The sequence below is a fragment of the Amblyraja radiata genome, chromosome 7, assembly GCF_010909765.2.
Source record: "Amblyraja radiata isolate CabotCenter1 chromosome 7, sAmbRad1.1.pri, whole genome shotgun sequence".
NCBI lineage: Eukaryota > Metazoa > Chordata > Chondrichthyes > Rajiformes > Rajidae > Amblyraja > Amblyraja radiata.
The window spans coordinates 69,719,064-69,791,152 of NC_045962.1; the positions used below are offsets into that span (position 1 = coordinate 69,719,064).

General features: G+C 41.6%; 1 long non-coding RNA gene across 2 annotated transcripts; it reads left to right on the forward strand.

Moving 5' to 3' along the window:
• Positions 1-27,109: 27,109 nt before the first annotated feature.
• On the forward strand, positions 27,110-46,368 carry LOC116974865. Of its 2 annotated transcripts, none has more exons than XR_004412476.1 (4): positions 27,110-27,232; positions 42,501-42,592; positions 43,146-43,224; positions 45,304-46,368. It is a non-coding gene; the product is annotated as an uncharacterized LOC116974865 (long non-coding RNA). The 2 variants fall into 2 exon arrangements; XR_004412477.1 differs by lacking the exon at positions 45,304-46,368 and adding an exon at positions 43,398-43,477.
• Positions 46,369-72,089: the final 25,721 nt, after the last annotated feature.

Here is a 72,089-nt window from a genome sequence, read left to right on the forward strand (position 1 = left end):
ATTTGCAGATAAAATATGGATATCAAATAGTTAATTTTTTTCCGTAATTATTGAGTTACTTTTTCAACTTAGCATAACTACGTTTTGGCAGGATTTGGCATCTATCATATTCACTCTGATAAACACATTTCTGGTCACAATGTTCAAAGTGGGATACTAAAAGCCAAAAGGCCAACTATGTAAACTGTCCGACACTAAAAGACTGCTCTGTAAACAAGAAGTAAACATGCAAGAATAACTTTCCCAGCTGCTCGGCTTATTCCAGTAAGTCCATGTAGATCAATATCCAGGAAACAAGCATCTCCATTTTGAAAGCCTCATGAATGCCAAATCCACATAACATGCCAGAGCACCTCATCTGAACTCTATGGGATAGCAATGGCATCCGTAACCCTCTTTTTTTTCCCTCAGTCAGCATACCTCAGCATACCAAACATGGACCAAAGATGTCAATCTGATTGGTGATGTAAGAGTAAAGGGGCTGTCCCACTGCAGCGACCTAATTGGCAAGTTTAGAAGAGTTTAGGAGAGTTTGAAAAAGTGTCATGTTGAAGACCTCCTTCGACTATGTTGAAGAGTAACTTCAACTAGCTTCGACTAGCTTCGGGAAAATTTGGACACGGAATAGTGGAGAGTGAAGACGACCTCCTTCGATCCCTTCGACCTCCCTTTGACTATGTTGAAGACTATCGACGACTACCTTCGACTACCTTCGATTACCTTCGACTACCCTCGATTACCTACGAATAACATGCCGAGCTACTATGACCTACTTCGACTATACCTATGAGTAAAAAAAATATTGGTGACCTTTTTTTACTCGCGGGCATTTTTCAGCATGTTGAAAAATACGCCGCGACCTAGCTGAGGCCTCGAGTACGCGGGGACTACTCTCGAGCATGAAGGAGAGTTAAGAGCCTGTCCCACCGACACGACATTCCAGCGACTGTTTTCGACCTTCATGCTTGAGGGCACTCGCCTGGAAAACCTCGACCTGGATCGACCGTCAGCGATGAAACCGCGAGCCAGATCGCTCGTCTGCACACACATACACACACACACAAACAAACACATCGCAAAGGCGGGGTCCAGGGAGAGCGGGGGAGCGCTGTCTGAAATTCACACCCATGATGAACAGGAAGGTAAAAGATGGCTGGCACAGTTCAGTAAGGCCTTTAGAGAGCGCGGATGGGGGGGAGAGAAGGGGAGAGGAGGGGGGATAGAAGGAGTGGAGACACTTTTAAGAAGCCAGACAACATTTAATTAAGTTTAGCGGGCATTCTTACCTTTTTTTCTCAACGAACTTTATCTTCGACTACCTTCGATTAACTTCGATTGACTTTGACTACGAAAAAATAACATTATGACCTACTACGACCTACCTCGACTAAATGCATGAGTAAAAAAATATCTATTTTTTCCATGGCGACTTTTTTAAAATCGCGGGCATTTTTCAACACATTGAAAAATACGGCGCGACCTAGCTAAGGTCTTGAGTACGTGGGGCCTACTCTCGAGCATGAAGGAGAGTTAAGCCCCTGTCCCACTTTCCCGAGTTAATCACGAATTCTCCCGAGTTTTCCTCTTGATTCAATAGAAAATAGACAATAGGTGCAAGAGTAGGCCATTTGGCCCTTCGAGCCAGCACCGCCATTCAATATGATCATGGCTGATCATCCCCAATCAGTACCCCGTTCCTGCCTTGTCCCCATAACCCCTGACTCCGCTATTTTTAAGAGCCCTATCTAGCTCTCTCTTGAAAGCATCCAGAGAACTGCCTCCACCGCCCTCTGAGGCAGAGAATTCCACAGACTCACAACTCTCTGTGCGAAAAAGTGTTTCCTCGTCTCCGTTCTAAATGGCTTACTCCTTATTCTTAAATTGTGGTCCCTGGTTCTGGTCTCCCCCAACATCGGGAACATGTTTCCTGCTTCTAGCGGGTCCAAGCCCTGAACAATCTTATAGCATTAGCTACCCTCCAATCCACAGGAACAGATCCTGAGACTATAGAACATTGGAAAATTATCACCAATGCATCCACGATTTCTAGAGCCACTTCCTTAAGTACCCTGGGATGTAGACCATCAGGCCCTGGGGATTTATCAGCCTTCAGTCCCATCAGTCTATCCAACACCATTTCCTGCCTAATGTGGATTTCCTTCACCCCAGATCCTCTGGCCACTACTATATCAGGAAGATTGTTTGTGTTCTGTCTGCTTAGTGAAGACAGATCCAAAGTACCTGTTCAACTCATCTGCCATTTCCTTGTTACCCATAATAAATTCACTTTTTTCAGTCTTCATGGGTCCAACTTTGGTCTTAACTAATTTTTTCCTCTTCACATACCTAAATAAGCTTTTACTATCCTGCTTTATATTCTTGGCTAGCTTACCTTTGTACCTCATCTTTTCTCCCCGTATTGTCTTTTTAGTTATATTCTGTTGTTCTTTAAACATTGCCCAATCCTCTTGCTTCTCGCTCATCTTTGCTACGGTGTACTTCTTCGCTTTAATTTTTATACTGTCCCTGATGGCCCTTGTCAGCCATGGTCGTCCCTTTCTCCCCTTGGAATCTTTCTTCCTCCTAGGAATGAACTGTTCCTGCACCTTCTGTATTATTCCTAGAAACACCTGCCATTTTTGTTCCACTGTCATCCCTGCTAGTGTACCTTTCCAGTCAATTTTGGCCAGCTCCTCCCTCATGGCCCCATAGTCCCCTTTATTCAACTGCAAAACTGACACCTCCGATCTACTCTTCTCCCTCTCCAATTGTAGATTAAACCTGACCATGTTATGGTCACTGCCTCCTAATGGCTCATTAACCTCAAGTTCCTTTATCAAAACAGGTTCATTACATAACACTAAACCCAGAATTGCCTTCTCCCAGGTAGGCTCCAATACAAGCTGTTCTAAGAATCCATCATAAAGGCACTCTACAAAGTCTCTTTCTTGGGGTCCAGTACCAACCTGATTTTCCCAGTCTACCTGCATGTTGCAATCTCCCATAACAACCACAGTATTACTTTTACTACATCCCAATTTTACATACGAGAGATAATGTATGGTGGACAATTAACCTACCAACCCACAAGTTGGTTGATTGGTTTATTATTATTGTCACGTAATGAAATACAGTGAAAAATAAAAGTTTTGCATGCTATCCAGGCAAATTATGCCATACTTGAGTACATCAGATGAAACAGGCATAGTGCATAATGTAGTGTCACTGCTAGAGAGAAAGCAACAAGATAGATTTGACTTTGGGATATTGGAGGAAACCGGAGCACCGGGAGGATTCCCATGTGGTCGTAGGGAGCATGTGCAAAATTTAATCAGATTAAACCCGGGTCCAGGTGCTCTGAGGTCCTGGTTGTATTAATTGTGCCACTGTGCCGTCTTCAGTGGTAATAACTAAAAATAATTATTGCATACAGCTGCATAAGACGCCGATGAGAATGCACCTGGAATATTCTGTACATTTCTGGTCATCATCTATAAAAAGGATATGATAAAGCAAGAAAGGGTACAGAAAGGAGTTACAAGGATGTTGTCAGAAGGCTTGAGTTATAAGCAGAGATAGGAAAAATTGGGACTGTTTTCCCCGGAGCGAAGGAGTCTGAGGGGTGTCCTTATCGAGGATTATAATGCCATGTGGGACATAGATAGGGTGGATGGAAACAATCTTTTTCCCAGGATAGGGGAGTCACAGAGGGTGGACTGTATATGAAATGTGCTGCTGAGGAGGTGATGGAGGCAGGTACAATTACAATGTTTAAAAAGACATTTGGACACATTCATGGACAGGAAAGGTTTCGAGGGATATGGATGAAACACAGCCAAATGGGACCAGCTCACATAAGCATGGTTTCAGCATGGACGCGTTGATGGAAGGGCATGCTTCCATTCTATATGATTCTATGACAAGACACAGTAAATTAAACCTTGAATTAATGTAGGATTAGTACAAAGGATGGTTAATGGGCTGTATAGACTTTGTGAACCAAAGTGCCTAGTTTCCGTGCTGTATGGCCCTCTCGTGTGAGAGGTAGAGGAAAGGTTGGCATTGGTGTAGAGTGGGATGCCACAAGCCTTGACTTCGTATATGATCCAGAAATATTCTTCAGGTTTTACTTGCTTGTACAATAAATCCTTGTTTTAATAGTTGGTGCTACTAATTGTCAGTTGAATTATCCGAGTCCATCCATCACATCTACTCAAAATTCTCATAGCTGTTTATAACTGTGAATAGTCTCTTAGCTCTATAGCTAGGTCTTGAGCAATGTTGGCTCGATAAAGCTTGAGCTGAAACCAATCTTTCTGATTGTTATAAATTACTCTATATTGACTGAGTGAATACAAATCTACTGCAATGCAAACACTAAATTCCCATCAGCCCATCCTCTAAGCAAACATTGAATGAATTTGCTATTTAAAAATATGATTATGTAGCTATTTCAGGATTTGAATCTTATTCAAAAATGTAGCAAATTCCTCTGTCAAGCTTTTAAACAGCCTCAAGGTATAAAAAGTGTTGATTACTTTGGTTATGTGGAACATTCTGCAGCTATTCAATCATAATCTACATTACAAAGGAAAACTTAAAGCACTATGTATAATACTATGGTCATGGAGGCATAGACTAATGGAAACAGGCCCTTCAGCCCTGCTTATCAGGGTTGTAATGCTGGCCTAGTCCAATTTGCCTGCACTTGACGCATAACTTTCTGCACACTTCCTATCCATATATCTGTCTAAATGCCTTTGAAATTCATAATTGTATCCACTTATAGCTTCCTCTGACAGTTCATTCCAGATATGGCCTACCCTCAGTAAAAAGGTTGCCCTAGAAGTCCCTCTTAATTCTCTCCCCTCTTATCTTAAGTCTTTACTTTTAAAAACCTCTACCCTGTGTAAAAGACTGAGCGTTCAGTTTATCCTTGTCCCTCATGTTCTTATACCTCAGAAGGTCACTCCTCAGTCACCCATGCTCCAACGAAAAAGATCCTAGACTATCCAACTACTCCGTACAACTCAAACCCTCAAGCCCAGGCAACATCCTGCATAATCTCTTCTGTAACCTTTCCAACATAATGACATCCTGCCTATAGCTGGGTGGCACGCAGTACTCCAAGTGTGGTCTCACTAAACAACATGTACAGTTCTATCAAGATGTGCCAACTTTTCTATTGAATACTCTTCTCAATGAAGGCAAGAGAGACAACTGCATTCTTCACCACACTGTCCACATCTATTCGACACGTTTAGGAAATCATGCACCTGTACTCCCAGATCTTTCTGTTTTCCAACACCCTCCAGGGCATAACCATAATTATTGTGTAATTCCTACCCTGGTTTGACATACCGAAGTGCATCGCCTCACACTTAAATTCCATTTGCCATTCCTAGAGCCATCTTCCCAATTGATCTAGATCTTGTTGTAAACCTAGATATCTTTCCTCACTCTCTACTGTACAACCAATATCGGCATCATCTGTAAATTTACTGTAAACAACAAATAATGATAGCTACATTACCAGCCAAATCGGTAATGTATATTATAGATAGTGGACCCAGCGGCACCTCACTGGTCATTGGCCTCCAATTAGAAAAGCAACTCTCCACAACTACACTTTGATTCCTTCCTCGAGCCAATTTTGACTGCAATATGCTATTTCACCTTGGATACCATGCAATATAACCTGCCAGATTAGCCGATCACGCGGCATCTTTTCAAAGGCCTTGCAAAAGACCATACAGAAAATGCCCTGCCCTCATCAATCTTCTTGGTAACGTCTTCAAAAAACTGTATCAGATTTGTGAGAAACAATTTCCCTTGTGCAAAGCATTGCTGACTATTTTCAAGCCGAAAGGTCACCCATTCCTTCTCTCCAGAGATGCTTCCTGTCCCACTGAGTTACTCCAGCTTTTTGTGTCTATCTTCAGTTTAAGCCAGCATCTGCAGTTCCTTCCTAATCAGTCCATGCCTATCCAAATGCTAGGGAATCTTGTCCCTGAAAATGCTCCCCAACAACTTATCTGCCACAGACGTCAGGCTCACCAGCGTATAGTTCCCTGGCTTGTCCTTGCTTTCCTTCTTAAATAATGGTACAACATTAACCACTCTCCTGTCTTTCAAACTTCACTTGTGGCTAAAGCTGATGTCAATATGTCTGCAAGGGTCTCCACAAATTCCCCCCCATTTTCCCATATGGGCTGAGACCATACGTAGTCACTCCCTGGGGTTTTACCCACCTTAATGTGCTTTGAAACTGCCAATTTCTCCTCTTTGGTAATTCTTACCCAAGTCACCCTTTTACTCTTAAATTAAAAGATTCCCCCATGCCTCTTAGAATCAAGTACACAGGACAAGATGTTAAGAAGTCCCTTGTGCCAATAGGTGGGGAGCATTTCATGACATTCGTTGATTGTTGAGAGTGGTAGACGCTCAACATCGGTGGGGGGCGGGGGGGGATACGTATATCTTGGCCTGGGTAACCTTCAGGACAGTTGGGCACAGGACACATCATCAGTAGTGTACCCTTGCATCACTGGGTGTTTCGGCCTTTTAACACTATACACCCTCCACAAGGGCGGCCCGCTGCAGGATGATCAGCCCTCAGCGCGTGTCCCGTGTCAAACCGTCCCAAAGATTCACCCTGACGTACTTGGGGCCCAGCATGGGTCTTTCCGCTTGAGCCAAATCCACCGGCTGCTTCTTTCAGCCGCCTCTGAGAGTGATCTAATGGTCTTCCGCAGAGCCTGACCGTGGATTCCATGCTCCTTCAGCAGTCTGATGGTAGATGACGCAACAAATCCTCTGCATCCCACTTCAACTGGATAGACTTTGGTGTTCCAGCCACGCTGCGTTGCCTCTGCTGCAAGCTCTGCGTAGCGCAGCTTCTTACGCTCATAGGCCTCCTCAACAGAGTTCTCCCATGGAACTGTGAGCTCTATGATGTAAGCAGTCTTCTGTGAAGGGGACCAGAACACCAAGTCTGGCCTGAGGTTGGTGGAAGCAATTTCAGGTGGAAAAATTAGTTGTCGGCCGATGTCCGCCAGCATCCTCCAGTCACGGGCCCTGCATAGGTTTCCTTCTTCTGATCTGGTGGAAGGATGTTTAGATGTTTTCTGTCCTTCTCGGACAAAGGTTGTTGCCCTTAGGGGGGGGGGGGGGGGGGGGGGGGGGGGTTGCTTGCTCTTGGAGGCAAGGAGTTGGTCGCACACCGCCTGTTCTCAAGGGCTGATGCCAGGCTTTTCAGTATCTGATTATGCCGCCACGTGTATCTCCCTTGCGTGAGGCTGGTCTTGCAGCCTACCATGATGTGTTTGAGGGTCGCTGGAGTTGAGCAGAGGGCACAGGTTGGATCCTCGCCGTACCACTGATGGAGGTTCTTTGGTGATGGAAGCACATCATAAGTCGCTCTGATGATGAAGCTGATCTTGCTTGCTTCCATTTCCCATAGTTCTTTCCAGCTGATCTTCCTCCGCTCCACACCTTCCCACTGCATCCATTGCCCCTGTTTGGCAAGAAAGACCGCCTTTGCACTTCTTGTGGCCTCCTCCTGTCGCCCCACCTCCTCGACCACCAATGTCCTCTGCTCTGATGTTATGGCCTTTCGCCAAGTTGGTTTACTTGTCGTAAGGCCAAAGCCTCCTCTTCGCTGCTGGACTTGCCCCACGATGTCTTTGTGCCTCAGGGCTGATGAAGCTTGCTGTACTGCATCAGATGGTGTCCACTTCCGGCCAGTTACTAGGGGCGGCGCAATAGCACTGATGGTCTTGTCTCTAGAGTCCCTCAGTGTCATCTGGAGTCTTACTTTAGAACACTTGTATTCCTCTGTTAGACTAGTGAGAGGTAGTTCCAGGACCCCTTTGCCATATAGGCCGATGTTAGTTAGACATCGTGGGACACCGAGCCATTTCTTCGCGTATGAAGTTATGGTTCGCTCCATCTTCTCCACAGTTGTTATTGGGGCTTCATAAACGGTCAGTGGCCACATTGTCCGAGGAAGGAGTCCAAACTGTAGGCACCAGAGCTTCAGTTTCCCAGGCAGTAGGGTCTGATTGATGTTCTCCAGGCCGTTGACAATTTCTTGCCTTAGTTGTTGTACCTGCTCTTTGTCCTTGAGACTTGCATTGTACCATCTGCCCAGGCTTTTAACTGGCTGCTCAGACACTGTTGGTATTGGGTCGTCACCGATGCAGAACCTTGTGTCTCTAAGCACCCCCTTGACTATGGAGATGCTTCGAGATTTACTTGGTTTGATTTTCATTCGGGCCCACTTGATGTTCTCCAGCAGCTTTCCAAGTAGCCGCTTGGTGCATGCTGCAGTAGTGGTTAGTGTTGTCATGTCGTCCATGTATGCCCTGATGGGTGGCAGACAGAGCCCAGCCCTGGTTCGTTCACCGCCCACCACCCATTTTGAGGCCCTGATGATGACTTCCATGGCCATTGTAAAGGCCAAGGGTGAGACTGTGCAGCCTGCCATGATGCCTACTTCCAAGCGCTGCCATGTTGTACTGAAGTCAGCTGTTGTGAAGCACAGCTGCAGGTCTTGGAAATAGCTCTTGACCAGTGTGGTGATGAGCTCTGGTACATGGAAAAAGGCAAAAGATTCCCAAAGGAGTTCATGGGGAACTGAGCCAAATGCATTGGCCAGATCGAGGAAGATCACATGTAGGTCTCTCTTGTCCTTCTTTGCTACTTGGATCTGGTGCCAGATCATGCTTGTATGTTCCAAGCAGCCCGAAAATCCTGGAATTCCTGCTTTCTGTACAGATGTATCAATGTTCTTGTTTGTTACCAGATAGGTGGACAACCTTTGTGATACAATGCTGAAAAAGATTTTTCCCTCGACGTTGAGGAGACATATTGGCCGGAATCGGCTGATGTCTGACGCATCCTTTTCTTTAGGTATTAGCACGCCGCCGGCCCTTCGCCACACCTTAGGTATTGTTTGCTTCTTCCACACCACCCTCATGAGCTTCCATAGAAAGCGTAACACATCCGGTGCGTTCTTGTAGAGCTTGTATGGTACTCCGTTTGGCCCCGGAGCTGATGCTGCTCTTGCTCGCCGGACAGTGTTCTCTACCTCTTTCCATCTCGGAGGGCTGGTGTCCAGGTTGAATTCAGGTGGTTGAATAGGCGGGATATCATGTGGGATGACTAACTGCTCATGCCTTTTCGTGTCTTGGTGGGCCTTTTCCAGGTGTTCCTCCAATTCCCGTTTTGATGTTTTCAAAGTTCCACTTTTTTCCTTTGCGAAGAGGTCTTTGATGAACTTGAAAGGGTCTTTGTAGAACCGTGTTCTTGTGTGTTTTTTCTTCTTGCGAAGTTTCCTCAAGTTCTCTGCTTTTCGCAAGGTTGCCAATCGGCTCTTGATGTCCTCTTGGAGTAGCATGAGACTTTCTCTCTCTGCGTCAGTTGCTTTTTTCCATTGCTTTTTCAACTGTCTCCTCTCTCTGATTAGCCTCTCGATCTCCTGCTGCCTCCTGGACTTGATTGGTGTTGGTAATTTCTTTCCACCTCTCCCTTTACTCACCCCAAACCGTTCTTCTCCGTAGCTGTAGATTGTGTTGCCCATCCTTTCAAGCTTTTCCACTTGTTGCTCCATGATATGTATAAAGTCACTGTTGACCGTCTCCCACTCTTTCTTTTCAACAGCTTTGGGCCATTTCACTCCAGGTTTGTGCCCTTTGATCTTTCCCTCCAATGGAGGTCTTTGTAGTTGTTGCGTGAAACTGCCAATATCTCCTCTTTGGTAATTCTTACCCAAGTCACCCTTTTACTCTTAAATTAAAAGATTCCCCCATGCCTCTTAGTTTATATTACCATTTCTAAATCATTAGTTCATCATGGAAAGTGAAACTCTCAATTGGTCAATCAAGGCAAAATTGAAAATTGGCAACATTGCGGGATCACTGAGATCAAAAGGGGAGGACCTGGCAGGGGGCCACCCCGAGAATGAAGGGCGTCCCAGTGGGAGGCCATCGAGAATGATGGGGGACCCGGCAGGGAGCCGCCAAGAATGATGGGGGACCCAGCTGGGCATGCAGAAGATAAGACTGTTTGGTGAACGTTTAGAATCATAGAAAGTAGGTGCGAGAGTAGACCACCAGGTCCGTCGAGCCCGCACCGCCATTCACTCATGGCTGAACACTAAACAGACACACTTACCCACAAACAGTAGACACAAGACACAGAACACAAGACACTACCCTCCCCTTTATACCGCTATCACCCCTCTCCACCCCAAGAACCGCGTGATCTCCTGGGGGAGGCAAAAAAACGGATAAAAACCCAGGTCCAATTCGGGAAAAAAATCCGGGAAATTCCTCTCCGACCCCAATCCAGGCGATCGACACTTGTCCAGGAGATCACTCAGGTCTCACTATACTAACCATACCTAGGTCCATATCCCTGCCCTCTCCCCGTAGCCCCTTATCCCCTTGGCAGCTAAAAAACCATCTATTTTTGACTTAAATATATTTAACGTTTCTGCTTCCACTGCTCCCTGGGGCAGTGAATTCCACAAACTAACCACCCTCTGGGTGAAGAAGTTCTTCCTCATCTCAGTTTTAAAAGAGCCCCCCCTCACTCTGCAACTATGTCCCCTAGTTCTAGCCTCCCCGATCATTGGGAACATCCTCGGTGCATCCACCCGATCAAGGCCCCTCACGATCTTATACGTTTCAATGAGATCGCCTCTCATTCTTCTAAACTCCAAAGAGTAGAGTCCCAGCTTACTTAACCTTTCCTCATATGTCAATCCCCTCATTGCAGGAATTAATCTTGTAAACCTTCGCTGCACTGCCTCCAGGGCTAGTACATCCTTTCTTAAGTATGGACCCCAGAACTGTACACAGTATTCCAAATGTGGTCTCACTAATACCGTGTACAGCTGCAGCAAGACCTCCGTGTTTTTATACTCAATCCCCCTAGCAATAAAGGCCAAAACTCCATTGGCCTTCCTGATTGCTTGCTGCACCTGCATACTGACTTTTAGTGATTCATGTACTAATACCCCTAGATCCCTTTGCGTTGCATTACAACGCAGCTCCTCCTCATTTAGAAAATAACTTGCCCTATCATTTTTTTCCCCAAAGTGAATGACTTCACATTTATTAGTATTAAATTTCATCTGCCAAGTTGTTGCCTACTCACCTAGCTTATCTATATCCTTTTGCAGACTCTTCCTATCCTCCTCATCCCCTACTTTCCCTCCCATTTTCGTATCGTCCGCAAATTTTGATATATTACACTTGGTTCCCTCCTCCAAATCATTTATATAAATTGTGAACAACTGGGGTCCCAGCACCGACCCTTGCGGAACCCCGCTAGTTACCGGTTGCCATCCCGAGTATGAACCATTTATCCCCACTCTCTGCTTCCTATTTGTTAGCCAATCCTCTACCCATGCTAATATATTACCCCCAATCCCATAATTTTTTATTTTTAGCAATAGTCTCTTATGTGGCACCTTGTCAAAAGCCTTTTGGAAGTCCAAGTATACCACATCCACCGGTTCCCCTTTATCCACCCGGGTTGTTACTTCCTCAAAGAATTCGAGCAGATTCGTTAAACACGATTTCCCCTTCACAAAACCATGCTGGTTCTGTCTGATGAAGTCATGTTTATCCAAGTGCCTTGTTAGTGTTTCTTTAATAATTGTCTCTAACATTTTACCCACCACCGATGTTAGACTAACCGGTCTATAGTTACCCGCCTTCTGTTTACTTCCTTTTTTAAATATAGGTGTTACATTGGCCATTTTCCAATCCACTGGGACCGTTCCTGCCTCCAGGGAGTTTTGGAAAATTATCACCAATGCATCCACAATCCCCACTGCTATCTCCCTCAAGACCCTTGGATGTAATCCATCAGGCCCAGGGGATTTATCCTCCTTCAGTCTCATTAATTTCCCTAATACCACCTCCTTGGTGATCTTAATAGTATTTAGCTCCTCCATTCCTACCGCCTCCTGTTTATCCAGCGTTGGAATATTTTTTGTGTCTTCTATGGTGAAGACTGATACAAAATACTCGTTTAATGCCTTTGCCATTTCCATGTTCCCCACCAACAACTCTCCAGTCTCACCCTCCAATGGACCAACGTTCACCTTAGCCACCCTTTTTCTTTTTATATAGCTATAAAAACTCTTACTATTAGTTTTTATGTTGTTCGCTAAATTCCTTTCATAGTCTATTTTCCCCGTCTTAATTAATCTCTTTGTAACTTTGTCAGCGCCAGACACTCATGGATTGCCTAGGTGAGGTCTGCTATATGATTTTACAGGGTTGTAAGCACATAATATAACATCAACATCCACCACAGTGACTCCTCCACATTCCTCACTGTGATGGAAGGCAAAATAAAGTACCAAACTCTTCCCTTCTATGCTCTCCCGTGGTCATGGGGCCTCGAGCCCTACGTTAACGGGACGATCAGCTCCTACATTGGGGGGATGTCAGCTTTTCCGCGCCGGCGATCGGACCCCGGGTCGGGGCTGGTCGAGCCTCTGCGTCGTTGGAGCTTCCAGGCTCGGACTCTCCCGAGACTGCAAGCTCTTGATGGTAAGTCCGCAGGCAAGGGATCAACTCCAATGTTAAGTCCAAGCCCCGCGGTGAGGCTCAAGTCAGTCCGAGGAGGCCTCCAGCTCCATCGATGGTAGGCCGCAGAGCGACCGGAGATGTGACCCGGAAAACAATCGCAGCTCCGGCACGGTAAGAAAATGAAAAAAAGTTTCCCCCGACCCCCTCCACCTCCCCCCACATAAAACAAACTGGAGAACATTTACACAGACTTTTAACACACACTAAAAATTAAAAAAAGACAGAAAAACAGACAGACTGATGGCGGGGCTGCCCATCGTGCGGCACCCCTGGTGAAATAAGAAACCCAATGAACATTAAACTTGCTCACTACATCCCACCTTCCCTGTACAATCAGGATAGGTGGAAAGAAAGTTTCCTGGCATCAAGAGGGTGATCAACCAGTGTTTCAGTTAAGACACAGCAATCAAGGAAGCAATGTCATGAGAGCTCCCTCCCTGAATTATTATTTTTTAATTTTTAGTCACTATTCTGGCTTATTATGTTTGGGATACCTTACTTTCTGGGACCAAAACATCGACAAAAGGAAACACATTGACCTTTTTATCACTTTCTCTGGTTTTGCGCTCCTTCTGCATGCAGTCTGCCTGTCATTTCAGCTTACAAAGTAATGAGTGTAAAGTAATGAGTGTAATTGTAGTTTGAGCACTTGGTAAGCGATGACAAAATTACACATTCTTCCTCAATGTATGTGTGTATGTGCTATAGCAGCATTTAATGTCCCAAACATCACAGTAAATATCTATTCATGAATTTCGCAGGGCAGAAAAGACAACCATTGTGCGACGTAAATGATGGTACATTTCTCGAATGCAATCTACCCAGTATTATTATTATTATATTAAACTGAAATCTAGCGTTTGCAATCAGCAGAGAAGCAGTGGCATTTATCCATGACCTTGAAGAAAGCCCCCTGCAAAGATCCAGTGATCTCCATGACAGAACATTTCCTTTCCAGATGTTAGTTCATGGGGAGATCTGGCAGCCAGCAATTGTGACATCAACACCCTTGCTGCTGCATCCAATTATGTTAAAAAGCGTACCTAGAAGCAAAAGCCATAACTTTAAATTAAAGTATAGAGTAGGAAATAAATATTAAGCTAGTTTGATGAATTAGAGGTTGAAATGGCAAAAACTATTTTGAAACATTTGAAACAAACATGAAACATATATATTGAATTTTTTAAATTAAGGGAATGAAATACATGTAGATAAAGTGTGTTTTTTCAGCCAGACAGTTTGCGCAGTAGTAATTATAGGTCAATCGAATATTACAATGCCATTTAGACCTTGTTTAACAAGGAGTAAGCATTTTAAGGTAATTTTGTCGTAAAACTATTTGGAAAATAACTTAAATTCACATCAGTTCAATTGATGGCCGTGGGACTTACCATCGCCCGCCTGGGGCTTCAACATCGGGAGAAGAATGGTGCACAGGGGGAGAGAAAGGACTTGCCTTCCATCACAGTGAGGAGGAGATTCACTGTGATGGATGTTTGTGTGAATTGAATTGTTTGTGTGTCTTGTATGAATTGTTTTGTTTGTATGGCTGTAGAAACAGAGTTTCATTTGAGCCTCACTGAGGTTCAAATGACATTGAATAAATATTGTATTGTATATTGTATTGTATTGATTTCCCTCGATTGCAGTTTGGAAGCATATTGCCAGTAGCCTAGGAATTTTTTGCTTAAACTATGCAAGTGCAGAAATCCAGAAGTTGCTCTTACTTTCACAAGGTAATGATGTGGAACACTAATAGATTTGCAGATTTACCACCGCAAAATACTGGTTAATTTTATTCCAGTGGATCCATTTTACAGCAAATAAAGAAAAAAGGGGAACATCTAAAACTCGTATTTTAACATTATGACCTCAAGTCACTGGGTGTCTCATTGATTAATCCCAGTACTGTACAGTCTAACAGAGTAAATTAAAAGAGAGTCTCTAAATTAGCTCACCGTGGTAACAATATAAATAACACAATATATTTTATTGCATTAATGAATGATAATAAATTAATGTAAACCGATGCAGTGCTAACAAAGTATTTTTTCATCTAGTAATTAATGGTAATAACCAATAAATAGTTGATTCATTTTATTTTAACTGCCTTATTTCCTGGGCTGCATTTGCAGAAATACATCATTTGCATTACAAAACTGCAGCTGCACTGTCTGTGCGCAAATGGTAAAATCTACACGAGAAGTGTCACGGGATTGTATTTAAAGTACTTGACCCCCTTCCAAGACAAAAGTAACTAATTTGATAAGCAGAATATCACCTTAAGCATGTTTAAGCCGGTGTAACATCACTCCCTGACGAGCTCAATGCATTTTACGCACGCTTTGACAGGGAGAATACTGATGTGCCTTCCCGATCCCCCATTCGCTGCGATGGCATTTCAGTCTCAGTCACAGAGGCCGATGTCAGGAAATCCTTCAGAGGGGTGAACCCCCGAAAAGCACCTGGTCCTGATGGTATACCCGGCCGTGTTCTAAAAACCTGTGCGGACCAACTGGCAGGAGTTTTTACGGACATTTTCAATCTCTCACTTCTGAGGTCTGAGGTCCCCACCTGCTTTAAAAGGGCATCAATTATACCGGTGCCCAAGAAGAGTAAGGTGACATGCCTCAATGACTATCGACCAGTGGCACTAACGCCGGTGGTGATGAAGTGCTTTGAGAGGATGATCATGGAGCAAATCAACTCCTACATCGACAAAAACCTGGACCCACTGCAGTTCGCGTACCGCCACAACAGATCAACGGTGGATGCGATCTCGCTGGCCCTCCACTCCGCACTGGACCACTTGGACAACAAAAACTCATATGTCAGGCTGTTATTCATTGATTACAGCTCGGCATTTAACACAATCATCCCCTCCAAACTGGTTACCAAACTCGCAGAACTGGGTCTCTGCGCATCCCTCTGCAACTGGATCCTCGACTTCCTCGTCCACAGACCACAGTCTGTTCGTATTGGTGGAAATGTGTCAGCCTCAATAACAATCAGCACGGGAGCACCTCAAGGCTGCGTGCTCAGCCCCCTGCTGTACTCACTCTATACCCATGACTGCGTAGCGAACCACAGTGCGAACTCCATCATCAAGTTCGCTGACGACACCACTATTGTGGGGCGTATCACTGATGGGGATGAGTCAGAGTACAGAAGAGAGATCGAGCAACTGTCCATATGGTGCCAGCGCAATAACCTGGCCCTCAACACCAGCAAAACCAAGGAACTGATTGTGGACTTTGGAAGGAGTAGGAGGGGGACCCACAGCCCCATTTATATCAACGGGTCGATGGTTGAAAGGGTCAAGAGCTTCAAATTCCTGGGCGTGCACATCTCTGAAGATCTTTCCTGGTCCGAGAACACTAATGCAATCATCAAAAAAGCACATCAGCGCCTCTACTTCCTGAGAAGATTACGGAGAGTCGGATTGTCAAGGAAGACTCTCTCTAACTTCTACAGGTGCACAGTCGAGAGCATGCTGACCGGTTGCATCGTGGCTTGGTTCGGCAATTTGAGCGCCCTGGAAAGGAAAAGACTACAAAAAGTAGTAAACACTGCCCAGTCCATCATCGGCTCTGACCTTCCTTCCATCGAGGGGATCTATCGCAGTCGCTGCCTCAAAAAGGCTGGCAGTATCATGAAAGACCCACACCATCCTGGCCACACACTCATCTCCCTGCTACCTTCAGGTAGAAGGTACAGGAGCCTGAAGACTGCAACAACCAGGTTCAGGAATAGTTACTTCCCCTCAGCCATCAGGCTATTAAACCTGGCTCGGACAAAACTCTGATTATTACCAACCACTTTCTGTTATTTGCACTATCAGTTTATTTATTCATGTGTGTATATATTTATATCATGGTATATGGACACATTTATCTGTTTTGTAGTAAATGCCTACTATTTTCTGTGTGCTTAAGCAAAGCAAGAATTTCATTGTCCTATACAGGGACACATGACAATAAACTAACTTGAACTTGAACTTGAACTTTAAGAAGGAACTGCAGATGCTGGAAAATCGATGGTAGACAAAAATGCTGGAGAAACTCAGCAGGTGAGGCAGCATCTATGGAGCGAAGGAAATAGGCGACGTTTCGGGTCGAGACACTTCTTCAGACTGATGTGAGGGTGGGGTGGCGGGAAGAGGAAAGGAAGAGGCGGAGACAGTGGGCTGAGGGAGAGCTGGGAAGGGGAGGAGAAAGCAGGGACTACCTGAAATTTGAGAAGTCAATGTTCATACCGCTGGGGTGTAAACTCCCTTTCCCACCTCTCCCTCAGCCCACTGTCTCTGCCTCTTCCTTTCCTCTTCCTGCCCCACCCTCCCCCCCTTCCTGCACCCTCACATCAGTCTGAGGAAGGCTCTCGACCCAAAATGTCACCAATTTCCTTCCCTCCATAGATGCTGCCTCACCTGCTGAGTTTCTCCAGCATTTTTGTCTACCATCACCTTAAGCATTCTCTCTTTCTGTCAGGGAATGCTCAATGTAGTTGCACACGGTCTTTCAGTAACACCTGCACTTTAGTTAGGCACAGTGGTTCAGCTGGTAGAACTGCTGCCTCACAGTGCCAGGACCCGTGTTTCATCCTGAACTTGGGTGCTGGCTGGGTGGAGTTGGTACGTTCTCCCCGTGACCTGAGTGGGTTTTCTCCAGAATCTCCAGTTTCCTCCCACATTCCAAAGACGTAGGTTTGTAGGTTGATTGGCTTGGTATATTTGTAAATTGTCCCTAGTGTGGGTAGGATAGTGTTAATGGGTGGGGATTGCTGGTCGGCGCGGACTCGGTGGGCAGAAGGGCCTGTTTCGTTGCTGTATCACTAAACAAAACTAAACTAAACCATCCGAAGAAAGGTCTCGACCTGAAACATCACCCATTCTTTCTCACCAGAGATGCTGCCTGTCACGCTGAGTAACTCCAGCATTTTGTGTCTACCCTAAGCTAAACAAGCATTGAGCCTTACATATCACAATAAAATGTAGGTAACTGAGAGTCAGCATGCCTGTAGTTTCCTGATGGGAACTGGCAGTGGGAACACTGACAATAGTTTCCTCCCTGATGGCATTTACTCAGGAAGATTTAAGCTGTCATGGATTCATGTGAAATTTAATGCACAGTATAGTTTATATCACATTATTTTATTTCACACCTGTGATAGTCAAAGATGGTAATGAAAGGAAGTGAAATTATACTTAATGGTTGGCAGCAACACCCAGTGTTAATGGTTGGCAGTATTGCAAGTATTTAGTGATTCATTTAAATATATCTAAAAATCCAGGGAGGTGTCTGCAGAATAAATGAAGTGGTCCAGAATGCTACAATGGTTGACAATTTTTTGTAACACTTTTGTACACAAATGTTTAAGCAATGAACAGGAAATCATAAATTAATACTCACTCTGCTCTAGGTAGTATCCTGTGTATTATGTTGCAGTGTTTTACTATATATTATCTAAGTTGCTTATTCATAGACAAATTAAAGAGGCTGTCAAATTGAAACTAATTTGATCAGTCTGAAGAAGAGTTTTGGCCCAAAACGTTGCCTATTTCCTTTACCATCACCCGCTGAGTTTCTCCAGCACTTTTGTCTACTATAGGTTTATCTTGACCTATTTCATATTTGGCATAGAGTTTGTGGGACAAAGGGCCTGTTCCTGCGTTGTACATGTTCTATGTCCTATTATCTTCAGTACTGATGGTGTCTCAGCCTTTCTCAACAACAAGACTAAATGTTGGTAACTGTTTCAATTATTTCTTTATTTTAACGTGTCATATTTTCAGACCTCTGTGGTTTATTTTAGCTGGGATCTTCTAGTGTTTCAGAAAACCTCCTCAGATTCTTCATGTACAGTACTTCATGCAACTCTTCCAAGTTTTTTTTGATCCTTACATTTTTTGCTAACTGTCCAAGTGTAAATCTAGAAAACGGGCATACTGTACTCCATCAAGCACCTAAATAACTCATCCAACCGACAAATATATCTTGATAAACCTCCTGATAGGCTCTATAATTAAAATAATTGAGAGCCAGTTTTTCTTTTAGTTCTGGAAATATTGCCAGGTAGTGTCATGAAAAGTGTCTTATCCTTGTGAAACTTTGTAAGCAGTAAGATCGTATAAACAAGCTTGAAGTCACTGGCAATCACTGATGCTGCAACAAATAAAGCTTCCCACAAGCATTTTTGAAGTAAGAAGAACAGCTTTTGGATTTGTTCCCCAAACTTTGTTATTTATGCTTTACAAACATTAGTCTTCCGCATGGTTTGTTTTGGCACTTGTTGTATCTCATACAGAGTAAGCATAGAGCACCACACCAACATTTTGATGAGAATTGATTCCAATGTAGTTTAAACAAGTAGCCACAGCATAGTTTGTGCCAGTTTTTAACCAGCTGGTAACAGCCTTCTGTAAATACTGATGATCCAGTCACCATTGTTGTCACAAGGTAACCGTTCATAGCAAAAGGATTTGAGTATAGGAGCAGGGAGGTTTTACTGCAGTTGTACAGGGTCTTGGTGAGACCACACCTGGAGTATTGCGTACAGTTTTGGTCTCCAAATCTGAGGAAAGACATTCTTGCCGTAGAGGGAGTACAGAGAAGATTCACCAGACTGATTCCTGGGATGTTGGGACTTTCATATGAAGAAAGACTGGATAGACTCGGCTTGTACTCGCTAGAATTTAGAAGATTGAGGGGGGATGAGAAAAACATTTTTCACACAGAGAGTGGTGAATCTCTGGAATTCTCTGCCACAGAAGGTAGTTGAGGCCAGTTCATTAGCTATATTTAAGAGGGAGTTAGATGTGGCCCTTGTGGCTAAAGGGATCAGGGGGTATGGAGAGAAGGCAGGTACAGGATACTGAGTTGGATGATCAGCCATGATCATATTGAACGGCGGTGCAGGCTCAAAGGTACTCCTGCACCTATTTTCTATGTTTCTATGTTTCTATGTCCCTGGGTGATGCAAGGTGTCCATTTTCTTTCAGGTGATTGCCCTCTTTTAATAAATAAATATGTGCCCTGTGACATGCATGGGATTCTATTTGCTATAATGGCAGTAGAGATGGACATGAATCAGTGACTGTGTCAGAGTTGGAGCATTGATCATATGCACTCTGCCCGGTTTCAGCCTGTTGATGCCGCTGAAGCCCAAAAGAGTGTTTAGTTTAGTTTAGTGTAGATTAGTGTGTCTCTACTATATATACATCACCACACAGATTATGCATGCTGCACATTCCTTATTTAGTCCAGTGTGGATCTTCATCCCTACCCGCCCATAAGCCTGCGTGTCTCTCTCTCTCTTGAATTAGATGTATGCCATGGAGACAAAAGCAGAATGTGTTTCCTCCATGGAATTACAAATAAAAGACTACGAGTTCTAAACTCTAAGTGTGAGTCTGATCATTTCAACATGGTGTCAGAAGTGGGATCTTGATGTTTCCATGACAAATCCGACAAGGAATGTATGTTTATATTTTGTCTCTCGATAGAGGCAGCATGTCCTCGTTAGTCAGAGATGTTGGTGTCGGAGGTCCGTGGGAAGTCTCTGGCTGTAAGTTCTCTTGCTGGAGCAGGTGGACTGATTGCTTCGTCTGTGCTCTGTTCCCACGCGAGTGGCAACAATGGATGGAATGATTTCTGCGTTTACAGCAGTGGCAAAGTTTTCCATAAGCCGGGCATTGTTCACAAATGCCTCCATGCGAACCTCCACAGTTCACACAATTACTAATGAACCCAACACCTGATCTACCGGGCACTTGTGAAGGCTGGCGCTGGGCCTGATAAAACGTGCCGGCAACATTTACATCATAGGCAGAATGGGGACCCGGCCCCAGAGTTTTAGTGTGTGAGTCTGATCATTTCAACATGGTGTCAGATATCTCGGACCCCTTACTCTCCTAGTTGGTTTCAGTTTATTTTAGTTTGGTTTTTTTGCTCAGTTCGTTGTTTTACTATGGCTGGCACACTTCGTAAGCCTGAACCTTTAGTGTACGATAGTGACCTTGCCGAGCGTTGGCGCATCTTTGAAGAGGACCTCACCATGTATATCCTTGCAGCGCATCATGCTGCTACTCCAGACGTTCATGCCTCCATTCTTCTCAACTTGGCTGGTACAGAGGCCACTCGATATGCTCGCAGATTTCACTATGCCCCAGCCCAGTTAGACGCTGCGGGTGTCCAGATAGTTCCGGCTGAATCTATACAAGACCCTGTCTGCCTGCTAAACAAGTTCAGAAAGCTGTGTGAGCCAAGCATTAATCTCGTAATAGAGCGCCACAAACTATTTTCGCGCAGCCAGAGGCAAGGTGAGCCTCCTGAAACTTACATAAGTTCTTTAAAGCACATCGCCAGCCGATGCGACTATGAAAATCTGTGTGATAGTCTTATACGTGACAGACTGGTTTATGGTATTCTCAATGACAAGGTGCGTGATGAACTTCTACGTGATGCAGATCTCACTCTGATAATCGCTGTCGTGTTGCAGAGATGACAGACTCCCACACTAAAACTGTAGGGCCGGGTCCCCATTCTGCTTATGATGTAAATGTTGAACTTTTGATGTTTAGAGATAGTTTATTTTAGTTTAGAGATACAGTGCAGAAACAGGCCATGCCGACCAGCGATCCCCGCATATTAACACTATCCTACACACACTAGGGACAATTTACATTTATACCAAGCCTACAAACCTATACATCTTTAGAGTGTGGGAGGAAACCAAAGATCTCAGAGAAAACCCACGCGGTCACGGGAAGAACGTACAAACTTCGTACAGACAGCATCCATAGTCGGGATCGAACCCGGGTTTCCAGCGCTGCAAGTGCTGTAAGGCAGCAACTCCACTGCTGCGCCACCATGCCGAGTGAGTTACAAGTTAGGTTTAGGGAACCAAGAGTGCAACTTCAGTTCCTGTAAAGATGCCAAACTGTCATTCCATTATCATACCAATCCGGCAAACTATTGTGACAATCGCCCATGCCTGTTTAGTTAGTTTAGAGATACAGTGCATAGTGTATCTACCTGTAACATACTTATTTTCATCATAACCTACCCATTCCCCATTCCGCCGCTCTCTGAGGTGGAGCCCTGAGATATCGGATGCAATGATGCAATTGGCTTTTCATCAAGATTAATTTCTTCTTCTCCTCACCCTCTAGGTCCCCTCTCCACTGAACTTCCTTCCCTCCCTCACGTATTCCTTTCTGCTCCTCCTACTGTTCAAACCCTCCCAGCTCAGTATGCTTCCCTTCTGGGAGGAGAAGAATGGTGGCTCATCGCAACACTCTGCGGGTATACCAGAACAAAAAATTGCACTTGTAAGTTGCATGGCAATTATATCTATGGAGGCACAGTTGAACCTAGGGTAATGAGGATATTTGCGATTAACATTTTTGACATTTTTGGTGCAGCCCTCAAATCCATGGGCATAACATCTATGGATGTCTGCAGGTCACATTTAGTGCTTCATTCTCGGTGCTAACATTTCCTCACCTCCCGCAGCCACCACTGGGGGGCACGGTGGCGTAGCAGTAGAGCTACTGCCTTGCAATTCCAGAGACCCAGGTTCGATCGTGACTACGGGTGATGTCTGTATGGAGTTTGTACGTTCTCCCCGTGACCCATGTGGGTTTTCACCGAGATCTTTGGTTTCCTCCCACACTCCAAAGACGTACAGGTTTGTAGGTTAATTGGCTTGGTATAAATGTAAATGTAAAATTGCCCCTACTATGTGTAGGGTAGTGTTAATGTGCGGGGATCATTGGTCGGGGCAGACTCGGTGGGGCTGTTTCCGTGCCATATCTCGAATCTAAACTAAATTTATAAGTAATAGGAGTAGAATTGGGCCTTTCAGACTATCAGGTCTACTCCCCCATTCAATCATGGCTGATCTATCTCTCCCTCCTAACTTCATTTGATGTATTCAAGAGAGAGTTGGATATAGCTCTTAGGGTTAACAGAATCAAGGGATATTGGGAGAAAGAGGATGCTGACTCAAAATGGCCTACTCCTACACCTATTTTCTATGTTTCTATGTTTCTATGCTCCTGCCTTCCCCTCATAACCTCTGATGCCCATACTAATTAACTAATCCGTGCACCGAGGCACCTCCCACAGTCAACCTCAGAAGCCTCAGAGCACGGGAGATGAGCCCACAGCCCGCTCACCAGCATCGATCCTCTCCTCCGTTCGCCCCCCTGCCATCTATGGATGCTGGAATCTAGAACAAAATGTAAAGTGGCAGAAGTACTCAGCGAACAGCAACTGTGCAAGTCCTGACGCAGGATCTCAACCAGAAATCCAGATTTTCTCCTTTTACTTCCACAGATGCCACTTAAACCAATGGGTTCTCCCGGCGGCCTGCTTAATTTTTGTTTGAGATGATACAACTCTTCTGCTGACTGCAAAAAATATTTTCTCCTCAAAGATTTTTAGATCTCTATGGCAATGCCAGCTTCTGTCAGGGACCTTTGGTGTCAGAAGCTATCATCAAAGTTACTCACCACCCAATCTCAGTAAAGAATTCTTACAGACAGGAAATCAGGAAGTGATTTTTAATTATCTTTTTAAACATTTATGCAGAGCTCTAAATAAAGATTGGAATATTCAAGTGCAAGTTGAAATACTTTAAAAAAAAATTATTACTCACTTTTTTTGGAAATATTCATGCAAATAAATGACAATACGCATACATAAAATTAGTATGTTACAGCAAGATAGTTTGTTAAGCAGCATTTATGGTTAAAAACTCAATAAAGAATTTATGTTTTAAAATGTTCACATTTTTTACAATGGGACATGTGTGAACGGCCTCGATTTATACAAACTCTGGTGATAACACGAAGGTGCTGAAAAAGGATGCACAACACCAAGTCAAGTCAAGTATTTATTATAGTATGCAGAAGAATGATGAGGCACCGGTACAATGAATATCTTCCTTGCTGCAGCATTGTCATCAATGAATGCAAAATGAGTACAAAGGCTGTATGTGAATGGAGGTGAGATGTGGAGTTACAAAAGCAAACAAAGTAGGTTTACTATCCTTAGTACTGTATATCCTGGACTATTAGATGTGCTATTCCAAATCAAGATAAGATGCTCAATTGAGTCCTCCATTACAGAAAACAAAGACAAAGTTGGATGGTGCTGATTCAGAAATAACATTAGAACTTTGGGCCTTGCATCATAGCAATATCATTTAAAAAAATTCAGTCCAAGTCCACTATTCACATTCAGAAGAATAAAAGCAAGTCGGATGAAGAAATCATAGTCAGTGAGAGGTAAAAAGGTGGCTTCTGCCCACTCTCCATTCCTCCCCACTAGGTCTCAGAGAGCTTTATCTTATAGGTTTTGACATTCTTGTACTCCAATTACTGATATGAACGTGATCCTCCTTGTGAATGTATTTGGAAGATAAAATACGTTTTGAAATCTGAATGATTGTGAATGATTGTCTACCGGGAGATGTTCTTAAAAGCATTTACCTTTTATTTTCCTTACAAGAACTACTGCCCTACTGCTGGGGCAAATTCCCACAAGGAAAGCAGGAATTTGTTAGTCAGACCAACTTGTCCATCTTCACTTATCTGACTGATGATGCTCTGCAGAATGTGCTTTGGAAAGTTTCTTTCCAAAGCACTCTTATTCTCTGAGACACATATGAGAAAAATAATTGTGACAGTATATTGCAAATCAAGCAACAATAGGCACATGATCTGAACAACATGTAAAACGACTGTCTCCCTAACAAGCTTCACGGACTCAGTTAAACTAGATCATAATTCCAAAATCGGAATCACTGTTCTACTCAGAAAATATAAATCTATTTAATCTGATCATCAATTCTGTGCTTACAATAGCAAATCCTTGTTACTGAGCTAAACAGCACAACAATTAATGTATTAACCAGGTTTAGTGGATGACCTTTAATGGTGTTATTTAAAAAGACACAGGATTTAAATGTTATGTGGTTTTTAGGAAGTGCCTCTGTTTTAGTGTCCATAATTCTCAAATCTGATGTCTTCACATCCAGATAATAGTCTGACAGTTACAGAGAGTTAGATGTGGAATGAGCTCTTCCAGTTACACATCCAGAGCCTTTCCACATCAAGAGAGCGTGCTGTGTTCTGAACAGTGCGATGACCTTGAGTTCATTGGATACGCAATTGCAATTGTGTAGAAGTGAGAATTATCCGGACTGCTGAAGGTGCTGTCTTTTGCCTGATATTGAGTCTATGTAATTAATTGGGAGACAGACTGACAGTGGGCATTATCCCACACCAAATGTAATATAAGCATCAGTGAGCAACACCGTGGTGCAGCTGGTAGTGCTGTTACTTCACAGCACCTGAGACCTGGGTTCAATCCTGACCTCGGATGTTTCCTCGGGGTGCTCTGGTTCCCTCCCATATCCCAAAGGTGTGCAGGTTAATTGGTCTCTGTAAATTACCCCATATTATCAATTACCCCATATTATCAGAAGTGGATGAGAAAGTGGGATAACTTAAACAAATGGGAACAGGTGATCAATGATTGGCTTGGACTTGATGGCCTGTTTCAATGCTGTGTCTCTAAACTAGGTCAGTACCCTTCTTCAAACTAATTCTATCATCCAGAAGAAAGATCGTGGCCTGAAATGTCACCTGTCAATACCTTCCGCAGATTCTACTTGACCTGAGGAGTTCCTCCAGCACTTTGTATTTTACTCAAGATTCCAGACTCTGCAGTTTTTGTGAAGACAAAACACATGGATTTCTGTAAAACCTTTCACACCCCTTTCAGAAAAACCTATAGCACATTATAGCCGCTTTCAGGAAAACCTATAGCCAAGGAAGTAATTTCCTTTTCAATTACTGTACAATCATCACTGTAATGTAGAAATCGTGACAATCAACTTACTCACTGCAGACTCTCACTAACACTAACATAAGTGGATTTGTTTCAGGAATATTGATTAATGGTCAGGTTCCAGGAATAATATACCTTTTACATCTGAAAAAGCATACAGCACCCATGTTTACCATTTTATCTGAAAGGGAGTGCTTTGTGAGTGCTGCTTCCCCTCCGTACACACAAAACTCAAAGGGTAGCATCTCTGAGGGAAGATTGTTGTCCATCGAAACACAGCTGACATCTCATAATGTACACAGACCATATTTCAGATCAATTTTTAAAATATTTTGGAAATTGTATACAAATTGTTTCACAAGTTTAGTTTAGAGATACTGCATCGGCCCACCGAGTTCACGCCGACCAACAATCGCCCATACACTAGTTCTATCCTGTACATTAGGGAAAATTTACAGGAGCCAATTTATCTACGAAGCTGCAGGTCTTTGGAATGTATGCGGAAACCGGAGAAAACCCGGCGCGCTCACAGTGAGAATGTACAAGCTCCGTACAGACAGCACACGTACTCAGAATCGAACTCGGATCTCTGCCGCTGTAAGGCAGCAACTCTACTGCTGCGCCACTGTGCTGCCCCTTGTGCCATTGTGCTGCTCCTTTTAAATGTCTACTATTATTTACTTGCTCAGATTTAAACCTTCATTGTTCATACATCCAAGTGTTTAACAAACCAGCTTTGGTGTCATGCAGAATTACATAACATTTTTATGGCACTGTTACAAGGCATTTGACGAGACTGGATTGAACTGGTGAAAATGCTCCACATAAATCTCCTCCCATTCCAATTCATCTAACCTTACTCTCATATTTTTGGCACTTGCCCTCAAAATTTACAGCTTCAACGTTAGTAAATTAAACCCAGAAAGAATCGAGACTTAATATTAGCTTCCAAATCTCTGCCTCAGTCGCTTCAGATAGATAGAACAAATTGGCAGCACATGCTAGCAGCCAGAGGTGCTGAGGGAAGACTCACTCTGTCAAACATGGAAGGTTTTACCAATCAAACTCAATTTGAAGACCTCATTCTGAAGGTTTTATTACTCACTGCGGAGCATAGACTATCATGGGATACTAACTTTTTCTTCAGTCCTTATGGTCCTATTGACAATTTTATTCAGGCTAAACTGCTAATGATAACATGCTTTTAATTACTTTTTAAATGAGTGCTTTATTGGCCTGTTTTAGAAAGTAAATCAGTAAAGAAAAAGAAGTGCACAGTGAATCAAAAATGTGTTACTCATCAAAATAAATTTTCATTTTAAAAGGGTTTAAAATCAACCTGGCTCATTGACTCTGACAACCTACAAGGACGCCCGGGTCTCCAGGGAATAGCTCCTCCTGAATACTCTTTGCTGCATGTAAGTTATAAGTAGAAACATATTAAGACATTGCAGCCATTCATCAGTTAACTTTTACTATCTGTACTCAGAGAAATGAGCCTCCCAGGAACTTCTCAAAGGATCTATTCTTTCATTAGCTAAGTAATATTGAGAGAGATGTTTATGTCACCGTGTTAGAACTGAAGAGATTGATTACAGCTGAATTTACTTAAAGCTGCACCATCCACATTTTATCTAGATTTTGTTCTCTTTTTCAGATAGATTGTAAAGTCCTGTACGACGCAGTTATCTACAAAGTTGGAGAAAATTGTTTTGGCTTTAAATTTATTTGAAAATTATAGAATTGCCTCGCAAAGAACTGATGGTAAGCAATCAAAACTTTCAAGCTATTGGCTAGTACGGTAGAGCTGAGAGAGAGAGAGGAAAAAAAAATCTAAAGTGGAATTAGTACTTGTACGATAATTTGCCTTGTGCATGTTGGGTGGGAAGAAGGAAAGAATTACATGTTAATGGTTGTTTAATTGTCCTGTGTGACCCATTAAAAAGAGATACAGCAGGTTTATAACCTGGTTTTGTACTAAACCATGCTTACAGCCAAAATTATACACACAAAGTTCTGCATCATTTCCTGTACATCTGTTCCCTGCATTTCAGCATTTGATTTTTATACCAAAATCCAATTCAGTGGAACCCTCATTTAATGAACTCATGTTGGCAATAATGACATTTCATTAAAAAATGATTGTTATTGTATTGGGAGACCACTGCTACACTGGAATTTTAGTAGAAAATGTTACATTATTAAAGCAGTTTTATACTTGCTGAGCTCATAGACTGATAGTGCAAACTTTTCAAAAATACCAATTTTGGAACATTTCTGCTCTGAGCTATGAGCCACCCCTTATGAGCTAGGGGAGAGTAGGTAAAGTGGTCTTAAGGTCCCTCCACGCAAACGTTGTGCTAGTCCACCAGGCAAGCATCCATCTGAATGCAGCGTGAAGATTTTTACCTACATTGTGAAATATTGATTAGATTTATACGAGCCAACAAAATCATGGCTAAAAGTCAGTTTGAGGTTTAAGCCTTTGATGACATGTTTGAGAGTGGAATGTACTGGTTTAACACAAACAAAAAAATAACATTGGGTATCATTAATCCAGTTATTAACTGTTTACATTTTACATGTGGAAAACTCTAATCTTTCTGATTGGAAAGAGAAAAAAAATCTCCGTGGGCAGACGACAAAGGGCATACGACAAAGGGCTGTTCTGCAGAGATTTAGTTTAGTTTAGTTTACAGTTACAGCCGGAAAAAGGCCCTTCTCCCCACCGAATCTGCGCCGACCAGCGATCCCCACATACTAACACTATCCTACACACACTAGGGACAATTTACAATTTTACCAAGCCAATTAACCTACAAACCTGTACGTCTTTGGTGTGTGCCCGGATATCTGGCACTGTAAGGCAGCAACTCCATCATTGCACCACCGTGCCACCCAAGCTGCCAGACTCTCTGAGTTACTCCTGCACAGAGTGTTTTTTAGAATATGTTATAAACCATTGTTGAAATTAAATTCCTAATAAAATAGAGAAACTTCATTATAAATTGGTTAAACTTGTAGAAGGAAAAGGTTGCAATGGTTAAAAAGAGAGAGGATTCAGTTGACTGCTGTTTACACAGTGCACATTCTGCCCTCTTCAGTCCGTTTGATAAAAGTACAATCACAAAGCAGACTTGCACAAGTCCCTCCCTCTCCTGTTCTCCTTTGCCCTATGGAAATTGCCCATTAATAGCAATTTTTGGCCAGTGTCCTTGACAGGAAACAGAACAGGAAATGATATAATGTTTCCAGAACTGTGCATTTCTCCCATGCCCATCTGGTCCCTGTATGACCTTACAATTTACCAGGAAACTGTGAGGTGGCATGAACCTTAAAAGCTTTAAACATTTGAACTCTATTTTTTTTTCAAGAACAGTTCCTGTACAGTAAAAAAAAACCGCAGGAAGTTTATTTCAAAGCTGCCCAATGCACACAAAACATGTTAAAAGAATTTTCAGATAACACAAAAAATGATTAAATTCAGAACTCTGGAAACGATAAACTTAATGATGTTGATATCAAAGTTCTTAGATAAAAAGCAGAAAAAAATATGGGATATTAGAATGTTTGTGGGGTTTTAAAATAGTTTAACTGTATGACGATTTAGCAGCCTCTGTGAGGTAGGGAACATTGAACATATAAAAAGATTTTTGTAAGACATTATCCAGTCTAATTCTTCCTGCTGCATTTCCCAGCGCCTACCTTAAATAATATAATTTAATTAAGTATGCTGGCTTGTTTGTGTCTCATTTTCTTGTCACCATTTTCTGTTCATTGTCATGATACAGAGAATTGGATTGTTTCCCTCCAGAAATCTTTCCAGCACTTGCTGAGAAAATGTCGACAGAGTGGAATGATTCCCTCATGGAACATCCGTACAATCTCATCCTCCCTGCACTCCCCCCCCCCCCCCCCCATACAGTGCCCCCCTTCCTCCACCGAGTAAATGTCTCTTAAAACTTTCTCCACAAATGTTATCCTCGCGTAACTAAATGGTCTTTGACAACAAAAAAAAGAACCATTCCCAAGATTTGAATGCAGCATAAGACTCCGAAAAGCTGTGCAGGCATGAAGGGTTATGCTAGTAGTAACTTGAGTCCTGCTAAATTACAAGGAGGCAAAATAATATCATGGGACCTAAAGGATTTGAAGCAGAGGAACAGCACCAGATAAGATTAGGGATGTTAACTGTACAGTCATTAAAGGAAAGCATTGAAACAGCAGCCCCCTTGTTCATATGCTCGTGTGCACTACTGTTCTTTTCAGTATCAATAGGGTTAAAATGAACAAGCAAAGACCGAATTAGTGGATGAGGGGCTCTTGTGACACGATGACACTTGCACTGTGCTCTACAGAAGAGTGTAATGATAAAAACACCACAAAGGGAATGAGCATGAATTTTATTAATGACTAGAAGACAGTATGCAAAAACATCAAAGGTCCAAGGGAAGATTAATGACCCTGTGCAAGACTGTTTAATTACCTAGAGCTAATTAGATTCTTGACCAAATTTTTAATATCTGCATTTCTTGTAAAGCTTAATTGAGATTCCCTAATATTTATCAATCTTTCAAAAATCCCTTAGTGAGCTGTTTTTTCTTCTGTTTATGACTTAGTTTACAGTCAATTATTAAATAAATAGCACAAACACTCACCAAAAACAGTATGTGCAGAGCACTTTATGCCTGTTTATTTTGACTAAAGGACCATCATTGGGATCTTTTGTATATAATGAAGCACTCCAGATAATAAACCCACTAACTCTACTGTAAACAGAGCAGGAGCTATTATGTTATCGGGATTATGCTGAGGAACTTCTCATATGGTTTCTGTAAATTATCCAACTTGTTGGCCAGTTAATCCTTCTTCTGTTTACCTTGGTAAATCCCAGGCTGACTAGAATGGCATCATACATTTACTGCAGCAGCCATTTCCACCCGGCATCTTTAACTCATTCCTAACTAGTCTCGGGACTGATGGCAGCATTCAATCATTTTGCTCTGTTTTATTGAGCCACAGAATGGTCCCTACAGTCAAGAGCTACCGTGATTATTTCCTAACACTGGTTACTGAGGGGTCTGCCTGAGACCTTAGTTTAGAGTGACTTTTAGGTTGCTGTTTCACCAGTATGAATGTCATTATTTTTTTGTTGATTTCTATGGTAATAATGATAATTACGGCATGTTTTATGCTAGAATAAAGCAAAAAGTGTGTCATCCACACTTGAAGCAAAGCATGTTAATCTGCTCAAGCTATCTTAAAAGATGTTGGATCATTCATTACTACTACCACCAGACTGGCCATTTTAGAAATGCAGGATTCTATTCTTTATTTACACCCTAATTGTTTCAGCCAAATAACCTTTTTTTAGCTGTTAACTGATAAAAAAAAATTTTTTATCACTGTTAAAGCTTCCTTAGAGTTGCAGCTGCATTATATATATTTCCTTCATGGAGGAACACACACATTTACTACGTTTGCAGTGCAAAAACAAATGTGGGTTGTCACTGACAAAGGTGCCATTTGCTGAGAGCTGGGTTTAAAGACGAGAGGAAAGGTCAAAAGGCACTTTAAGGCTTAATGTTAATGCATAATTCAGGTGATCCCTTTTGAATGATTTAGTTCAAGCATCACCTTTAAACGCATTTGTTTTGCTCACATACAAAAGTACATTCTAACTTATAGAATGGTGTATGAATATCAGATGTAATGTATCAAGAAATAGTCAAGAGACAGTAACAAAAACTAATATGTATGATTAAGGCATTTGAAAGCCTGTTTACACTTCTGCTGTAAATTCAGATTTGTTCCAGAATTTACAGCTGTTTTGTGTTTAAGCATACGGTTCCAAGGAGAATGTACATTTACTCCAGTACTGTTTTGCATTCTGATGATATTTTAACCCTTTTCCATCAAGACTATATGAAATTAGAATATTCAATATGTGAACATTGCTTGCAAGGTTTTCACATATTGGCCAATCCTTATGGTCCTTGCATTGTGTGGCACACTGGATTATTTTTGAGGGCAGTTAAGAATCAGTCTGAAGAAGGGTCCAACCCAAAACATTATCTATCCATGTTCTCCAGGGGTGCTGCCTGATCCACTGAGTTACTCCAGCATTTTGTATCTTTCCTTGGTAAACCAGCATATGTAGTTCCTTGTTGCCACAAGAATCGGCCACATTGTTTGGCGTTGCTCATAAACCAGACGATGCAAGAATGGCAGATTCTCTTCCCCAAAATATATTTTTGTAAAAAATGGCTTTTTATAACAACATAGTCATTTTTCAATTACTGATTTTGATTAATTCATTGAATTTAATTTCAGTCAGATTGCTAGGATTCAAATTCATAGTTAGCCTGGATTCAAACACAAAACTAAACCAAATGCAGAAATAAAAACAGAAAATGCTTAGCATTTCAGATAAAATTTGTGTTAAAGTTAATGTTTTGGTTTGAAGACCTTTGAATCATAATAATGATAAACTCCTATCACAACCTAAAATTCCAAATTGATAAATGAGCTACATTTTCCACAGATGATCAGTCCAGACATGATGGGCCAAACTGCCTGCTTCTGTGTAAATTCTCTCTCCTTCAATGGTTATACCTTAAAATAGCAAAATTTATATTTCATATTGAGAACTAATTACCTGAAAACTTTCTGGAAAGCAAAATAGGATATTAAATTCATGCCACCGGACTATTAGAATGTTTTTTCTTTGTTTGTTTGATAAGGAGGGGTTTACTAAATGCTGGAGTAAGCCATGTACCTTTGAATCAGTACTGGTTTCTTTTACCTACCTAATGATCTGTTGCATTGGTTGCACAGGTAATATCTCCAGCCACAATGAGGGACCAGGTGATCTGTCCATTGCTGTGCAATATTGAAGTTGTGTCAAGACGAGATAATTTTCGATTGTCATGTCCAACAACATTTGAAATCTATGAAAAAGAATCAAACATAAACAGTATTATCGTTACCAGGTTCCAAACTTCTTGTACACTTCAAGGGGGTTTAATATCCTCTGGTCACATACAGACTAATGTGTTCATGTAAAATCATTCTGTGTGCTGTTTCAGACAGAACAGGTTAATGAATGCATTAACAAACGGCATACAAAGAGATTTTATGTAAACACATTAACCAATACTCCACCAGAGGACAATAAACCCAGTTGAGATAGTGCAGTGGTCTTGTTTCAGTACGATGTTCATGAACACTACATCATGGGAATAAAACGTCATGATCAGTGATATGTTTTGTGCAGCATTTATTCATTTTCATCATATTCTGCAACATTGAAAGCCATACATTTTCAGAATGTGCATGAGAAAATAGACAAGTTCAACCTGAATGCAATTCTGTCCTTCGAGATGAAGCCATTAGGTGTACTTAAATGAGTTGAGATACAGAGTGGGCAACTTAGAACATGGCATAAAAAAATATATCGGCAGCCCCTTCATCACAAGATGATTTTATAATCTGGAGCCTTGTAATGGATGGCATTCAGTATAATCAGATGGTATTGTTACCATTAAAATAGAATACACAAAACTACCCATAATTGGCCTCCAAGTGCCACTGGAAATTACTGACCCGCCACCTCCAGAAGATGCCAGCAGCTTTGGACAGCTGAGCTCCAGGAATGGAGACCTTGTCTGAGAAAATGCCAGTAAATGAGGAATGAACCAAAGTAGACAATGGCACCCATAGAATACTGGGCATAATCCATCTGCAATGCAATCTGAACAAATCGATGAAAGTGGGACCATAAGAATTTCATAGACAGATCCTTGTAGGGACAGGTCACTGAAGCTCCAATGTTGGATCATGAGACCAGTGATGACGGCAGTCTAATAAGTGGATCAGACTGTTTTTCAGTTTATTTCTAGAACATTGATGAGACTCATACAATGAGAACAGAAAAGCTCACATATTTCCTCAAATCTAGGGAAGTTGATAAGATCCAAACGATCATAACATTTCACACTTTACATTACCATTGCAATTAGTGGCTTAGAAATTAGTCACTTGCAATATCTTTAAATGAACTATGGAGGGACACTACATGTTGAACTCAACCTCATAAATTCACATCATTCGCATCAATGGAACTGCATCTTGGAGACCATAAAAATGGTGCTGTTCCTTTTTTGAAGCACATTTAGCACTTTTCAACACTTAGCAATGGACTTCCTGTTTCTTTACACTGCTGTTTTTAATGCCAATTATCATGTTTGCATAGGCGACTGGCTGTTGAAAGTTCAGATGACAGAAATCCCAGACCATTTCAAACTGACATCGCACAAAGTACTTGAGAAACCATCATATATGTTACAACAAAATGTGTTTAAAAAAAACCCTTATTAATTTCTGATAAGAACAAGAAACAAATGCTAGAATAGGCCATTTGGCCTCTCAATCCTACTCTGCCAGGCAATGTAAACGGAGAATACTGGAAACTGGCAGTTGATCAGGCAGGATCTGTGGAAAGATAAATAAAGTTAACATTTCAGGGCTGAGACCAACAATATTCTTAAAAGTAATTTCATTCAGAGACGGTCTAATGCTTTTAGCTATGACGTCATAAATATAAGGGAACACAAGGTCTGAAGAAGGGTCTCAATCCGAAACATCACCTATTCTCCAGAGATGCTGTCTGACCTGCAGAGTTACTCCAGCTTTTTGTGTCTATCAAGGAATTCAGAAGAAACTTCGTAACTGGAGAATAACCGATATGTTGAACCTGCTCCCACAAAAGAAAATGAAAACAAATAGAACTGATGCGTTTCAGCTAGGTAAACATATGAGAGAGAGAAAAAAAAAAAGCTATGCTGATGCTATGAGATGAGGAGGTATAGTCAGGGGATTATGTTGGGCATACATACAAATATGGACCACACTAGGCTGAATGGCATGTTTCTACATTTTTACATGCTTACTTGAATGTTCTGAAAATATTATTTGATTATCAAAGCAAACATTTCAGACATCTCAGAAGAGATTTACACAATAGATTTCAATGAGATTTCATTTCACATTCATTTAGATATAACATAAACGACATAATTGAGCCTTAAAATAAAATTCTACTGTCTTTCTCCTTATAAAGTCTGATTCACTGAACACAAGGGAGTTTGTTGATAAAATCTGAGTTTCGACAGTTAAGAACTATAGTGCATAGACCACGAACAAGGTTAACGCCTCTGGCAACTGATTGTTGTTTGAAAGTAGTTGAACCAATTGGAAATGTCTAAGAATTGAATGATTAAGGGACAGAAAGAACTCTTTCACATAGTTCAGCTTTCTCCGAAATCATTTCAGTGCCAAGGTGCACATGCATCGTCAATCTTTATCCCAGCCTGACATTCATTGGATGCTAATATGGGTGAGATTTCAAGAGATAAATAAGTCAAGGGAACTGTTTAAATTTGTTTTGATTTATTAATAGCCTACCATTTATTTTTTAAAAGTCCAGTCTGAAACGTTATCCTTTTTTTTCTATTTGAACTCCTGGTGATACTTATAATTCCTAGAGATTATGAACAAAAGTGTAGCAAAAAACACCAAGAAAGACTAAAGATATCTCAAAGCAGTACGATGATGATAAATGTAGAGAAATAAAGCAGCTATCTTGCAAATTTGATTTTAATTTGTTTATGCTAAATGGAACTTGGCTGCAAATTCCAATACATAGATTTTTTTTGTAAATTTAATTGTTAAAGCTTTGAAATGTTAAAAATCAGCTTAAAAAATTGAGATGTCCGAGACTTATGTGATCTCACGCTCAATTGGCCAAATAATAGTCATAGAGTGACACAGTGTGGAAACAGGCCCTTTGCTCCAACTTGCCCACACAGGCCAACATGTCCCAGCTACACTAGTCCCACCTGTAAGCGTTTGGTCCATATCCCTCCAAACCTGTCCTATCCATGTACCTGTCTAACTGCTTCTTAAATGTTGGGATAATCCCTGCCTCAACTACCTCCTCTGGCAGCTTGTTCCATACACCCACCACCCATTGTGTGAAAAAGTTACCCCTTAGATTCCTATTAAATCTTTTCCCATTCACATTAAACATATGTCCTCTGGTCCTCGATTCACCTAGTCTGGGGAAGAGTCTCTGTGCATCCAATCCAGATATACAAGCTACTTCTCTGGGATCTAAATCACATACACAAATTGATACCACACTGACCCAGGGATTAAGCAGCTGGTCGGAAATTCAAATGCATCTCATCAAAGGTGAAAGTCGCAGTGTCTACCTTTGGTTTAGTTTCAACAGTGGTCACAGACTAAACACATCGTGTTCGTCAGGACTCACCTGGCCCTTATCAGGCCCTCCGCTGCAACCAAGTGTAAGAACAAATAAAGATCGAGGACTATTTCCTGTTTGGTAAACAAATTTGGTCCTAGGTTTATGTTTCAAAGTAAGAAGTGGCCACATGTAATTATGTTACAGCAAAGTGTACAATTTTGTTTGAGAAGATAACACCATTTGTTTGTTTTGCTTGCATCCAGTAAGCTTTTGCATGAAGTAGCATGGGATAATGATCCAAATCATGTTTATTGCGGGATGGATTCTTCAACAGGTCTATTTGTGGGATAAATATTGTTGAGAATCATGTTTAGTCAAGGCTCTTTGAGGTTAACTCATAATGATGGATTCCAGAGTGTCTGGCTACTGTTTATTCAGAGGAGTCTCACATGCTGTGTACTTTTAAACTGATTCATTTTAGGCCAATTAGAAATTTTCATTAAGTTTGGAGCTGATAGTGGAGCTGATGTGTTTAGATGTGTAGGAAGGAACTGCATATGTTGGTTTAACCCGAAGATAGACACAAAAAGCTGGAGTAACTCAGCAGGTTAGACAGCATCTCTGGAGAAAAGGAATCGGTAACGTTTCGGGTCGAGAGTCTTCTTCAGACTGAGAGTCAGGGGAAAAGGAAACAAGAGATATAGATGCTGATATAGGAAGATGAAAATGAATGAAATGAATGATACAAATGAATGAAAAATGTGCAAAAAAGTAAAAATGATAAATGAAACAGGCCATTGTTAGCTGTGGGCTCGGTGAAAGATGTTGGTTTAAATCATCACAACATAGTTTGGCAACAATTTCAGTGCATCCGAAAATTCAAACACTTTCAAATATGATCGCTTTTTTTACTCCACCCAATGATCAAACTAACCTGATCAGCATATATATTTCAAGCTAACAGCAATGAAGTAAATCATATTTTAACATAATTTCAAATAAACATTATTTGGAGAAAGCACAGGGCAGGGGTGATATAAAAATATATTAATTCTGCAGGCGTATCTTCAGCAACTCATTAAAACTAAAGTTATCCATGCAAAATCAATAAATTACCTGAATTATTGACGTTTATGTTTTCATTATTGGCTTTTAAGTTTGAATCTCGGATTTAGTGATCCATGTATCTAGGCTCTTTATGGAAAAATAAAATAATGCAGGTGCTAGATAACTGAAATTAAAAACAGAAAATGGTGGAAATATTCAGCAGCTCAGAGAGGATCTGTGGAAAGAGCAATGGTAGCTGACTTGTTGAACACTGGGCAAATTATAGTTTTTCATTGAATTTTCTAGATATTATTATTGTGACTGTTCATGGCACATTTTACAAATCAGATAATATGTTCAAAGGTACACAAAATTGCTGGGGAAACTCAGCAGGTGCAGCAGCATCTATGGAGCGAAGGAAATAGGCGACGTTTCGGGCCGAAACCCTTCTTCAGACTCCGACGTTTCGGGCCGAAACCCTTCTTCAGATAATATGTTCAGTTCAGTTCAGTTTTATTTGTCATATGTAGGTTAACACAGGGTCAATGGTACAATGAAATGTGTACGACAAGACAACAGGTCACCTCAGCAATGATATTACAATAAAATTAAGGTAAAAAAAAATATGTCCACTGGTAAACTCTATCACTGTATTGAAGAAAAACACAGAGTAGGAACCAATGCCCTAAATCTCAAGTTTAAATTTAACTTTGTGGAAATAAAGGCAAGCCAAGCACTAGCAATGTAACTACAGGGCAACACTGATGGTGGGAGAAGATAGGGATGTCAGCCTGCAACTACAAACACATCCGTGCATGCAGTGGTGGCCTTCATGCGATGTTGCTCCTGTTTAATGCTTTGTAATGTGCAATATCATTGATTTTCAGAAATCAATAAGTCAAGTTTTGGTTTTCTCGGAGAACTATGTGATGTTTCAGCTCTGATTCCCTTGTTGTGAATGTTTGCTTGGAAACCATTCATTGAGTGTAGAACAATGGCTTTGATTACTGCTGAGTATATGTGCAGCTTTATTACCAATTTTACTTCGGAGTCACGTGAGTGACTACGTGAAGAACCCCGCCAGGACGCATGCGTGTCATATCGCTACACGCATTGCAACAAGTCACAGCAAGGGGGAACGACGTTCCCCTAGCGGCAAAATTTGAAAGCCAGGAACAGCAGGTAAGGAGACTCTGCGTTCCAGAATTTGAAAGTCGGGAACAGCAGGTAAGAAGACTCTGCGTTCCTTCCACTTACCTTTTAGGTGGAGACATGGACCGGATCCATGAAGGCTGTGGGAGAGCTGGCGGGGGAGAACCGCGGAGTTGCGGGCAGCCGGCAGCAGCAGCCAAAGGCACGCTAATCTCCCGTAATGGGAACAGCTGTGCCCGACTTTCGCTCCCGACTCGCTCCCGCACCGGGCCCGGCCGGGCGGGAGAGGGAAGCAAAAACTAATGTTCCCCGCGCTGGTTTTTTCACAGGAGGGGAAGCTGGACAAAGTAGTGTCCACAAGTGCTGCTAGTGAAGCTGGCTGGGGAGGACCGCGGAGTCGCGGGCAGCCGGCAGCAGCAGCCAAAGGCACGCTAATCTCCCGTAATGGGAACAGCTGTGCCCGACTTTCGCTCCCGACTCCCTCCCGCACCGGGCCGGGCGGGAGAGGGAAGCAAAACTAATGTTCCCCGCGCTGGTTTCACAGGGGGGGAAGCTGGACAAAATAGTGTCCACAAGTGCTGCTAGGAAGCTGGCTGGGGAAGACCGCAAAGTTGCGGGAGCCAGCAGCAGCTGAAGGCACAAGCCCCGTAAGGGATCAGCTGTGCAGAATTTTTGTCCCGCGCCGGCCAGAACACCACGGCCGGGCGGGAGACTATTTAAATGGGGCCGTTGACTTTTGGACAAGTCAATAACGGCAGCAGACGGGGTGGAACGACGTTCACCCGTAGCGACAATTTTTACCTGGACCTGCAGGTAACAGCTGCGGTCTTTTTGTGTTTTTACCATGCTGATTGCAGGTGGAGAAACGAACGGGCTGCGACAAAGCTGGTGGGCTAGATGGGATCAGCTGTGCCCGATGTCGCCTCCACACCGGCCATATCCACTCCACGGAAAGGCAATAAGGACAAAGCTGGAGAAGGAGGACCGCGGAGCAGTGGGCAGCCAGCAGCAGCCAGCAGCACTCGGATCACCGATAGTGCGATCAGCTGTGCCCGATGTCGCCTCCGCACCGGCCAGATCCACGCGGCCGGGCGGAATGGCTAGACACAAAACAAACAAGGTCATGGACTCAGAGGAGTCCGACTTTGAACAACCGCGGGCGGCAAGCGCCCGAGAGCGCTGGAGCCGGATGGAGCAGTGTATGGAGCTTTGCTCCAACGTGACAGACTCCGGGAGATGGAGTCGGGTCACTGTGGGCCCTATGATAAACCCACAGCAGTACCTCTTGAAGGGCTGCACAGTGCTTCTCCCTCATCAGAGGGGAGCACTGCGGGTCAGTTCTGGGCTGACCTGGAAGAGAGGTCCGCAGAAGGAAAGACAAGTGTGCAGGGGGTGCAGGAACAAGAGAACCTACTGGAACCCACTACGGCCAAAGACAGCACCCCCACGCACCCACCAGCAGAACTGGTGAAAGCTCGAAGGTCCGGTACCCAAAACATGAGTCTTTTTAGGCCATGGCCCAGGCCGGCCTTCTTGGAAGATGCGGGGACCTCCAACGCCAACCAAACCGAAAATCCAGGCCCAGCGCGACAACAGCAGCGAAGTACCTACAAAAAGTAAACCTGCCACTGGTAACTATGGAGGTAGATGGGTCTGGTTCCCTACAATATACAGGGAGCACGGAGATTGGGTGGAGATTACACTCTATTCTGAATGCATGGAGCATGATAACAACCGATACTTACATCTAAAGCAGTATCCAGGGATATACAATAGAGTTTATACACAAGTACAGCCCTCCAGTTCAACATATACTGAACCGAATGTTCGTGCTTTCTGATAAAGGAAAATCAAAAGCGCAAGCTGAACTGAAGCGGCTTTACAAAAAGGTGTAATTGAGAAAACTCAACACGAACCATTAGAATTCGTGTCCACATTTATCAAAAACAAAAAAGATGATGGTTATCGCATCTTCATAGATCTGACAAAATAGATACCTTTGTTACTGCTTAACAATTAATTTCCAAAGGTTACTTCAACGGCCAGCATCGATTTAAAAGATGCTTACTATTCAGTGCCTATACGAGGTGACCACAGATGTTACTTAAAATTCAACTGGATGGGACAACTCTGACAGTATAAAGCACTGCCAAATGGGTTATCATCAGCCCCAGGCTGTTTCACAAAAAATTTGAAACCAGCCCTAGCGTTTCTACGGAAACGTACACACATGGTCATGGCATATTTAGATGACATACTCATTGTGGGCAAAACTTTGGAATTGGCCAAACAAACTGTAACAGCCACAAAAAAGTTATTTGGAAAACTGGGATTCATTTTTCATCCAGTTAAATCTAAACTAACGCCTTCCACTACTATGGACTATCTGGGGTTTCACCATTGACTCAGTTCAAATGTCGGTGACTCTGCTTAAGGGAAAGGCTAGAGATTTAATAGAGGCTTGCTATAACCTCACTGACATCAGCAAACCATCCATCAGATTGGTAGCAAAAGTAAATGGCATAATGATGGCTGCCTTTCCAGCCACACAATTTGGACCTCTACATTACCAAAACTTACAGAGAGCAAAATACAAGCACTCTAAATTATGCAGGTCACTTTGACAGATCTGTGAAACTACCAATCAAGCTAAAATGGTGGATAGATAACATCTGGCTTTGTTCCAATCCAATCATTGTCAGTAACCCTTCCATGGTACTACAAACTGATGCCAGTGCACTTGGGTGGGGAGCCACCAATACCAATACCACCGTGGTAGCATACGTTGACCACAGGGTGGAAACAAATCGACATCATGTGACAATCTGGCTATATAATTTGGCAATGGAGTATCCAGAGAGATATTTGGATATCAGCCACTTACCTACCAGGAAGACTAAATTCAGTGGCAGACACCAGGTCACGCAAATTTAATGAAAACACCAAATGGATGTTGAATAAAATAGTATTTGCTGATATCACAGCAAATATGGAACACCAGATATCGATTTATTCGCATCCAGACTTAACCACCAGTTATCAAATTATGTTTCCTGGGAACCAGACCCTGGGGCAGCGGCGACAGATGCATTTTTGCTGCATTGGGGGGGGGGGGGAATTGTTTATTTACGCATTCCCTCCTTTTTCCGCCTCATCAGTCGGGTATTAAGGAAATACAACAAGACTCTGCATCTGGTATTGGTAGTACCCGATTGGCCTACACAACCATGGTTCCCAGTGATATCAAACATGGTATCAGAGACATGAACATCCCGTCTGTTCTGGAATATCTGGCAGGCCTCCACCATGATGAGGAGCTCAGTTACAGTGCCATCAACTGCGCCAGAAGTGCCCTATCGACTTACCTATGGCAGGGCGCAGAGCATTACACTGTTGGGACTCACCCACTGGTACAAAACTTATGAGGGGGATTTTTAATACTATCCCCAAGAACCAGATACTCCCAAATATGGGATGTAAGAATAATCCTGAAGATGCTCAGGAATTGGTCTCCAGCAACAGTTCTGTCCCTACACAGACTGACATTAAAACAGTCATGCTAATGGTATTGGTCACGGTACAGAGAATACAGTCACTGCAAAAACTAGACTGGACAACATGACTTCCTCAACAGAAAATATTACGTTTCATATTTATGAGTTAGTAAGCAGAACAGAAAGGGATCAGCAGGCCTCAATATACAATTAGGTCATACCCAACAGATGACCGTCTGTGTATAGTAAGACATCTGTCGTTATACATGGAGAAAACGAATATCCTAAGAGGCAATGAAAAGGCACATTTTGGTCAGCCACTAGCAACCACACCAAGAGTGACGGTCCAGACCATCTCAAGATGGCTGAAACAGGTGCTAACACAGGCTGGGGTGGATACTAATATTTTAAAATCTCTTTCCACCAGGGCTGCAGCTACATCGGCAGCAATACAGTTGGATGTACCAATGGACCAAATCCTCAAGGCAGCAGGATGGTCTGGAGGGGAAAACATTCCAATTATTTTATAATAAACCAGTAATGAAACCTGGAACGTTTGCAGAAACAATTTTAAGTTCTGTAAATTAATTTAAACCCATAAAAAGGGGTTTAATGGATTTCAATGTCGAATTCATGTCCAAATTATGTTAACACAATTCCTCCCACAGTCAAGGCAGACGTGATGCATGGACTCGTTTCCACGGCATGAAATCACAGAGCTTTAAAATCTTCACGTAGTCACTCACGTGACTCCGAAGTAAAATAGTAAGATTAAACGAGAACTTACCAGTTTGAAGTTTGATCTGTATTTTATGAGGAGTTACGATGAGGGATTACGTGCCCTCCGTTCCCACCCTGATCATATACTTAACTGGTATCTCTTCTCTAATCTTACTATGTTTAGTCATTACAGTTATCTGTGATTTCACACCGCTGCTTTGAAGAATGGCACGCATGCGTCCTGGCGGGGTTCTTCACGTAATCCCTCATCGTAACTCCTCATAAAATACAGATCAAACTTCAAACTGGTAAGTTCTCGTTTAATCTTATTATTATATTTTACTTCTTACAGGTCAAGGCAACATGAGAGATGCTGTCAAACTCAAGTAGGATTCAGGAACTTTTTGAGCAGTACCGGGCGACTGCATAGATTTGAAATGTTTGGTGAGTAAATGAGGGTTTTTGTATGCTATTGGAAGGATGCTCCAGACTCTGGCATGGTAAACGAAGAAATAAAACAAACACTGGAAGGCTTATGATGTAGAATTGTAGAATTCACTCTTCCAGAGAAGGATGACGATCAGTTTATTGATCCCGTGCATTCTTGCTCTAGTCAATCCTATTTCCATTGCTCTCCCCTGTACTCCAGCAAGTTATTTCCTCTAAGTGACTAATAATTCTGATTAGCTCACACTTGCAGATGATGAGTTTCAGGCCACAGATATTCTCATCATAACAAAGATTTTCCTCACATCCTCTAACTTTCTCCATCACTTTGACTCTGTGTACCCCAGTCCAGAGCCTTAAATTAATGAGAACAGCCTCTCTCTCTTTACTCTAAACAGCCACGACCTTGTCCATTTCCACCAAATATTTTGTCAACCTTCTTGGCTCCAAGGAGAACACCACCACTTTCTACATATAGTTGAATTTCCGCTGCTCTATGGAACCATTTTAGTAAACCATTCTAGTAAATCTCTTCTTCTCTCTCTCTCAGGAATCATTACATCAGAAAGTGTGGTGTCAGGTGGAGGTTTGAGGCAAAGGGCTCAGAGTCAATGGAAGTGATAATAATGGTAAGCGGCAATGTGTTTGTTAAGGGGTTAATTCCTCAATTAAGAACTTATTTTTAAGTCGTAGACATATTGACCTTGAATTGTCTTAAAAAAACTATGGTCAACTGCGCCCCCTACCTTCGACAGCAATTGTGGAGGTTTCAATTAAAGAAGCTTTACATTCAGCATTACAGAAAAGCATGATTAAAGATGTAATTGAAAGAAAGGATGATAGAAGTAGCAGTACTGAAAATGTCGTGATCAGAAATAAATGCAAGTAACTCATAATACAAAAAAAATTGAAAGTTAAAAAGGTGCAGGTAAGTTCATAAGTTCATGGCATAGGAGCAGAATGAGGCTATTCGATCTATCAAATCTGTTCCGCCATTCAATCATGGCTGATCTATAATTCCCTCTGAACCCTGTTCTTCTGCCTTCTCCCTGTAACCTTTGACACTCTTACTAATCAAGAACCTATCAATTCCGCTTTAAAAAATACCCCAAAATTGCTCCCAACAGCCATCAGTGGCAATGAATTCCATCACACTCTGGCTAAAGAAATCCTCATCTCCTTTCTAAAGGTATGTTCTTTTATTCTGAGGCTGTGCACACTGGTCCTGGACTCCCCCACTGGTGAAAACATCTTCCCCACATCCACTCTATTTAGGCCTTTCATTATTCGGAAAGTTTCAGAGAGATTCCCCGTACATCCTTCTAAACTCCAGTGATTACAGTCCCAGAGCTGTCAAACGCTCATCATATGATCAGCATTTATCATCCATCCATAAATATTGGATTCCATATGCTGGAAATCTGGTATAAGATTCTTAAGTCAGAGGGTGTTGAATTTGTGGAAGTCATTGCTGCAGAAAGCTGTGGAGGCCAAGTCAATAGATATTTTTATGGTGGAGATGGATAGGTTCTTGATTAGTATGGGTGTCAGGGGTTCTGGGGAGCAGGAGAATGGGGTTGAGAGGGAAAGATAGATCATCCATGATTGAATGGCAGAATAGACTTGATTGGCCACATGTGACAATAATTCCATTCCATTCCATTCTTTTCCAATTCTGCTCCTATGACTTATGGACATATGAGCTTATGATAAGAACAAAAAATACTGAGGCCTTATCATGCCTTGTTAGAAGGTGGCTCTGGAGGAACTAAACTCATTATGGTTTGACATGCAAGTGAAAACATGGTCGGATCAAATCACTCAGATGCCTTGAATTAAAGAAAAATCAGAAAGGATGATCAATGATTGAAATCAAACAATAAAAGTCTGACTTAGTCAAGTTAAACCATTTAAGACAACATGACACTGATTCTCTTGTTTCATTTCTTTACCATTGCCAATCTATGGTGGTGTATACATCTCGCCACAACATTATAACTAAAAAATCTATCTTTTAAACACATGCAAAATTCCATTTGCAAATTCTATCATATGCTGCACTCTTAACGACAGGCTATTTTACTTATATGCCCTAGGCAGTAATCAGAGTAAACTTTGCGACTGTCTAAATATTCCTCAACTCAGATCATGAAAGATCCTGCCTTTTAAATGTGAAAAAATGTCCAATGAAGAGAATATTTCAGTGCTGGTAATCTTCCTTTATTACTGCTCTTTTCACTCTTGGTAATAATGTGACATCCTTTAATTGTGTATCTAGAAAATCAAATGAACATTTAGTGGTCATATAAAAGAGTTTCAATGAGAGTCAGGATGGTGGGACCAATTTCAATTTTAAAGAGAGTTCTTCACAGACACTTATTGCTGCAATTTCCTTGTTTGATTTGGACATTTTTAACAATGAGGAAGGGTGTTCTGCCATGCTTGGAATACCAGGTTAGTAGAGGATTTTGGAAATTGAGCAAATTATTTTAGTTTACTTCACTATTGTCACATCTAGAGAGTTACAGTGAAAACCTTGTCTTGCATGCTATGCAGTCAAATCATACTATCCATGAATGCGATAGGACCTCTCCTGGAGCAGCATGCAGAGAGTCGCCACGTTCCAGAACCATCTTGCACTTCCAAGTCTCTGAAACGTCTGATCTTGGGCCCAGGAGATATGCAATTCTTTATTTTCTTTCTTTAAGGAGGCACTGGATCAATGAAGTAGGATTTCGCCTAGCCCAGCATAACGGCACCAGTTCCTTCCACCACTGCTCCACGCAGCTGCTGTGGGCTGCGCTCTATCCACTCGCTCAGCCATCCTCCACAGGGGCTTCTGCAGCTGCCACCACAAAACACCAAGATGCGAGATCCCCGCAACCATGCCTGTCTCCTCCAGCAGCCACCCATCTGCTTCCATGCACCGAGGCTTCCACGGCCCACTTCCCAGGTCAATCGTGGAACTTTTCGTGGTCGCTTTTCGTGGCCATGGGAGGTGAGTTTCAGGAATGTTTACAGCGGCTACGTTTCTGCTTCACCCTCCATCACCACCACCACCACCATCATCATCATCGTGATTGACAATTAGAGTGCCATCAATACTTTTAGGTGTCTTTTTGATGGAACAAGAATTAGGTCTGTTCCTTAAAAGAACTCCAAATTGTTGATCTTCTCTGAACCCATACATTCCAGTTTGCCTGGACAAGTATGCAGTACATTTTTCCTTCTTTTTAACCCTTAGAACTTTGTTTGCTCAGGCAATTATTTCCATCAATTTGTCCTTCCCCATACACCATCCTAAAACAAAACCCGGCATCAATAGAACAGAAACATTCATGTCCAGCACAGTTGACTTTGTCTTAATAAAACATATTTTGATGTAGTATTGCCCCAGTCACAACAAGAATGCCTTGTTGTATTTGTATTAACCAAAGATTTGTGGCCGAGCTCTGCAGTTTCCAAGCAATACAACAATGGCACAGATGCAAGGTGCCGATAAAACAAAAAGCCATAAAAGTCAGGAAAGCTAACAATGACACAATTGACAAAGACGCAAGAGATAGTTGTGCAGCAAAGGAAGTAATACTGTGACATTGGGCATGTAATTATTTCCAAAACAAGATTAATACAGATATAATAAATATGATTTCTGGATTTACATCAAAGCTATGTTTCAGTTATATCTAGCTTCCAGTTCTCCAAAGCAAGGCCAGATAATCCATTCAACAAAATGTATGCAAAACTGATTGATTATGAAAGTCACTATGTCCTAATATGATGTGTGAACACTTGTGAACATCACATTTTATCGCGTTCGACATCTTGAAATGTCTGACTTAATGGATATAGGTTTATCAATAAAATAAACACCTTATTAATAACAACAATAATCAAATTGCAAACATATTTTTATTTTCGATTGATTACTAAATCAAATAATATATGAATTTTCCAATGCAGTTATTTCCTTCAGATATTTGTTTTAATTTTAAGGGCAAGTCCCATCTTTCAGTTTACAATACAATCTATATATCCCAATACATTTATGGAATATTGATAAAAACTATGAATTCCACAGCATATTGCAATTTATAGTCACAGTTCTGAATGAAAATGAAATACTCCCAATGAATGATCACGGACAAATTAAACAGATAACAAATGTAGGGAAGAAAATGGATATAATAATTATTATACTATGTGTTCTCTTATTAATAAATATTTGAAACCTTAATGTACTTTTGGCATTTAAAAGAATATATATCCAGTTTAAAAATGCATGTGCATGAGTGATGATGGATAATTTGAAAGGCATAACTGTGTCTGCAAATACAGAAGGAATGCACTGAGCTCGATTTTCAAAATAAAGTGCATTTTTCATGTTTCAGATTTGATGCTCATTCAAATTAATCCACATTTTTATGCTTTTTGTACATTTTATTTTATACCTGCCTTTTAAACTAGATGGAAGCTTTAGCAGGCAAGAAGACAACTCAGGTTCATAGAGGTGCAACCATTGACAGCCATTGAGGAATGTGAGAGAAATGAATGATACCCTCTTGAGATGCCTTTTCTCGCACATTGGCAGCTTATTCACATTACTATTTTGCTGCTTTTTCTTCAGCGATCACTCGGGGCCTTTCTGTTAGCTTGGGGTCACTGGGGCTATGTCCTCTTTCAAACAAATTCAGCTGTAGTCAGGGTTTTTTGCGATGACAGATTGTGACTGCACGAGTGAGCTGTGTGACTAGTGTGGGACTGTCACTTTAATCCAACTGTTTCAAGAGTGCTATGGAGAACATCAATAAATGTCTGCAATTTATTTGCAGGGAAGAGGGTGGGGAGAGATTTCTGAGCAACATTTGTTTCTGAACCATTGAAAATCAGTTAATGCGCCGTTAACATGAAAAATTGATAGGAAACAGGTGTTTTAAACATGTACATTTCCAAACCAAATAATATTCCAAATCCTAAATAATATAGTAAATGGAACTAGAGCAATTAGTCATTGGATTGTTATTACCAACAATAAGTGAAAATAAGGTTGAAAAATTAATACCTTTACAGAAAGAGGAAGTTTCTGGGTGCATTCATTGACATTATTAATTTACAAATGCTACTTTTTCTCCCAAATGAAATGTGATATAAACCATTTTGCATGCTGGATATCATTTTCATCTTATTGAACCATTGTTTGGAACAGAACAGCTATAAAAATCACAACATGCAATTTCTAAATGCTGAAATTTCTGACAGAATTAGACAAGCATTCAGAATCTCAGAATCATTCTCCACTTATTGTTTTATAAGATCATGCTGAGGAAAATATTTCATAATTTTATTTTCAGGATGGGCGAAGAATCTCTACGGCTGCTATGGATGTTTAAAAAATACATTTTAATAATGTGATAGCCACATTAATGCAAATAAGTCTCTTTAATTTGTGAATATTGTCTAGTCTCACAGCTATATTGTGTTGCAAAAGCAGAGAGGCTGCATGTGGCTTATGGACTGTGGGAAAGATTAATGTAAGAAGGGAGCATTACAGATATATCTACTGCTTTTATTGCTTAAGACACATCAGTTACCTCAATTCGAAACTGTTCAATTTTACAACAGGTACTTTGGCACAGCCACATGGTTTTCAGATGATGAACAAGTGACTGACAGAGTGTGCCGGCAGAGTCATTTGGAGGCTCATATCTCAGCTGGAAAGAGCTGTTGGAAAGCTCCAGACCGTTATGGAAAGACTGATACAACCTCTGAAATATTGTCAGGCTCAGCCAATGACCTGTAAGGTAAATAGAGGAGAATTGGTAGTTGCAGCGTGTGGTGAAGAAGAAACCTCGGACAACAGTAGTGCTGGTCACATTTATGGGACGAGGAAAAGATTAATTCAGTCCCTCAAATAATTAAAATTATATTTGTGCTTCACTTCAGCTGCACCAACATTAAAACTAATATGTGTGCATTATTTTCTCTTGGCCTGAAGTGACAGTTCAGGATCTTATATATAATGTACCACATCAATTTATAGCTTTAAAATATTTACCAAATGAAACAATTTGGCAATCAGTTACGCCCTATTAAAAATGGTGCCACTCTGAGTGTAAAAATATTAACAGGACTGTAATAAAAACAGAAAATGCTAGAAATGTTCAGCAGTTCATGCCACGTCTGTGCAAGGAAAAACAGTGAACGTTTTGGGAAGTGACATTTAGTCATTTGTTGATAAGTTCTCGGAGCAGAATTAGGCCATTCGGCCCATCAAGTCTACTCTGCCTTTCAATCATAGCTGATCTATCTTTCTCTCTCAACCCCATTCTCCTGCCTTCTCCCCATGACTCCTGACACCCTTGCAAATCAATTTCCCCACAAGCTCCCAAATTCTATCCACAAGTAATATTATGTGTTTTTTTTAATGTATATTGAAAATATAAACTCTGTGACATAGAAGGAGACTAGTTGGCCCATCTTTTTTGTGTCTGTTGAAAAGAGCTTTCCAACCAGATCCAGTCTTGTTGTCCTGAAGACTTATCCAAACGTGTTTTAAACACAATGAAGTTTTCAGCTTCTATCGATGTTGCAAGCAAAGGATTGAAGATCCATTATTCACTGGATCAAATATATTTTCCTCATCTTCCCTCTAAATTATCTTGAAGTACTTCGTCTGTACTCCCATGGTGTCTGAATTTGCTATGATGAGAATTTGTTTTTTCCTATTTGCTCTAATACAATCTGACCAATTACTCTCTTTTCAACTGTTTTTGTTGCAAAGAGGACAGATCTAAGCTTATCCATTTTTTCCTCACAGGCACACTTTTCCAAACCTGGCAACATCATTGTAAATCTCCTTTGCACCCTTGACATTACAATTATATATCTGTAATGTAATGGTTTAGATTTAGGGTTTATTATTGTCACGTATACTGAGGTACAATGAAAATCTTTGTTTTGCATGCTATTTAATCATATCAGATAATACTACACATGAATACATTCAGGTTAAACTCAAGTGCAGGTGGAGCAAAGTGGAAGATGCAGAATACAGCATGTCGTTTTCAGCATTGTCGCATGCCAGTTTCAGAGACTGGATTATAGTGGATCCTCCCCCGGGACCAACATGCAAAGAGTCGCCACCATCTTTACAGCATCTGAGGAGAGGATATTAAAGAGCATAGGGAAATAATTCTCAACCAATGTTATGTCCATTATTTAATTTATTATGTAAATAAATATTTTCACTGTGGCCTATAGTCACCATGGATAGGTGACGACTCAACCCGAAACATCACCTTTCAATGTTCTCCAGAGATACTGCCTGATTCGCTGGGTTAATCCAGCACTTTGTGACTTCTATTTATTGAAGTTTGCTTGGAGTAAACCAGTGAACTGCTTAATGCTGGGCATAATTATCTTTGCCTTTGACAGTTGCAAATATAAATGTTAGAAGACACCATGTCAGTATTGAAATAATTAAAAAATGAAAATGGTAAGAGTTATTCTTATATCTGTGCAGTTAATGGTTAAAAAATTCATAGCAACTCCAGGAAGATGTACTTACTCATTTATGGAGATTTAAATGTTCAAGTTTTAATTTCACGTATAGTTTGAGGGTGCTGTTTGGTTATTATCATCTTTTTGGCAACATTTGGTATTTTGGGTTATTTATGCAGAATTTAGGCAAATGCAGCAACTTTCTCTTTCTGTAACAAATTGCACCTAAGCCAATAATCATCGTACCTGTATTTCAATGTATCCACTGTTGGCCTTATTTTAACAAAAAAATTTGTTCCTCCAAGGCACCTAGTTCCACCACTGACGGACAAATACCATTTCATGTCCATAAACAAATATGTTTCTATGATATTTATAGATCATCAGCTTCTTTCCATCTTGATTATGATATACTCCTACCAGCAGTTACATCTACTGATGCGAACAAGTCCATGTTTATTACCTGGGCATAAACCTTTACAACAAAAAATATTAAACCAATTACAAAAGGGAGAAATTAACTCTTAATTATTCCCAAATCTGAAACATTCACCCAAATGTGCAGAATATTCCCAGATCTAGTTATAGTGTTTCCTGAAGTTTATTGCTGGAGTTGATTTTGGTTTTATACACAGATTTTACCTCCAGGGTTTCCTCAACAAATGTCAAGCATTCATTCTTCAACGTGTTACAAGGACCTTCAATGGTTTACCTTGCAGTACCAGCCTCAAAGATTTTCAGTTGGACTAACTCAGGGCAGGTCTTGCAATAATTCATAAAGAAATGCTACGGGTACAAGTATATGTTAGTACCTGTGGATTAAACTTCTTTTCACTTAACTGTCAAAGATGTGCCTGGAAGCCCACCATGAACTTAAAACTTAAATGGTCTCTGGGCTGAATAGTTTGCATTTAAAACACTGGAATATTTTATTTTACACTAAACTACAAATATGTTATGATATGTTTTGTTACTTTTTTTAAATTTAATTTCATAAATGATTATTCCCCACCCTTAGCCTCCTGTGATCGGCAGCTGCAGCTTCTTCTGATGTTTACTTAATAATCTACACTAAACCCTGGTTTTCCAAGAGAATGAGCAACCGTTTTTTTTCCGTGTGTGTGTTGCTCAGTTCTCTATGATAACCTTCAGCCTTTAATATTGGTCAACTCTCAGGTCTCAGTGAAGAATAATGGAGGACCCGGCGTGGGGGGGACCACCGTGAGGGATGGCGGGAGAACAAAGGAGGGCCCGGTGTGGGGGAGGGGGAGAGGGCACTCTGGTTTGAGAATCCTATGCCCAGGGGATAAGCCTGTGATCATTTGTTTGCCGGTTAAGGCGTTGTGCACACGGCAGCCTGTCTTTTTCTTCTTTTTTCACTTTTAATTTAATTTTAATTTCAAATTTTCGTGTACCATGTGTATTATGACTGTTGGCAGATCAATTTCCCTCTGAGGATGAATAAAGTTCTATCGTATCGTATCGCATTGTAAGAAGAGTATCAACCCGAATCGTCACCCATTACTTCTCTCCAGAGATGCTGCCTGTCCCGTTGAGTTACTCCAGCTTTTTGTGTCTATCTTCGGTTTAAACCAACATCTGCAGTTCCTTCCTACACATTCAGTTCTTGTTCCTCTGCCTCAATGAACTTTCCTCTGACTCCGCCTCCTTCAATACCTTGACCTCACTACTCTGTCTGTACCTTCAAAAATCTCGAGATCCTCCTTCTTGGTCATCTTTTGACCCTCACTGATGACTTCACTTTGTAACGAATGTGCAGCTTCGTGATGCAATCTAAGTAAAATATGTTCAAAGATACTTTTAAAAAATGGACTGTGTTTTATTGGTAATCAGTCAGATTTGCCTGTTCTTTGTTAATTTTCTCACATGGTCTGTGTAGTTTTGCTTTCCTAATGCATGATTTATGCATATCCTATTTCAGTTAATGTTTTAAAATGCAATGTTTAATTCAATTAGTCATAAATGTTACATTTATTTATGTAGAAACAAGGAACTGCAGATGCTGGTTTGTGTATTTCCACTTATTTATGTTTGACATTGACACTGAGGGGAGACATAACAGTTGTGATGCAGTGGACAACACTTATGGGAAATGCCGGCTTGCGTATTGAAGGAAAGCATTCTCGTGCATTCAAAACTGTTACAGCTTAAAAATGAATGAGACAAATGAATGTGGATAACTATACTAACTATGAGCTCCTCGCTAAAGCTGCCATTGAATTTTTAAGGCATGCTGTCAAATTTAAAGTCATGAAAATCCTCACAAAATAGTCTGACTCGATTTCAAGCAAGATTTGACCTTATTGTCTGGGTTTCAGCCAAATTCTCTTCTATGCAATTGGTAGCTAGCTGAACTGATAGGATTGTAACTACAGTAAAAGGTTTGCAGCTAAGATAGACTTGTCCATTAACCCTGTTGAGAAGATATGAAACTAATATTTCCTTCTATATTGTAAGAGCTCTTTCAGCTTCCAATTTGCCCAACAGTTTATTTCAATGATAGTGCTATAATAACAGTGAAAAAAAAATCAGTTAAAATAAGCCATATTTCTAAGTATATGGCCTCTTAACTGTGCCTGTAGTTTTAGGCCTGTCATATTAACAACAAGATATTCCCTCGGCAGTTTTTAAAAATTGCTAAAAAAAAAAAAATCCAGTCCACTAGATAAATAACTCACCAGAGCACAACATTAATCCACATTTTATGCAAGCTCACTGCTCAATGTTATTGGTAGCAGCATTAGACCAAGTCTCTGATGAGCTCCCCAATGTATTAAGCCTATATTCCTTCATAAATGATTTTGCTAAAATTGCCATCAAAACTATTAACCAAAGTTGACACGTATTATTTTGATGATTATTTATGCAGTTTTGCTTGTGGTGGTTTTGAAAATTCACTAACATTAAATAAACTAGTGCATTTAACAAATTAGAGTCCTAAACTGCACCCGAGCACATGAAAATGCGCAACATACAAATGCACGAGCAAACTGAAAGCCCGATGAGTGGACAAAAGACCAGGTAGGAGCTGAAATTCGTGTATATCCTATGTATATATTCGTGTATCAACTCATAATACGTGTTCAACTCATATGTCAGGCCGTTATTCATTGATTACAGCTCGGCATTTAATACTATCATCCCCTCCAAGCTGGTTACCAAACTTGCAGAACTGGGTCTCTGCGCATCCCTCTGCAATTGGATCCTCGACTTCCTCATCCACAGACCACAGTCTGTTCATATTGGTGGAAATGTGTCACACTCGATAACAATCAGCACAGGAGCACCTCAAGGCTGCGTGCTCAGCCCCCTGCTGTACTCCCTCTATACTCATGACTGCGTAGCCGGTCATAGTGCGAACTCCATCATCAAGTTCGCTGATGACACCACTGTCGTGGGACGTACCACTGATGGGAATGAGTCCGAGTATAGAAGAGAGATTGAACAACTGTCCATATGGTGCCAGCACAATAACCTGGCCCTCAACACCAGCAAAACCAAGGAACTGATTGTGGACTTTGGAAGGAGTAGGATGGGGACCCACAGTCCCGTTTATATCAACGGGTCAATGGTTGAAAGGGTCAAGAGCTTCAAATTCCTGGGCGTGCACATCTCTGAAGATCTTTCCTGGTCCAAGAACACTGATGCAATTATCAAGAAAGCACATCAGTGCCTCTACTTCCTGAGAAGATTACGGAGAGTCGGTTTGTCAAGGAGGACTCTCTCTAACTTCTACAGGTGCACAGTAGAGAGCATGCTGACCGGTTGCATCGTGGCTTGGTTCGGCAACTTAAGTGCCCTGGAGAGGAAGAGACTACAAAAAGTAGTAAACACTGCCCAGTCCATCATCGGCTCTGACCTTCCTTCCATCGAGGGGATTTATCGAAGTCGCTGCCTCAAAAAGGCTGGCAGTATCATCAAAGACCCACACCATCCTGGCCACACACTCATCTCCCTGCTACCTTCAGGTAGAAGGTACAGGAGCCTGAAGACTGCAACGACCAGGTTCAGGAATAGCTACTTCCCCACAGACATCAGGCTATTAAACCTGGCTCGGACAAAACTCTGAACATTAATAACCCATTATCTGTCATTTTGCACTTTATAAGTTTATTTATTCATGTGTTTTGTAGTCAATGCCTATTATGTTCTGTGTGCTGAAGCAAAGCAAGAGTTTCATTGTCCTATCAGGGACGCATGACAATACACTTGAACTTGAACTTGAACTTGAAATTCAGTAAGCCTGAAAATATATCAAACACATATTCACTGTATCATGAGAGAATGTTGATTGTAGTCACTTTTAAATCACCCATTGACTTCCAGTGCTATTTTCCTGTTCATACACAGAAATAAAATCATTCTTTAGCTCTCCGTCAACTTTCCAAGTAGAGACCTTTCATCAGAATTGGACAAGTGAATTAACAAGTATGCTTTACATTGCAGAAGGTATGAATCTGCAGAGGGAGGAATCTGAGTTAATATTACAGGTGGGTGACTTTTATTGGAACCTGGCCAGAGCTGACGCAAATAGTTAAAATTTCCCAGACCTAGCAACATCTTTACAAATCTCCTCTGCATCCTCTCCATTGTACCTCTTTAGCAATGTTATATCTAATATTTGATTTTATTATTTTATTTATATTATTTTATTTAATAAGCAATAGTGGTCTAACTAATTTTAGTTTAATTTAGTTTGGAGAAACAGTGCGGAAACAGGCCCTTCGGCCCACCGGGTCCACGCTGACCAGCATTCCATGCATATTAACAGTATCCTACACACACGAGGGACAATTTTTGCACTTACCAAGCCAATTAACCTCCAAACCTGTACGTTTTTGCAGTGTAGGAGGAAACCAAAAATCTCGGAGAAAACCCACGCAGGTCGCGGGGAGAACGCACAAACTCCGTACAAACAGCACCCGTGGTCGGGATCGAACCCGGGTCTCCGATGCTGCAAGCACTCTAAGGCAGCAACTCTATCGCTGCGCCACCATGCCGCTACATATAATGTTATATGTAGTTCTAGCATAACCTTCCTCGATATATATTCTATGCTTCAGCTACACCTCTGTAGAGTGAAGTGTGCTTAAAGTGAACTGGTGGACTTTATCATGCTGAACACAATTATCATTGCTTTTGCCTTTATCAGATGTAAGTGTGAATATTAGAAGATGCCATATCTGTATTGGGAAAATTGCTGCAATACGGATGGAGGCCCAAGGCTCAAGATGAGGTACTCTTCTAAACCTGGAAACATTGATTGCTTTACAAGCTGAGCTTTGCACATTTTCGATGACGCAGTAACTATGAACATGTTACGTTCTCACAGAGCTTGACTCGCAGGCAGATGTCGGTGCATTACCAAACACAGTGGCTATCTACTCTGGAATTTCATACCTATTTTTCAATAATTTTAAGATTATGAGCGAAGCTTCATTTCCACTGCTTGACGACAGAAAACTAACAACCAAAGACAAAAGCACACATATTCCCAATCATTTTGTCGTTGGGTGTGGTGTAATCAGTAGTGTAACTCTAGCCTGTCTTCTTAATCGTTGCACTATATAAATTCTAACGTAGGACTAGTATCGGTCAAAAGAAAAATCACATTCTTGATTTGGCATAGATAGATATCAAATACATGTGCTTCATTCTTAGTTTCTGCCACATTAATGATCAGTAATTAAAATGCTTCAAATTTAGGAGTTTGAACAGCACAGGGAAAAAAACGGATCATTTAAATTCTGGTCGACAACGTTCTCAGAAATGAAATATATTGGATGTGTCACTTTTCAAGGCATGTTACAGAAGACTGTGGAGTCCAAGTCACTGGATATTTTTAAGGCAAAGATAGATAGATTTTTGATTAGTACAGGTGTCAGAGATTTTGGGGAGAAGGCAGGACAATTGGGGTTAGGAGGGAGAGATAGATCAGTCACTGATTGAATGGCGGAGTAGACTTGATGGGCCAAATGGCCTAATTCTACTATCACATGACCTTATGACCTTATGATGCCATTCTAATATGTCTGTTTCAATAGCGGTGAGGGTATCAGGTTGAAACGACTTTGAAATAGTCAGTAACGTATTTCAAGCAAGCTTTATAATCAGCTACCGCGTGAGTGAAATTACATTGAAACTCTTACAGTCTTTCAAATCAGCCACTAATTCCTTTTTACGTCTTTCCCAATTGACTCAGGTCTATTGCTGCATGAAGGTTAGTTCCCAACTGGTAGGTAGCTGCACCAACCCATTGACATGCAACAGCAGCTTCTGCCTTTCCAGCTCTTGATAAATCACCGCCGTGTATTTGCATAAATAATGTATTCTGTTTTTGCATAACATGTGTTTGATGTAATTTGATGCAATAGTTAGATATATATCTTCTACACATCAATCAAGGAATTAGATGATGCTTGCACAGTGCTTTGCCGTACCATTACTCAATTGTCTTTCAAATGCGGAATCCAATATATCAATATTGTGACTCACCTTGAGTTGTTAAAGAGGAACATGAAGGAGTGTCATTTTTATTGGACTCTTGATACTACTGATGCATTATGCACAATCATTTTCATATTTCATTGAGCTGTGAGCTTCAGTTTAATTATGATAATAAGTTGATCCACTTTGCAAATTTTGAGCAGAATTCACAGCAACTGTTCTTCGTTATCTGCAAACTGACCTACATTGTTAACTGCTCTATAATGCAATCAATACAAATATGTCCTCTGTCCCTGAAGTTAGGTGTCCTTCATGTAAAGCCTTCATACTGTGGGAGTTGTCAGCTACGTTACAGACTGCGATGACTTCTTGGTTGACCTTGGCATTACAGAAGAGAGATGACCTCCTTTCGTCAAGTTCGTAGCACTTTCAGGATCTACAGTATCTGGGTCACAACAATATAGGTCACTGACTTTGCTGGAAAAAACCCCAACAATCAATAAACCCATAAAGGTGTGGCAGCTAATTTAGGTTTACAATCTTATGTCCACTGAATGCACATCAAGAATTTGATTTGTGAGGTTTCAATGCTAGATGTACTGTACTTTTTCACAGTTCCCTGAGCTTCGTGTAAGCTTTACCCTACAGAGTAAAGATTATCACAAAAAACCGGAGTAACTCAGCGGGTCAGACAGCATCTGTGGAGAAAAGGAAGGGGTGGCGTTTCAGGTCGAGACCCTCTTTCAGACAGTCAGGGGAAATGGAAATGAAAGATATAGACAGTGATATAGAGAGATATAGAACAAATGAATGAAAGATATGCAAAAAAGTTGCGACGATGAAGGAAAGGTGGAACCCACAATGGTCCATTGTTGGATGTGAGCTAGGCAATAACGAGTTATACAGACAATGAAACTCAACAGGACGACAGTGAAACTAGTACGACAACTAAGGTGGGAGAGGGAAACATCACCTATTCCTTTTCTCCAGAGATGCTGCTTGACCAGCTGAGTTACTCCAGTTTTTTGTGTCTATCTTTGGTTTAAACTAACATCTGCAGTTCCTTCCCTCGCACAGAGTAAAGATTACTTATTCAAGTTCCTCTAATGCAGATTCTTTTTTTTTTTAAATCAAGACCGTTAAATGCTTTGGCAACAGACTTGAATGAAGGCACTTCAAAATTCTGTTTAAGAGTTGCACAAGAGTTATTTTTATATTCACATCAATAATGTTGATGCCGTCTCACAAATTATTTTGCCGGAAGAACAATGTTGGATATTCAGAACACATTATTGTTTCACTAATCTTCACCCAGATTAATCTGTCTTCATGGGAACAACTTGAAAACTGAAATTTTTGCAGTTTAAATGGATCTCTTTAGGCTACTGTTCAAATTTTACGTGATTAGTTTTCCAATGGAAATGTGAGTTCTTGATAGCTATAACTAATGGAGGAAGATAGCATAATAGGTCCATCTTTGTTGTGAAGATGATGTGCTATAATTGTCATTCCTCCATTCTAGTCCTGCATTTAATGCTGTGAATGATCTGCTATAATTCACAAATCAATAATGAGAAATTTTAAAAACAACTGATTACTAAGACACACAAAAGCCCCTTGACCTCTGTTTCTAAGGAAATCCTTCAAATGTTTACAAATGCACTATAGCAAGTGTCCTATCATGGTGCTTCACAGCTTGGTATGGCAACTGCTTTGTGTGAGACCGCAATAAATTGCAGGGTGTTGGTGATGCCGCCCAGTGCATCACCCAAACCAACCTCCCATCCATTGACTCCATCTACACTTTACGCTGCCTCAGGAAAGCAGTCAACATAATCAAGGGCAACTCACAACCAAGTCGTTTTCTTTTCTCCCCTCTCTCATCGGGCAGAAGATATAAAAACATGGAAGCATGAACCACTAAATTCAAAACCAGCTTCTTCCCTGCTGTTATTAACTCTTGAGTAAACCTTTTTATATGCCAAGGATGAATTCCTGATCTCCCAATTTACACTTTTGTCTACACTTTCCATCGGTAGCAGTAAAACAATATTTAGAACTCTGTTTCCTTTCTCTTTTTTCACTAATGTTGCACTTCATAACTGTTGCACTCATGTATGGCATGAATTTGCCTGGATATCACATAAAACAACATTTTTCATTGTATCTCAGTACACCTGACAGTAATAAACAAATATTAATTTCCAATTTGATTTGCAATTAATCTTATCTGCCCTTCATCGGTCGCTGCTCACTAACATGGTGAGGTAGGGAGCTAGTTAATGAAATAAAAAACATCTCCAGCCTTTCTTTATATTTTTGTTGCTTACATTCTATAGTTCTCTATTTAACTCTCTTGATTTTGCTGGGGTTTTATTATTTTAAACGTCAAGTCCAATTAAAGATATTTCATCACCACTCGAGAAATTTTGTTGTTTATATATTTTTCTTTATACATGTGGCGCCTACAGCATTTAAATCCATTACTTGTTGTTTCAGCCACATACCTATATTTCATGACCCAGTCCATTACCTGGGAGCTGTATCGCTGAATCCTTGAAACAGATCTATTTAATGCAGCTTTGGTATTATCAACAAGTTTGCCCATCTTGTTAGACTGTTATACTGATAAATAATCATGGCACCTGATACCAAAGTATGTAAATATGCAGAATTAAAGTGCAGCACATGAAAACTTGTTACATTTCTAAGAGCACACCTCAAAAACAAATCATCAAAGTTGCTTCTGTCTGTAAAGGAAAGTAACATATTTAAATGTTTTCAGGATTAAATAACATTAATAAATTGTGCATCTGGACATTTAGATTAAAGAGGTTAGATTTACAAAAAAAACATATCTTACCATATCCATTCAATGAAAAGGATCACACACAATGGCCATATAAATAGTATCAGGACTTTAGCTTCTGTTTCCAGTACACATCAAATTAAATGACCCATAAATCTTCACCATTACTTTTAGGTTGTAAGCACAGCCCTTAAATTGACCTTAGTCTTCGTCCTGATCTCTCTGCACAGCGTCAAAAAGTTTTCTAGATGTTCAGTTTTACTGTTGCTCGAGGGTCTCACTACATCCAGTGGTGTTCACAAACATTCAATGAAGTTCCCTGTCAAGAAGCAAAACTTCCATGTACTCATCATCAATGCTACCTCAAAGAACCACGCACAGTGCTCGTGTGAATGAAAGTCTACACTTGCGGTGTGTACTGACAATGTGCTCTGAATTATTTCATTTAAACAATATTGCATCTGAATGGAAGAAAAATAAACTGTTGCACCCTTGTCCCATGTTGAATCAACCAAGACTTTGTGGTTTATTTTTCCCAGGAGGCAAATTGAAACACAAATCCAACAAAATATTTCTGCTTCATTTTCTGTGTTTTTTGTCAAGTTGCATTAAAAGTGATGATGAAACACAATAATTAGTTGCAAATGCTGAAATTACAGTTCCTACATTTCAGATTTGTTTTTGTACTTTACACCCTGTGGCACCAGCATCTCTATCACTCCATGTGATACACGTTTTCTAAACTTTACCCCTGCTGTTTGAAAAATATTCCTCATTTTCAACCTTGGGAGTACAAAAACAAACCCCAAAGGCAAAACATTAGTGATCTTTCAGCAAAGTAAAAAGCTTTACTCAAACAGCTATTAGCATCACCACTAGCTCTCCCCCTTGCTTCACTGCTTTTTGGTAAAGTATGCTAATGAAGATGATATGTTAAGAATATTTCTGTGTGACAGTCTGAGTTCACCCAGATATCTAAAATGGGCAGGCTATCAATTGTACTTGATCTGTCAGCAAGATTTATGTCTTTGCAATAAAACATAACACCCAGTTTGACAATACTTTTCATTTTCAAAGACATTTTTCCATGAGTTAACAGTCTACTTACTGTGAAAACTGGGTAGCAAACTGCCCCTTGTAACCATGGCTTGCATTTTTGAGATTTTAAGAACATGAGCTCCCTTTACAGCTAAACCTGAATTTCAAAACAACCGAAAATAAAACCATAATGTCGGAGTTGAAAATTTAACAGAATATCCACAAATGTGTGAAACAACAAAAGCCAAATAATAGCATAACTTCATTATACCATCCCCAATAAATCATGCATTAACATGCAATTTAATCAATATAATGAATTCTGAAGCTATTAAGGTAAATACATTGGGTAATCTGTTCTAGTTAGCATTATCAGGTAAAAATGTAGGGACTATTAATTTTTAACATAATCTTTCCATTTTGTAATTGCTAAGATGCAATATGAAGAGGCCTAAATTTGAAAGCCTCCAAAAGCCAGCCTGTCATTAATGGGGAATGACCAAGAATCACTGATTGCAGGGCCTAACCTAATGGAGCTTGAATATCCAGCCAGCACTGACCAAGCTGTTTGTTATTTGGACACATCTGCAGTGTGTCAATGTTGTGAGTGTCAAACGACAATTAAAGCAAATTGGCATTATTTTTTGTTTGCAAATTGTTCTACAAGTGAAGGCTAGAAGTAGAAGAAAGTGGGTCCCGGGATTTTCACACACCCCACGGCAACTTAATTTGGTGGATTAAACGAAACAATAGATGCAAAACACTATGGGACTACAAGATAATTGTTGCTGCCCTGGATACAGTATACAAGTTAATTGCAAGTAGTCAAGATTTTCAAAAGCAGCCACCACTCCCATATTCCAACCAACAGCACTATTTTTAACAATATCAATCAACATTTATATCTAAGATTCAACTGCTCCATGTAATTTTACATTATTACAACTTCTGCACGCCGTACATCCAAATCTCATCTCTCGCTCACATTGCCAGCATGTGCAGCTGTCATGCTGCAACCTCAGAACAGGGACTGGATAACAATCACCGTGACTGTCAACCATGACAGAACACGTTATTTACATAGGGTACATGACATAACTTTCTAGGTAAAGAATTCCAAATGCCGCCAGCCCATGCATGGTTATTTCTTCTCAGCTCATTTTTTAAATGCACCCCCCCCCCTTTATCCTCAAATTCCTTGGTGTCATAGTAGCACAACTTGTAGACCTGCTGTCTCACAGTGCCAGAGACCTGGGTTCGATCCCTATCCTCAGGCTTTGTCAGTCTGGGGTTTGGACATTCTTCCTGTTACCGCTCGGGCTTCCTCTGGGTGCTCCAGTTTCCTCCCACATCCCAGTGACATGCGGGTTTGGAAGATACTCCACCTCTGTAAATTGTCCCTAGTGTGTATGGAATGAATGCAAAGAACTAGTGTGGAAGGATGATCGATGGTCGGCATATACTCGGTATGCCGAAGGATCTGTTTCCATGCTGAACCTTTCAATTGATCAATCAAAAACCAGGAGGAACATTATCCCTTCGTAGATTCTCAAAAGCCTATAACAATTCTGTACATTTTAAAGAGATCACTTTTTATTGTTTTAAAATCTAGAGAATACAACCAGAGTCTACTCATTCTCTTCTCATTCACTGTCCTTTGAACCATCCCAAGTTTTGTTTCCCTCTGGCAAATAACTAAGGAGAGATGCAGAGCATAGCATTATCCATCAAGCAAACTTGCCCCCTTTCACACCATCTCCACTTTGCACTTCCTTGGGAAAATTGCCAATATAATCAAGGACTACTCATGCCATGTCCTGAGAAGATTACGGAGAGTCGGTTTGTCAAGTAGGACTCTCTCTAAGTTCTACAGGTGCACAGTAGAGAGCATGCTGACCGGTTGCATCGTGGCTTGGTTCGGCAACCTGAGCGCCCTGGAGAGGAAAAGACTACAAAAAGTAGTAAACACTGCCCAGTCCATCATCGGCTCTGACCTTCCTTCCATCGAGGGGATTTATCGCAGTCGCTGCCTCAAAAAGGCTGGCAGTATCATCAAAGATCCACACCATCCTGGCCACACACTCATCTCCCTGCTACCTTCAGGTAGAAGGTACAGGAGCCTGAAGACTGCAACAACCAGGTTCAGGAATAGCTACTTCCCCACAGCCATCAGGCTATTAAACCTGGCTCGGACAAAACTCTGATTATTAATAACCAATTATCTGTTATTTGCACTTGATCAGTTTATTTATTCATGTGTGTATATATTTATATTACAGTATATGGACACACTGATCTGTTTTGTAGTAAATGCCTACTATGTTCTGTGTGCTGAAGCAAAGCAAGAATTTAATTGTCCTATCAGGGACACATGACAATAAACTCACTTGAACTTGAACTTGATTCTCTCTTCTCCTCTCTCTCGTCGGGATTGATACAAAAGCTCAAATTCATGTACCACCAGAATCAAGAACAACATCTCCCCCAATGTTATCAGATGCTTGAATAGACCTCTCTTATGCCAACGATATAGTTCTGATCTCCCAATCTGCACTATAATTTTCACTTTCTCCTTAGCTGTAATACTATTTTCTACACTCTTTTGAGTTTCTCTTTTGCTCTGCCTGATGTACTAACGTATGGTATGATCTGCATGGATAGCATGCAAAACACAGATTTTCAGTGTAGCTCAGTATGCGTGACAGTAATAAACCAATGCCAATAATCAAACCCACGTAAAAGAAGTCTGCAGTTCTCCTTTAGTGACTGGTATAGAAGTACACCTATGCCCCTTTGAACATTCAACAACACTCAATATTTAACAAACACTCTACTTTTCTGTTAGGTGCACTAAAATGAATAAACAAGCAATTGTCCACATTATATGCTATATGCCATATTCTTGCTCACTCACTCAGCTAGCCTATAAACTCTTGCAGTTTCTCTACATCCTCCTTTAGACTCATTATCCCACCAAATGTAGCACTTTCAGTAAACTTGGAAATATAATATTTTGTTCTTTCAGTTGAAACATTAATATAACTGTGACTAGTTCAGGCCCGCGAAAATATTCCTGTGGTAGCTAGTCACAGCCTGCAAACATTTGAAATCTAGTAAAGTCAATTGAAATGGATTTCGAGGTTGCTCCTGCAAAGTATATACTGCATTTAGTGTAACCGAATAGTTATTATGGCGGCATTGCAACAACACTTTTCTTTTAACACATTTTCAAAGATTTATTTTTAGTTACCCGTGCAACGCATGTGCAAGATAGTGCCTGCTGGTTGCACTCTCAATCTCACTAATTTAACTGGAGCCAAATGTGCAGAGACACATAGACTAGGTGGATAATACATATACACTCATCGAACATAGCAACTGAGGACTGACATTGTGCTATTTTGTTTAAAAAAGTTCTTAGAGCAAGGAGATATTGGAATTATTTTATAGATTTAGCACAAGGGTTGGGAACAGGATATAAACTTATATTTAATAAATATATATTTAAGGTTATTGCCAAAGGAACCAAAGATGACTAAGAGAAGAATTATTTTGTGCTGTATATTCTCATGATCTGAACACATTCGCTAAATAATGTTCAATAATCCATATAACTATAAAACTGATCTTGTATGTGGATTTGTGTGTGTGTGTTTGTGTGTTTATTTGTTTGTGTGTGATCACATTTCTTGATAAAGCGACGCGCGAACAGTACATTATTTACATATTCCGGTAGAGATTTTTTTCCGTGGACTCCAGAATTGCCTTATCTGAAAAATTAATGCTTTATTTCTCGAGTTATTTTTGAAAATGTTCACAAATCCGCTCTGCGAGAGATGTCTCTCTCTCTCCCTGCCTCTCTCTTCCTCTCACGGCATCCCTCTTCCTTCCCCGTCCATCCCCCTCTTTCCCCCCTCTCTCTCCCCTCACTCTCCCCCTCATCTCCCCCCTTCATCACCCTCCTCCTCCCTCTCCCCCGCCCCTCTCTCTCCGCCCCCTCTCTCTCTGCCCCTCTCTCTCTGTCCCTGCACCCCCTCTCTCTCTCTTTGTCTCTGCCCCATCTCACTCTCTCTGCCTTCTATCTCTACCCCCCTACCTCTCCCTCTCTAGATGGACATGTAATTTAGGAGCTGTGCGTGAGTGGACAGGGATGGGGTAAAAGGAGCGAATGAATAATATATTGATAATATCAAGGGGGGTGGTTAGTGTGTGTAGGGTGGGGTGGTTATTATATGTGTGATGCCGCAGGCCACACCTCCCACCCCACACCCCCCCCACCCCCATCCCCTCCCCTCCACAACCACGCGTTGAGGGGATGGGACCCAGTGGGTCCCACTTGGTCTAGTAACTATTAAAAGTCTGATCTTCTATGTGGATTTGTGTGTGCGCATGTGTGTTTATTTGTTTTTGTGTGATTACATCTTCTCGAAAATTGACGCGCTAACGGTAACATTTTTACATATTCTGGTAGAGATTTTTTCAGTGGAATCCGAAATCACCTTATGTGAAAATTTCATGCTTTATTTCTCGTGTTATTTATGAATATGTTGACGAATCCAATTAAACTTTGTAAATAAACCGGCTCTTTCGCTGATGACATCACAATGGATTTGTTGCTACTTGCGCTGCGATTGTCCTCATCACCCCACCACCTCTCCCTCCCCTACCCCCCCGGTTATTCAAAAGACGCTTGGGCATCGCTTTCTCTCAGCCGAATACTCAGAGCTGCTGTAGATTTGGAAGCAAGAGCAACAAAGATAAGCAGGAGAAAACACTGATTGGCTCTAGCCCAAGTGGGAGGAGAGTTAGAAGTGAGTCAGAGGGGGGAAAACAGTTGAAAAGGAGAGGCAAAGCACAGGCGGACTTTACTCAGAGCTGCTGTAGATTTGGAAGCAACAGCAACAAAGATAAGCAGGAGAAAACACTGATTGGCTCAACGTCAGGCAACGCCATTGTAGTGGGAGACTCCATTGTGAGAGGTATGGACAGGGGTTTCTGCGGCAACAGACGGGATTCGAGGATGGTGTGCTGCCTTCCTGGTGCCAGGATCCAGGATGTCACGGACAGAGTGCAGAAAATCCTCAAGGGCGAAGGTGAACAGCCGGAAGTGGTAGTGCATGTCGGCATAAATGATGTCGGAAAGAAGGGGATGAATATTCTGCAGCGTGACTTTAGAGAGCTCGGAAAAATGCTGAAAAGCAGGACCTCCAGGGTTGTTATCTCCGGTTTGCTTCCAGTTCCTCATGCTGGTGAGAGCAGGAACAGGGAGAAACAGGACCTGAATGTGTGGCTGAGGAACTGGTGCACGGGACAGGGATTTAGATTCTTAGATCACTGGGATCTGTTTTGGAGTAAGGGGGAACTGTACAAAAGGGACGGATTGCATCTTAACAGGTGTGGGACCAGCATTCTGGCAGGCAGGTTTGCCACTGCTACACGGGTGGTTTTAAACTGAATAAGGGAGGTGGGGTGTCAAATGGGATAGTCGAGGATGGAGTTAAAGGGAAAGGGTTTCTTAAATGTGTGAGCGGAGAGACAGAGGGGTGTAAAATGAGGGTAGAAGCAATAGGTAGCAAGGTGAAAAGTAAAAGTGGCAGGCAGACAAATCCTGGGCAAAAATCAAAAAGGGCCACTTTTCAACATAATTGTATAAGGGGTAAGGGTGTTGTAAAAACAAGCCTGAAGGCTTTGTGTCTCAATGCAAGGAGCATTTGTAATAAGGTGGATGAGTTGAATGTGCAGATAGCTGTTAATGACTATGATATAGTTGGGATCACGGAGACATAGCTCCAGGGTGACCAAGGCTGGGAGCTGAACATCCAGGGATATTCAATATTCAGGAGGGATAGACAGAAAGGAAAAGGAGGTGGGGTAGCGTTGCTGGTTAGAGATGAGATTAGTGCAATAGAAAGGAAGGACATTAGCTTGGAGGATGTGGAATCGATATGGGTAGAGCTGCGAAACATTAAGGGGCAGAAAACGCTAGTGGGAGTTGTGTACAGGCCACCTAACAGTAGTAGTGGAGTTGGGGATGGCATCAAACAGGAAATTAGAAATGCATGCAACAAAGGTAAAACAGTTATAATGGGTGACTTCAATCTACATATAGATTGGGTGAATCAAATTGGCAAGGGTGCTGAGGAAGAGGATTTCTTGGAATGTATGCGGGATAGTTTTCTCAACCAACATGTAGAGGAACCAATGAGGGAGCAGGCTATTCTAGACTGGGTATTGAGTAATGAGGAAAGGTTAGTTAGCAGTCTTGTTGTGCGTGGCCCCTTGGGCAAGAGTGACCATAATATGGTTGAGTTCTTCATTAGGATGGAGAGTGACATTGTTAATTCAGAAACAAGGGTCCTGAACTTAAAGAAAGGTAACTTTGAGGGTATGAGACGTGAATTGACCAAGATAGACTGGCAATTGATTCTTAAAGGGTTGATGGTGGATATGCAATAGAAGGCATTTAAAGACTGCATGGATGAACTACACAATTGTTCATCCCAGTTTGGCAAAAGAATAAATCAGGAAAGGTAGTGCATCCGTGGATAACAAGGGAAATCAGGAATAGTATCAAAACAAAAGATGAAGCGTACAAATTAGCCAGAAAAAGCAGTCTACCAGAGGACTGGGAGAAATTCAGAGTCCAGCAGAGGAGGACAAAAGGCTTGATTAGGAAAGGGAAAATAGATTATGAAAGAAAACTGGCAGGGAACATAAAAACTGACTACAACATTTTTTATAGATATGTGAAGAGAAAAAGATTAGTTCAAACAAATGTAGGTCCCTTGCAGTCAGAAACAGGTGAATTGATCATGGGGAACAAGGACATGGCAGACCAATTGAATAACTACTTTGGTTCTGTCTTCACTAAGGAAGACATAAATAATCTGCCGGAAATAGCAGGGGACCGGGGGTCAATTGAGATGGAGGAACTGAGTGAAATACAGGTTAGCCGGGAAGTGGTGTTAGGTAAATTGAATGGATTAAAGGCCGATAAATCCCCAGGGCCAGATAGGCTGCATCCCAGAGTACTTAAGGAAGTAGCCGCAGAAATAGTGGATGCATTAGTGATAATTTTTCAAAACTCTTTAGATTCTGGAGTAGTTCCTGAGGATTGGAGGGTAGCTAATGTAACCCCACTTTTTAAAAAGGGAGGGAGAGAGAAAATGGGGAATTACAGACCAGTTAGTCTAACATCGGTAGTGGGGAAACTGCTAGAATCAGTTATTAAAGATGGGATAGCAGCACATTTGGAAAGTGGTGAAATCATTGGACAAAGTCAGCATGGATTTATGAAAGGTAAATCATGTCTGACGAATCATAGAATTTTTCGAGGATGTAACTAGTAGAGTGGATAAGGGAGAACCAGTGGTATATCTGGACTTTCAGAAGGCTTTCGACAAGGTCCCACATAAGAGATTAGTATACAAACTTAAAGCACACGGTATTGGGGGTTCAGTATTGATGTGGATAGAGAACTGGCTGGCAGACAGGAAGCAAAGAGTAGGAGTAAACGGGTCCTTTTCAGAATGGCAGGCAGTGACTAGTGGGGTACCGCAAGGCTCAGTGCTGGGACCCCAGCTATTTACAATATATATTAATGATTTGGACGAGGGAATTGAATGCAACATCTCCAAGTTTGCGGATGACACAAAGCTGGGGGGCATTGTTAGCTGTGAGGAGGATGCTAGGAGGCTGCAAGGTGACTTGGATAGGCTGGGTGAGTGGGCAAATGCATGGCAGATGCTGTATAATGTGGATAAATGTCAGGTTATCCACTTTGGTGGCAAAAACAGGAAAGTAGACTATTGTCTGAATGGTGGCCGATTAGGAAAAGGGGAGATGCAACGAGACCTGGGTGTCATGGTACACCAGTCATTGAAAGTAGGCATGCAGGTGCAGCAGGCAGTTGCATTCATAGCAAAAAGATTTGAGTATAGGAGCAGGGAGGTTCTACTGCAGTTGTACAGGGTCTTGGTGAGACCACACCTGGAGTATTGCGTACAGTTTTGGTCTCCTAATCTGAGGAAAGACATTCTTGCCATAGAGGGAGTACAGAGAAGGTTCACCAGTGATTCCTGGGATTTCAGGACTTTCATATGAAGAAAGACTGAATAGACTCGGCTTGTACTTACTAGAATTTAGAAGATTGAGGGGGGATCTTATAGAAACTTACAAAATTCTTAAGAGGTTGTACAGGCTAGATGCAGGAAGATTGTTCCTGATGTTGGGGAAGTCCAGAACAAAGGGTCACAGTTTAAGGATAAGGGGGAAATCTTTTAGGACGGAGATGAGGAAAACATTTTTCACACAGAGTGGTGAATCTCTGGAATTCTCTGCCACAGAAGGTAGTTGAGGCCAGTTCATTGGCTATATATAAGAGGGAGTTAGGTGTGGCCCTTGTGGCTAAAGGGATCATGGGGAATGGAGAGAAGGCAGGTACAGGATACTGAGTTGGATGATCAGCCATGATCATATTGAATGGCGGTGCAGGCTCGAAGGGCCGAATGGCCTACTCCTGCACCTATTTTCTATGTTTCTATGTTTCTATGGCCCCTCGGTCACCTCCTCTCTCTCCCCCCCGGGCTCTCCCCCACGGGCTCTCTACCCCCCGGGCTCTCTTCACCCTGCCCTCTCTTCCCCCCAAGCTCTACCCCCCCCCCTCTCCCCCTCTCCCCATCCCTCTCCTCATCCCTCTCCCCCCTCCCTCTCCTCTCTCTCTCTCTCTGCCCCCTCTCTCTCTGCCCTCTCTCTCTCTCTACACCCTACTTCTCTCTCTCTCTAGATGCACCTGTGAGCTGGGAGCTATGCTTGAGTGGATAGGGCGGGGATGGGGTTAAAGGAGCGACTGAATAATATTAATATATTATCAAGGGGGGTGGTTAGTGTGTGTGGAGGTTGGTTAATGTGTGTGTGTGGGGGGTGGTGGTTAGTATGCGTGTGACGCCACAGACAGCCCCCGCCCCCCGCCCCGCAACTGTGTGTTGAGGGTACGGGACGAAATGGGTCCCACTTGGTCTACTAACATATAAAAGGAAATCAGATAAAGAATTGAAAAAAAAAAAAGGTTTTGGGGGGGGTAGGATTAATTATAGTGCATTAAAGGGCTAGATAGCTACAATAGGCAGAATCACCTCCATCTGTGGGTACTTAATGTGGGAGAAATTTGTCTGCATGTTCAGGTTCTCGGCACTAAGCTGAGAGGGCATAGTCAGGCAAAGTTAACAAGGATGTAGATTAACCCTTATTAATCCATGCCTGGAAATCATTGTAGAGCTGCCATGTCCGTAGATGCTGGCATTTAGTTGATGGTAATGGTTTTAGACGGGTCTTGCCTGAGTCCGTTGTTGGTGAACACGTGGCCCACGTACTCACTTCGTCGACCCAAAACCTGCACTTGAGAGGGTTGCGTTTAAGATTTACCTCTCTGGCACGATCCAGGACCTGCTTCAGGTTTGAGTGATATTCTTGTGCGTTGCGCCCAGCGATCATGATGTTGTCCACGATTATGTCACATGTGTAGCCAGTAAAGAGTTGTTCCATAGTATGTTGGAAAACTTCACTGGATGAATTGATGCCAAATGGCTTTCATAAGAATCTGTAGCGTCCATAGAGCATCGCGAATGTGGTTAACATGGAGGATGCATGGTCTAGCGGTATTTGCCAAAATGAGTTCTTTGTATCTAGGACAGAGAAGACTGGCTTTACCCAGACTGGCTGCCACCTCTTCCACCGCCCACATAGCTGCTGTTGGTGCTGACAATGGCTGCCATGGTGTACTGCTCCTTGCTGTTTTGTATGTGTTTGTTCGTTTGTATCGTCTGTGAATACCCGACAAAGATTACTTTCACAAGAGAGGTACTCATAAACATCGGACATACAGTACCTCCAAACATCGTTCCGGATTTCTCTCACTCGCTGGACTCGACTTCTTCTTGTTATAAAGGCCAACATGCCATTCACTTTCTTCACTGCCTGCTGTACCTGCATGCTTATTTCATAGACTGATGAACAAGGACCCCCAGATCCCGTTGTGCTTCCCCTTTTCCTAACTTGACGCCATTTAGATAGTAATCTGCCTTCCTATTTTTTATACCAAAGTGGATAACCTCACATTTATCATCATTAAACTTCATTTGCCATCAATCTGCCCATTCCCCCAACCTGTCCAAGTCACCCTGCATTCTCATAGCATCCTCCTCACAGTTCACACTGCCACCTAGCTTTGTGTCATCTGCAAATTTGCTAATGTTACTTTGAATCCCTTCATCCAAATCATTGATGTATATTGTAAATAGCTGCGGTCCTAGCACCGAGCCTTGCAGTACCGCACTAGTCACAGCCTGCCATTCTGAAAGGGTCCCGTTAATCCCTACTCTTTGTTTCCTGTCTGCCAACCAATTTTCTATCCATGTCAGCACTCTATCCCCAATACCATGTGCCCTAATTTTGCCCATTAATCTCCTATGCGGGACCTTATCAAATGCTTTCTGAAAGTACAGGTTCACTACATCCATTTTCCTAGTTACATCCTCAAAAAATTCCAGAAGATTAGTCAAGCAGGATTTCCCCTTGGTAAATCCATGCTGACTCGGACTGATCCTGTCACTGTGATCCAAATGTGTGGCTTTTTCATCTTTTATAAATGACTCCAGCATCTTCCCCACCACCAATGTCAGGCTAACTGGTCTATAATTCCCTGTTTTCTCTCTCCCGCCTTTCTTAAAATGTGGGATAGCATTAGCTACCCTCCAATCCACAGGAACTGATCCTGAGTCTATAGAACATTGGAAAATTATCACCAATGCATCCACGATTTCTAGAGCCACTTCCTTAAGTACCCCACCCTTTCTCTCAGTCACACACCTTCGTTCTTCCCGTATCCTCAGCGTGACAACCTCACTGTAGGTCGTGTCCAGGAAACTCTCATTTCCTAAATTGGTCCTGAGGTCTTCCAGCTGCTTCTCCAGTGCCTCAACACGGTCCTTCAGGAGCTGAACCTCGACGCACTTCCCACAGTTGTAGCAGCCAGAGGCTCCATCCATGTCCCTGGGCTCCCACATTCTGCAAGCATCACACTGTCTCATCTGTTCACCGTGTCCCGTCCTCTCCAGCTTTTTATGTAGCCTCCTCTCCTCAGCCTCCTCACCAAAGACTCACACTTTACTCACAAGGCACTTCCCTAACAAGGCCGCTCCCCTAGACCAGCCTTGCTTATATTGACTGATAAATTGCCTAATTTACCAATTTACAAACCAAATTCCTCGGTTTTAAACAGTTTTTCCCCTGTGACTTAGTTACCTTTCCCACGGGCTTCACCCAATAAGCTTTTCACCCTGCTTCTCTTTGATTCTTCCTTGTCCAAGATCCACGTAAGCACTGGGCTCATCTTTAGGGTTGATGCAAGTCCTTATTTCGTCTTTGTTCTTGTTGATTGCTGTGATCATGGTGGAGACCCAGGAGGAGGGGTCGTTGACAGGGGCTATCACACCCAGTGTTTCCGTTCTGTCTCAGTCTCCTTCGGAGGTGTGGGTTCGTATCCCACTTCTGACACCATGTTTGTAAATGTTCCACAACAACACACATAGTGAAAGATCAATCATTATTCCATAAGCAATCAGGAACATTTTAAACTGCCAGCCATTCACATACAGCTCGGCGTGGTTTGTGAGAGTTGGC